The 53,530-nt window shown below is 41.8% G+C and overlaps 1 protein-coding gene across 5 annotated transcripts; it reads right to left on the reverse strand.

The window, feature by feature from the left end:
- Nucleotides 1-16,071: 16,071 nt before the first annotated feature.
- ppp2r5cb (protein phosphatase 2, regulatory subunit B', gamma b) lies at nt 16,072-52,571 on the reverse strand. Of its 5 annotated transcripts, none has more exons than XM_085771770.1 (16): nt 52,412-52,571; nt 51,798-51,857; nt 48,336-48,501; nt 30,883-31,082; nt 26,413-26,523; nt 26,206-26,298; nt 25,982-26,112; nt 25,830-25,889; nt 24,756-24,864; nt 24,601-24,654; nt 23,835-24,005; nt 23,174-23,301; nt 22,925-23,026; nt 22,628-22,700; nt 20,822-20,938; nt 16,072-19,173 (listed from the first exon to the last, which is right to left on the reverse strand). In XM_085771770.1, the coding sequence occupies exons 1-16, from the start codon at nt 52,436-52,438 to the stop codon at nt 19,039-19,041; spliced, it is 1,737 nt and encodes a 578-aa protein (XP_085627896.1). In that variant the 5' UTR covers nt 52,439-52,571; the 3' UTR covers nt 16,072-19,038. The 5 variants fall into 5 exon arrangements, with proteins under 5 accessions (XP_085627896.1, XP_085627897.1, XP_085627898.1 ...); XM_085771771.1 differs by having other exon boundaries at nt 48,336-48,498; nt 52,412-52,568; XM_085771772.1 differs by lacking the exon at nt 51,798-51,857 and having other exon boundaries at nt 48,336-48,498; nt 52,412-52,526.
- Nucleotides 52,572-53,530: the final 959 nt, after the last annotated feature.

The raw sequence follows: 53,530 nt of genomic DNA on the forward strand, positions 1-53,530 counted from the left end.
CGGAGTCCCTGCCTGGGGGTAGGTACTCAGATCGGCCCTGAAAATGTCCCGGTGGGGCTTGAGATTTACTCTGTGCTGATTGGTCAGACTCAAAACAGGATGCGGCGCTAAGAGAAAGCCCCAAAATAAGATGCATTATTATAACCCAATGTTACTAAAAATGCGAGACGGACAGTAAAAGAGAGAGTAAGTCAGTAAAAGACAAGAGTAGCAGTAGGCCTAGTAAAAAAATGTGTGATAAATACGCAATTGCCTGATTACGTGACGATTGAGGTGGCAATCCCACCTTTTTTTTATTTTTTTATTTTAGAAAGTGTCTATACTGCCAGAAAAACTACAACAAGAGCAGTAAAAGAAAAAAAAAACCGCTACCCAACGACCATGCAATAATGGAAACTGTTGCATGTCGCCATAAGAGCCCAGTTGGTCCTGTCTGCAGTGGAGACACGGCCACAGAGATAAGTTCCTACCCCCTCTCTTTACCAGGAACTCCTGCAGAGGAAACGCGCCTAGTGTATCAACTAAAAGGGGCCACTGCATACTGACATAAAACATTACCCAAAGAGATGAGGTGTGGTGGTAGGAGCCTCAACTGTTGAATATCCAAGGTATCAGTTCAGTTTGAAGCGGTTGATGCAGCAAGAAAACAACTCTAAACATCACAAAATGCAGTGGGAAACCTGAGGAGAAGAGTCCACATCGGCTCATTGCATTTGTTTGAAGTTACTGGCGCCACTGAAAGTTAAGTCATTAAATCTATTAAAGTTGTTCTACCACAGCAGTCTTAATGGGTGATGAGTGCAATCAATAAAGACACAAAAGATTATACACTGTTTGTCATTAGCAGGCAGCACAGTATCTTTTTGTGATTGATGTTATTTATTCAAATTTTGAAAAAGACAATATACAATGATAACCATTAACAACTAATGCAGGAAGCTCAGTTTGCAGGGGGTTAACATGTTTTTTTCCCTGTAGGTTTACCATATTCTGACAAGTACAATTACAGTGGAGATAGACGTCTTCAATGCGCCTGTATTTTAATAGAATCAAGTATGAGCAGTGTGGAGCAGGGATTTTACCTCTCCTATAATGTATGGAAAGACACAGACAGTATAACCTGTGAAAACAATATCTGCTAAAAATAAATAGAATAGAGGAGAAAGTAACACTGAGGGGATTAGAGTGAATTTCATAAACTATGCACTAAGCAATAATAACAAGACTGAAGAATGATATTGGATCATCAAGGAGTCATTTCCAGCAAGGGTAGGTAGAGTTTGACTTATATACAATAAATACATATTTCACTTTCATATTTTCAAGGACAGGTTCAAGTTCTATCACGTCTGTCTTGAATCATTCACGCTCAATGCAATTTTTATAGATGAGGGACAAACTGAATGGATTTTAAAATTCAGATTTGTTAATATGAGGTTTCCACCGCCTGACAAGTCAATAATGCTTCATCAAGTGTCATAATTATCTACAGAAAATGAAAACACCAAGCATTAACAGAATGTGAACTGCAGAGAAGTAGCAACATGTAAGTATGTTTCGGCCATGTGGCTTGTATTATTTAAACTAAGATGATGTGTGATGATGATTGATCTAACTGGCATGCCCAAAATAAACAAATATGTGACCCAACTCAGAGGGTTATAGTGGTAATTTCCAAATTCCCAATGTTCGTCTCTTTCTTTCTTTCTTTCTTTCTTTCTTATATCTATTTATTTTTGTGACTTCTGTTAAAGTCTTACATATTTCTGATACCCATCAAGCTTTCCTGCAGAGAAAAAAAAAGTAACCTCCTACCGACACCAGCACAGTTATGCAATGCAATGACATAATAATGTAATAAAATTAAGAGCTGCTAGAGCTCTAACAAACAGAAAACCATGTGGACAACGCAAATGAAATATGGAATTTTTGTTTGTTTCACGTATTAATTTGAGGAATGTTGGACTCTCCTCAAAGCTCCACAATGTTCTGGTCTCTTCAGCAGAGCATGAAGCATGATGAGATTTTTTTTTTTTCTGGACAGCGCCTCTTCTTCTTCTTCTCACACTGATCTGAGTGTAAACTGGACATTACAGTGACTCACTATCTCATCATTAGATGGGACGGTCTGGGGCTACAGTTGGTTACCATGCTGACGTCAGTAGAGGAAAATAAGGGTCAAAATAAGATTTGTTGTGAGAATGTTCAGTAAAAGTTATCTAAGTGGAAATAACAAAAACTTATATACAGTATCTTTTTCATTAGGCTTGTTGTGTTTTTTAACCATACATCAACTTTCTAGACACAACCAGACAATGTATTTTCCTTTTCTAGTGTTTCCATAAGTTGAAAAAGAAACAGGTGGTGAAAATCATAGGGAGAGTGAATCACTGAAACTAAAAACTGAATTTTATTTCTTATTAAAGAGACCTCAAGTAATTTGCTTTTGGTTATAAAAGAGTCTCATATTAATGTGGATGAATCTACGTTACCCATACTTGTTAATGGGTCCATTTTCGATATATTTATCGTTTTGTCTTCATAGTTATTATTTTGATATTATTATTTAGTGGTTGGCTCGCCCAGCATTTCCCGGCGGGTCATGGGAATATGCCGTTTATAGTCGGAACTACGACGGTATCTGATCTTCTTCGAATCTCCGACTTTCATTCTTGATTAATGAAAACATTCTTGGCAAATGCTTTCGCTTTCGTCCGTCTTGCGCCGGTCCAAGAATTTTACCATTCGTGTGGGGGCTCATGAGAAATGTAGTCCCTTTAAACTGTATCTTTTGAATTGCAGTGCATTTAAACAGATTTAGTTAGTTAGTCAGTTCATTGTCCCTTTTGGGAAATTCATTTTCACCGGTTCACAGATATGATACATACAACAACAGTGACATTGGACAACATTAACACATGGTTTGCAGATTAACATTCAGTGCTGTGATGGCTGAAGGTATGAGAATGTTTTTAAACTGTGCTCTGTTATATCTTAGTGTTCTATATGTGCATCCAGAGAGCAGGAATGTAAAGTACTTACTTTACTTAAGTGACCTGCATGGACAGGACCAAGATACAGCAAGCAAACTTGGCCATCACACATATTTTAAGACTTGAATGTGATCTTTTAATTGGTATCTTCATAGCTTATAGTGATTGGTGCAGAAAAGAGGAGCACAGACAAAAACAACTGATATACAAAATTCATTAAATTGGAGGGAAAAGATCTTCAGGTGAAGCATTCAATATAGTATATATATAGGCCTAAGTACAGATATTTGATGCAATGTGGTTTGGCTGTACCTTTAAAAATGAAATAACAGTGTTATTGTGTGTGTGTGGTGGTGACTGGCTGCATGATAACTGAATAACATCCCTAATACTGTACATTTGTGCTTGTATTTTCTTTTTCTTCACTGTGTGTAAAATAAAGGACTATGGTAACAAATAAATACACCAAATACAGTGCAATACCCTCAGAATAAAATATTTTTTGTTTCTTCATTATTTTTGAATGAATGACTAAGCAACCTGTCGCAGAAGCACAGCAACTTTGACAAACATCACTGATCAAAGTGAAGAGGAAACAGATGAACCACAGCATCGGGGGGTTGCTCGGAGAAATGATAAAAAGTAATTAGAGTAAAAAGAGAAGGCAGGCGATGGTGGGAGGCCGATGATGCAGACAATAATTTATGGATGGAAACTTGATGAATCATTCAGTTATGTTTTTTTCTCTTTTGGAAAAAATGTCAGTCTGGCAGCAAGTCACTCTGCATTTCACCTCAGCATGGCATCTGTATCCCGGTTGCCATGGCAATGCGGTTGCTATGAGATCAATTTATCTGGAGATCTTGCAGTTGCAGATGTCACTGGGTGCTGCTCTCAATAACAAAGCTTTGGTCAAATTACAGACAGTTAAGGCTCACGCTATTTTTTTTTTTTTTTACTCTAACCTCGGCTAGGGAGAGGGTTTAACTAAAGACACCAAACATTGGTCGAGCATCTGACGGTTTATCTTCATTTACTGAACCCACACTGGCATCATCCGTCCTCTGATCGTGCTGTCAAGAAATATCAAACCGCACGCGTTCTGTGAAGTGTTCAGCCCATCAGATGAATACCATAAGATGTTAGTGGAGATCAGAGAGCAGCCTGACATACAGCACTCCCCTACAACCTCTCTCTTATCTCCCATCCTCCTCCACTCCAGCGCCTCAGTGCTGCGCGCTACAGTGCGGCCCCTGCATGACGCATGTCTCTGCACCTCTGACGTGTGGGTCTGTTCAGAAGTGGGAATACCACCTACTGGCTTTCCACTAGTTAATACCCCTGAGCAGCAAATGAAAATCTGTTTATTGCTCTTGTGTCTTCTGTATTAATCGCGACATGAAGGGTGAAATCCGTTCAAATCGTCACACATGGGGACTCGGCATCCATGGACAACTGTTTACCACATGAAGGGTTTTGCTCAAGGGTTGAAGAATTATGACAAGTGTTGTGTCTCCTCCGCTGACTGACTGTGAATCAACACAACGTTGTGACACATAAATATAGTTCAAACTGAACCACTAACTCCTGTGTCATCAGTAGACTGATATCTGACTGAACACTGCCCATCGGTTGCCTGTCAACACTGTGCTGGCCTGACATCATGTAAAAGCACCAGGTGTAAAGTTATGTAAGCTAGAGCAGTGGTTCTCTCTCTCTCTCTTTTTTTTTTTTTTACATAAAGAATCCCTAAATTGACACAAATTAGACCATGGATCCCCACTGGACAAAATTTTTAAGCAAACACCATAAATACACAAATGTTCTGAGACCAGGGTTCCTACAGCTTAAGCCAACTTAAATTTAAGACTTTTTAAGACGTTTTTAATGCCACTTGAAATGAAATTTAAGACCGACTTCACAATAAACACAAATGCAAAAAAAAAAAGGCACCACATCTATTACATAGGGTTAGGGACAATTTTACCCACTTTCCTATGTGGTCCAACAAGGTAAAGTTACTGCTACATGAATGAGTGGGGGGAAAAAAAACTGATTTGGGAGCTGGTGGCGGTAAGAAATTTAGCAGTGACGGCCGCCACTAACTTCTCTATGTCAGAATGTTACCAATTATTTTGAGATTTGAGACTAATTATAATCATAAAATTCCACTTACCAAGTGTTAACATTTTTAAGACGTTTGAAAATTTGATTTAAGACATTTTAATGCCAATTAAGGCCTTGTTTTTAGATTACTGAATTCAATGCCTTTTAAGACTTTTTAAGGATCCGTAAGAACCCTGTGAGACTGAAAAACGTTACTTTTTTAGTCAATGTACGTTCAAATCAGGGTCAATGGCATGATTCTTGGAAATATTGTAGAGGGATATATGTAAAACACTGGTACAATTTCTCCAAAAAGTGGTAAGATAAAAAAAAAAAAAAAATGCCAGAAGACACTGGTAATATTTCTCAAAAAAACAAAAAAAAAACAAAAAAAAAACATGGCCCTGAGCCTGCCGCTATTTGGCTCGGTTTTCTGTTGTTTTGGACAGTTTTCTTCAGTTCCTGTTTTATTTTGTAGTTCAGTTCTTGTGCATTTTGTTCTCTCTCCTCACTCTCCTTGCACACCTGTCCTGTGTTTCACCTCGTCAGCCCTGCCCTGCTCCTTGTGTGTCTCCACCAATCAGCTTTCTTTGCCCCCGTCTCCTCACCTGTTGCTTGTTGCTTTGATTAGTTCTGTTGTATTTAGTCTTGGGTGTCTTTCAGTTCTTTGTCCGATTATTGTGTTTGTGTCATGGTGTTTTGTTCTCAGTCCTGCCTGTCGTGAGTTATTAAAACCTCAGTTTGCAAGTATCGGCCGATGGTAGCTCCTGCATTGGAGTGTTTGTGCAGACTCTGTTTATTAAGCTCAAACATTAGCTCTGAATCAGCCCACTAGCTTGCTCCTTCATTCTGAACTCTGTTTCCATACATTCAACGCAGATCATTTACATTTAAAATTTGATATATATAAAAAAAAAAAAAAATTTGATACATAAAAGGTGCTCTATACATAATGTTTATTGTTACTATTGTTACCTTTTCAGCATTAAGTCCCGTACTGTAGAGAATTTAGTGTGATTGATTGAGAGTCTTAAAATTATTGAGTCTCAAACAGTTCACACAGTCCTATTCAGAGACTGAGCCTTTAAACAAGCCTGAGTGTCCTCGTGTCTCCAGCTCAGCCCCCCATCACTGACCAAACAAGTCATCTGTCACTCAGCTAATAAGCTACAAGATGGAAAAATGTCAACAAAAAAGACGCTGCACAAATACATTTCCTTTTGCAATAATAATGAGACAATTAGATCATTTTTACTGCACTGTTTTTCTGTGCACGATGATATATTACTCAGTAAGTGAACATTGGTTGGACACTACTTTTCATGATGCATTGTGGAGTCTATATAAGGTTCACAATATAAAGTATAGACATCCTTACTAACCAGTATTTTGGGACACAGCCTCCTATGTTGTAAAGGTCTGTTGTTGGCCAAATAAACACAACTGACTGACAAAGTTGCATCACTGGTCAATCAAATGTTAAAGGTAGGGTTGGGGGTTGGTTGGAGGCATTTTTTACTGAATTGCTTGAAATCCTCTTCTAACCCTGAGTGCAACCAAGTAATGTAATGCTTTTTCACAAAAATGACAAAGTCAGTCACCTGTGGAACGAACAAGCCTGGAAAAACACAACGAAGCTGGCGAGAAATCAATCCGTGGAGCAGTGCATAACATTTTATATCATATACGATGTTACGATGTGTATATTTGTGTAGTCTTATCTGAGATTACAGGTTACAGGGCGCGTTTGTGTCACAGTGCCGTGGAGAGACGAGAGCTGGGACGCCGGCTTGGAGGCTCTGATCTTACAAGGTTGGTTATCAGGTGGAAGGCAGAGAGCCTCCATTTTCCTTGGAACAAGCTAGAAGTCATTTATTTAACCATCACAATTACTGTGAAGATGTTAAATTAAGGTAAAAATGTAGCAGAGTTAAAGGTGTTCAGAAATGGCCATTTGTCCTGTTTGTCACACCTCCTTCTACGAGTTTCCACGAGTTGCTGCACGAGTTTACCCAAAACTAATTTGATTGGTCGTTATCGAGCAGGCGGGATATTTAATGTTTGGGGCGAGACCAAGCTCGGTGTGTGTGTCTCAGACGTTTGATTGACGGATGACGGATCCAGTAGCAGTGGCTGATGAATCATGAGCAACGTGACGCATACTTCATGTGTCTGCATTATCCAATGTGAAAAAAAACTACCACACTTTCACCCCGGATTTACTCGAAAACATAATTTTGCACAAAGTTTGGTCTACATCGTCTGATAGATGAGTTATTACACTAAAGTTAAGACCCACAGTGGGCTCAAAATCAATTTTCTTTTCTGAATGCCTTTAAGGTAAAAATCCAGTGTAGGATTTTTGCTGTTTATCACACAGTCCCAGTGGATTGTGTTTCAGTCACCATTTCAGAGTTGTTCTGTTGTCTGTCTCAAACAGAAAAATATCCATATGGCGTCAGGTTTAGTGAAGTTATTGTATTAAAATACTGTAGTAGGAGAGAAACAGATGAAGGGCTGAAACCAGCTGACACCAGGCAGAATGCAAATTACCCACAGAGCAGCTCTGCTCTTGTTTCATAAGCATAACAAAAAAAAGAAAGAAAGTTTGACTGCCTGCTGAATTTCCTTCAGGCTGGGTTTGAAACCATTACTATACTGTATATATTTAGTTTTACTGAGCGGCCTAAAGACTTCCTGGTTTGCCGAGTGTTACGACAAACAAAGCAGTAGAATTCATGTGAAATAATTTACTCACAAGTGCTGAATTATGAATATTGTAAAAAAAACACAGTCAAAGAGCCATCACCACACCACACCACACACTTGTCCCATGATCTGGAGTCCTTCATGAGAAAAGCGCCACAGATCTCAGCCACCATTCATTTAATTCCTCACCATCCTGCAGCTGTTGTGGTGCATGTGACAGGGTCAAACCACTTGTCCATGTCAAGATGATCAGCGTGGAGAAACGGTTGTTTGTGCAGTGTGTTATAGACGCTGAGACTGCTGCCGACACACACTTTTTGTTAAATGTTGACATTAGTTATTTAATCATTTTACCCCGTAATAACAGACATGGAAACAGAAGGAGTGGGGGAGGGGGGGGGGGTTCATGTAATCAATGGATGCTCTGTTGTGGTGCTGTGGAGTAAACAACACACACACATTAAAAAAAACTGTTGACGCAATACCGATCATTTTTCTCATGAAGTTGTCGTCACTGAATTCAAAAATAAAGCAGCAAAATATTCCGAGAGCTGTTTGTACAACACGCAAACAGACTGACTCCCTGAGGCCCCAACACCATTCATTTCAGTCGATTCATATATATTTCCTTACCATTCACAATATGTGACAATAACCTCGGTGAGTGCTGTCACGTTTCACAGCCTCTGTTCCACTCTCTGACCCTGGAACAGCTCTCGCAGGAGGCATCTGCCCCTCACAGGCCTGCAGCACCTTTTGTAAGTTCTCCTACAGTAACCTGAGGAAAGTTTACACAACATGTGCAGATGGAGGCGAGTGGCCATGACCTATGATTAAAGAGATAGTTCACCCAAAATTCAAATTTCACTCATTATCTACTCACCCTCATGTCGACTAAGGGCTGGAAGAATTTTCAGAGTCCTCCGTTCCTTCTCTGAGTTACGGGGGGGTCCGCGCAGCAGTATTTGTCCATATAATGGTTGGGAATGGATACCAACTTTCTTCGTCCAAAAAGAGACACCAAAAAACATCCAAATACCTCCATGCAGCTCGTCTGTAATGTCCCTCTTGTATTGAAGCCCCGACATGAGAAGTTGTTCCCCCGGTCAGTGCAAATCATGCGAGATTTGCACAGACACAGGAAGAGCAGTGAACTGAGACACTGGGAGCTTCCGCTACAAACAAGCTTAAAATATAGACTTATTTAATTTTTTTCGGAACAATTTCTCATGTCGGCGCTTCAATACAAGAGGGACATTACAGACGAGCAGTATGGAGGTATTTGGATTTTTTTTGGTGTGTCTTTTTGGACGAAGAAAGTTGGTATCCATTGACAACCATTATATGGACAAATACTGCTGCGCGGACCCCCCCGTAACTCAGAGAAGGAACGGAGGACTCTGAAAATTCTCACAGCTCTTAGTTGACATGAGGGTGAGTAAATAATGAGTGAAATTTTAATTTTGGGTGAACTATCCCTTTAACATGGACAACGTAGACCACCAATCCAAGCAACAGCGAGGACACGGTTCACACTTCCTGTCCTGTGTTGTGGTTTTTTCACACTTCGGCATGTTGAGATTTCGTTGACATCTCACTGTGGTTTTGGATATGGAGACAACTGCTTGCTTAAGCGTAATCATCATAAAATAACAGGAACCAAGTCGGACACCTGCATACTGCTCTATGCACAGCAGACGTGCAACTTGCGCTTTCTTCGTAGTTCACCTAAAGTTCATGAGCATACATCTTCAAAGTTCAATCAAGGGTCATAAACATAAAAATTTCCATTACACCTGAAACTCAGGAGTGGACATCCAGCAGAGGACAACAAAACACATTTTAGTGCGTTTTTTTCCTTTTGCAGCCTGGCTAACAGACACCAGACTAACATTTCAATTAGATCCAGCAGAAGAGGCTCCTGTTTGCTTTCTGATGCACTATAGAGTGCATCTACAACTGTTGAAGGGACGGTCACATGTGGCAGCGTGACTTTCATGGATGGAGTCGAGTTGCAGAACGTACTCTGTATAATCAGGTTTTTCATTTCTACTACAAGTTTGCATGCTTGTTCCTTTATGATGTGTTATATATTCCAAGAAACCTGCAACGGAGAAAAAACCCCTTTTCCAATATCCGCAGGGAAGGGAAGTGCCAAGAGGCAGTCTGAGTGAAACGTGACTGGAAACTCCAGTTTTTACACACCATCGCCATCCGTAAAAAATATGTATTTTGTGGAAAAAATGTGGAGAAACAATTTACCTACACAGTCGTTGCAAAACGTCCACAGTGCATAAATGCATGCATCCACATGAGAAAAAGCACTGGGCCATGCCGTTCAGATAAAGCCGCTCATCTGAACATCCCCTTCTGTGAAAGGTTGTTTCCCTTCACTTTCTGTGCATCTGTCTATCGCTCAGCCAAGTGGAAAAAGAGCAAAAGAGTGTGAAAGACCTCTGTGCATCTCTCTGCCTAAGTGTCTCTCCCTCTCTCTCCAATTCCCTCTGTCTTCCTCATCTTGTTTCCAAGTGGAGCCGATGCTTCGTTCGCAGTGTTTCCTGCCCTTCACGTCCCTCAAGTGTGTTCTGACCTTCTGTGCTGAGAGCTGCAGACGGTCAGGTGAGGTTGCCGTGTCCACGCTGTTCTAGTTCATCTGCCCCACCTATTGTCACAGACAGTTATCTGTGTGCCTTGTACAGAGAAGAGCGCTTATGTGTCTGCATGACTTCGGCAGACAATGGGAATGTCCCCGGGTGGCCCAGATATTGGAAGATAATAAAGGTTGTCCGTGTGTTGTTCCAGACTGTCACAGTGGAGGAGCGTCCTGGTTCGGCTTCATGCGGCCCCGGACTGACGGGCAGCGGGATTACCGCCGCAGAGGTTACCACACTTCTATCTCCCATATGCACACAGAGGAGCATGTGCACACTCACCCACATGGAGCACACAAACAAACACACGTTGTGGGGGTAAGGACAGAGTCAACACTCTGCAGGGGTTTTTTTTACACTGTGAAATTTTGATGAGGCAAAAGCAATAATTTAGGAGTTTGTTTCTTCATCTGAAACCAGAGCTCATAGCTGAATTATACCTGAACTGTTTACCTTAAAGGGATAGTTCAACATTTTGGCAAATTGGCCCATTGCCATAATCCTATAGCAGTAGGTTTGTTACCTTTATTTGTCGGTGTAAGCTATTTTCAGAACGGCCGAGCAGAGCCGTGAGCTGCTCAGAGCTACGTTACGGACGCTCATGGGATTTCTTGGTTTCTCTCATCAAACTCATCAAATACACAATCCAACAACTCCACAACGCTCTGGTGGACAAGTTGTGACCTGCACATTCACCACGCTATGAGATAATAACAGAACGTTACGAGACAGAGTTGTTTTCGAGGTAAATTCATGCAAAACCGCTGATGCGCGTTCCCATCAGGGGCAGTTTTCAGCAAGCAGTCTTCGTATTTACCTCGAAAACGGCTCTGTCTTGTTCACACACTCACAGCCCTGTGGTCAAACGGTGATCTGTGCAGGGTGCACCCAACCCCCACATTATTACAGCCTCCTCAGCAACCCTGCAGGATAAGTAGCTAGTATAGACAATGGATAGACAGCTGGATGTCTGTATATCTGCCTATCCCTCATCAAACTCATCAAATACACAATCCAACAGCTCCAAGACGCTCTCATGGACAAGTTGTGACCTGCACATTCACCTATGCTATGAAATAATAATGGAACGTTACGAGATAGAGTTGTTTTTGTTACATAATTATACGTTATTGTTGTGTGTCGTTACATAATTATACGTTATTATTTCATAGCGTGGTGAATGTGCAGGTCACAACCTGTCCACAAGAGTGTTTTGGAATTGTTGGATTGTGTATTTAGTTTGATGAGGGAAACGTAGAAATACCATGAGCCTCCATTGTGTTCGTGGAGCAGCTTGTGTCTCTGCCCCGCTGATCTCAAAACAGCTTGCACCGACAATTAAAGGTAATGAACCTACTCCCTAAAACTATAGGGATTATGGTGACAGGAGAATTTGCCAAAATGTTGAACTATCCCTTTAAAGGCAGCCATGAAATAGTAAAAGGCAGCTGCACACATGAGAAATGTCAGTCTCTGTGAAGGCTGAGAGAGACCCAGAGGTCATGCTGAACCCGACAGCATCAGGCTGGAAACTGATGCTGTCAGATTACCAACATGTTCCAGTGGCAAAGGGTGCAGGAGTCACTGAGTGACAGTGCAGAACAGGTAGACTGAGAGTTTATTCCATCAGCGTTTTTTATACGCCATGATATTAAATCATTTATCGGCTTCTCTTTCATTTTAATGTAGTGGTAAGAATGCAGTGCAACATTGTTCTTTCATCGTCTGAGCAGCTGCAGGAACTGGTGTTGCTTCATTTAGGACCAGATTACCGTAGACACTTCACAGCTCCTCACACCTCATGAGTTTTACCCTTCTCACCGTTTATTCCCTGAAGCTTCCCCGTCGTCGGCCTCACACTGTCAGGAAGTTTTCTGAACCTAACACCAGCAATAGGAAACAACTATAAAAAGCAAATGTCTCATATGTACAGTATAATACACACACACACACACATATATATTGTGCATGTACAAATTCTAACTGGAAAACATTTTCCAAATTATTTCCAATAGCATGAATATGAATGTGTGTGTGTGTGTGTATATTGCTGGCCATGGGAAACAGAAAAGTGACACTTATCTTTCATTTTTCTACCTCGAACCCAGACGGACAAACAAACACACACACACACACACACACACACACATGCATACATATATACAGTATATATATACTTATTATTCATGCTATTAGAACAACTGACATATTCATATTCATTCATTCATATGTTGTGATGCTATTGGAAGTCATTTGGAAATGTATATGTTATAAAGACTTCTGCTGCTGTGTACTTTGGAGATTCCAATGCTCACACCATTACATGTGTGACACTTATCTATCTCATTTTTAATTGATGATTACAAATCAGCCCTGTAACTCATATTTTGTTTTCTTGTACAACCTGATATCTTGTTGTTTTCCAGACATAAACACTAGCAACATGTTTTGAGCTCAGAGTTTTAGCCCTTCCCTGTGTGTATTATACCAACTTTGTCTCATGGCGTCCCTTGTAAGGAAGTTAGCCTTGTTAAAGTCGGATGAACCTAAAGAGGAGACGCTCCATCCCGTCTCTCTTTCTTGTGTGTGGAAGGCAGGATGCCGAGCTGCTGCTGGGCCTGATCCCAAGTCCCGGCTTTGATGAGAAGGACTTTGAAGCCGAGTGTCAAGCATCAAAGAAAGCAGGACCGGGCTGCACCCCAACCCTCCGTCCTCTGGGGTGGGGGTGGGGGTCAGGGTGCGAGGTGTGACTCGTCACTTTGGAGGACCTGAGGTGCTGTAGAAGCCTCACGTGAGAGGAGGGAAGGTGAAGAGACAAGATGCAGGACCACAGAGGTAGGACAGATCTCAGACCCCCAGGGTGTTGTGATGAGTCACTTTCCTCTCACTTCCTGGTTCCCGTTCCCCAATAAACACTCCCCCTCCCCCCTCTGCCTCCCCCTCCCCACTCAAACACACACACACTGACAAAATCAAATCCACATACACGTACCCACACTGCACTACACAGCAAAGTAATGCAGCGCTGAAAGCTTTTCCTTAAATCTGATTGGATGTAGTCACAACGGGGGTCGACACTCCAAACTTTTGAGCTCTGTTTCCATGGCGATAGATTCTGACATCTCCAGTCGTGGCGAGATATGTTTTGGTTGCGAGGACCAGGAAGGGGAGGGCATTAAAAAAAAAAAAAAAAAAAGGAAGGGAAGGGGAAAAAAAGAATGAAACAGAATAAAAAAGCAACACACCACAGTTCATGTCGAGCCTGATGGTACAGCGCTCTGACTGCAGGCAGAAACAATGAACCACAGTGACCTTATCTGAGCACTGAGTCTTTTAACCACCCACAAAAACCACTGACGTATTTTGATATTCAATGACGCATCCAACCCAGAGGAATATTCCCTCTTAGATAATTGGGGTACAATGTGTGTTTAATGGAGTAAATTGGTGTTTTTGTGGGCCATAATTTGTATCCTCATTAGGCCAGTCTGGGGACAAGGGGTATTATGCTACAATATTCTATTTTCGTTATAATACATCCAGAATGCAGGTTCAGCCCTGAAAAACATGTCTGTGGAATGAAAATGAGGAGGAAATCAACCATCAAGTAGGCACATTAATCGATAACTGGTACAATTTGGCCTCTTTCACCAACTGTCATCAGTGCCACAGCAGCCGAGCCGACATTTTCCATTCTAGAGGTGAAAAATGTGCGGGGTCTGTTTGTTCTCTAAATCCCCGCAGGTTCAACCGGGTTCAGCACAGATCCCAGCAGGGGTGTTAGACACAAGAGGGAGGGCGGGCGCCAATCCTCACTGTTGTCTTCAGATGAATAGAGGAACTTAAGTGACCTCAGACAAGCCAATTAAGAGAGTGTTAAGACAACTGTGAACGGCCAATAGAAGCACCTAGCAACATCTCCCAAAAGAGAAACAGCGTCCTCCAAATGAGTCGCTATGAAAATGTGACGGCTCGTGAACGAAGCAGAATGTCAGCGCCACTTAAGGCGGTAAATTCAGTGTGTCGTCACGCCTGTACTGATTTTAAAACAAAGGCAGGGACATATTAGAGCAGCTACTTCAACAGGAAGTAGCACATCAGGCCATTCAAATAAACAGCAACAATGCAAGAAAAGGAATTAACATATAAGGCCTAAGTAAGTGTCATTCTCTGATCATAGAGAATGGACCTCGTTATTTATCTACTGTTAAATACTGCATGAGGATGTCATTTAGAAATCTGATGTTATTGAATCTAGATTTAAATATTCCCTTCAATTACAATGTTGAAGACTCAACCCAGATAAAACTACTTGATGTGTGTTTAAACCATGTTTTGCTTTGATCGACTGCAACATTTATGCTGCAACTCAACACCAGTGACAGATAAGATATGAATCTGAAGCAGCTCAGATAAATCATCAGACCTACGGGTGGTATTTATAACAGTGAATGTTTACCAGGGTTTGTCCAGCAGGTGGCATCAGAGAAGCAAATGTTCACTTGAGTTCTTCTGATTCAACAGGGATTTATAAATATGAGTTATGAACAGGCCGTCCTGTATGTGCACTCGCGCTGTCTGCTGAAAGAAACATGTTGCACTGTCACACTTCAGTTCAATGCTCAACTTACTTGTGCAGTGTCAAACGTGCAAATTTATATTTCTTACCACATCTGACGTTTCTTCTTGAGTGAAGGGAAAAGCGGGAACAACTGATTGAAGACAGATGTAGGTCACATGATCTGGACTCATCTTTCAACATAACAACAATACCATATTTAAATAGATAAACTAAACTGAAACAGACTCGTCACTTGTTTTTCAGATTCTTTAGGGTGAACACTGTAGGGAGGACCTAGACTGATTATTTTCTATTTACTGTAATAAAAAGAAAATGGGTAACACTTTATAATAAGTACACACTATTAAGCATTAGTTAAGCGTTAATAAATACTGAATTCTTCATTTATAACACATGAATACCCATTAGTATGTAGTTTATAAATACAGTTAGTGCTTATCAATGATGAGTTAAACGTTTTTAACTGTGTTGATAAACTACATACTAAGTATTCATGTGTTATAAATGATGAATTCAGTATTTAATGTTTAACTAATGCTTGATAGTGTATTCCTATTATAAAATGTTACCAAAAAATACACTGAGATAGATAAATGATGTTGGTTTTGTTTAAAGTAAAACTGAATATTTGAGATTGTGCCTGTAGTCTCAGTCGACTGATCCAAATAGGATGCACCTGCTCGCAATCACTACCAGAGCTTGGTCCGTCTCCATGGGCCTGTGTCAAGTGTTGGTTGGCTGCCATCAACACAACAGACACTTGTGGTTGCTAACACCATCGGCTGCTTCACAGGTCCAAGTGTCCTCAAGTGTTTGCAGAAAAACAATACATCTACACTTTTACATGTCTTGAGATTTGATTTCTAGGACAGTCTAACCCTTCTCTGCAACTCCATTTCCTTTCTTTAGACAGAATCTCATCATGTTCGCAGTAATCTGACAGTGATATGAAAAGCTGCATGTCAGAGAGAAATGTGTGGTTGCTTTCTCAAGGGAAAAAATAATACGACCCATATGAACGACAGACCAGTTTCTTTTTTTTTAGGATGAAAATATAAAACTCACATGTTCTCTTTATTTGCTGTATATAGATAGATGTACACCACTGGAGATTTGGATAAAAGCACACACAAAAAGCTCATGTATGTAGGATCTCAACACATGTCTGGAGGTGGAAAACAAACAAAAAAACGGAAAAGATGTTGGATTACAAGTAGATAAAAAACTATCCAACTTCTATACGGTTTCTAAATGTAAATAGTCACATGTGTTGAAGTCTGTGCCACATACCAACTGTCTGCAGTTGCTAATAACCTCTGTATTCTGTACACAGGGTATTTTGTACAAAATATGAAATCTACCATTTAATAATAGTTATAACATAAAATAAAAGTACATTATATGTACAATATTAGATGAAGCCATTTAGTATGAGACGTATACTAAAGGACACTTGCAATAATTATTCTTTTCAAAGAAAAAGAAAACAAAGCTTATGTAAAATGAAGAAAGCTCCAAAGAAGCCAGTATTAAAGCCATTTCAAGAAGAACAACAGTCACCAATAGAGCAATAACAAGGTGCTGCTGCTGCACCGCACCACAACGCAGACGGCCAACAATCAGAGGACGCAGATTACTGATCATCAGATCCACTGTAATACTCAGGGTCAGGGGAGGGAGAGGGAGAGGGAGGGGGTTAAAAGCCTTTGGTGAATGTTGTTCTTCAAGACAAACGTGGAGAGAACGAAACAGTGTGACTGCAGTTATTATTTACAAATTTGCACATTCAGTTGAAACACTGACAAGGAGGTTCTGCAGGCAAAGGAAGAAGAAAACCACAACAAAAAGAACTTGCAAGCATCCAGAAGCAGGTCAAAATGATGTCCAAATAACGAGCCCTACAGGGGAGTAGGAGGCTTTTAGCTGGGAGGGGACGGAGGGAGTGGAGTGAGTGAGTGAGTGAGTGGGGGGTGAGGGGGGGTCAAACAGTGGTACAAATCAAAAGTGGAATGGGACAGAGGGGGGGACAGAATGGAACAGTTATGATGGGAGGTGATTTCCTCTCCTGTAGAGGCTAGCTCTTATCGACTGGCGCCCGGGGGGGGGGGTTGACCCCATACACCAAAACAGACAGCATCACAGATTTCAATTCTTTACTAGTTTTTTTTTCAGTTTGTTTCTATTTTCTTTCAAGTTTTATCAGGAAGTGCTTCATTGCTAAAGTGGTTTGGGGCGACCACTCTACTTCTCCTCTCAAGCTTTCAACTACAAAATGGACTTTGTAGCTTCGACAAGGCATGTGCTGGAGTCCAAGGGGCCCGAGGTGTGCTGACTACAGACTGGAACGCATCGCTGTTTTTGTTTTTTTGGATTTTAGAAACTAATGGCATCATTTCATTCTATGGTCTGACATTTTTGTTAACGCTGCTACTCGATTCTCAGTTGAGCAAATATCCCCTTAGACTATAAAAGGCACTGTGAAAAGAAAGGCTTATGTTTGACCTCTGCAAACCAAACATACCTCATCTATGATGCATTCTAAATCTCTAACAAGTGTTTTATAAATAAAAGGGTCTTGCTTGAGACGAGTAGAAAAAAAAGCAATTACTATCAGCACAGTATCTGCCCCCGTTTGACTTCACTCAACACACGGCCACACATTGTGTAAATCCCAGACAAGCAACTACATCTCTCTGACCTCTCATAAGCCTCACATGAATGACACCGATACGGACTGTACTGAATGCTAATGTGCGTGTTGAACGCACGCTTACAATGGCTGGATGTGAATGGGCAACCAAAAATAAATCCCGCAATCCCCTCTCATGTAACGGACGCAGCAAACTTTAGAAATGTTTCTAAACAACCTCATCTGAGCCACAGACACTGCAAACCTGTGTTACCCTACACGACCAAAAGGATCTGGTTTGTTTTGTTTTTTTATAAAGAAAGAACTAAATTAGTGAATAAAGTTGGCACTGAACTGGGCTTCTACACAGGGACAGAGATCTGGTACCTGGACCTCTGTCAGGCCGGCACTGTTTGATTGACACCGCTGTGTTGTAACTCTTTTAATCCAGATGCACTCGACTGGCGAGTCCCCGCTGACCCGGCCCTCATTAACACAACGATCAATGAATCTTCACAGCTGATGGAAAATGAAGCAAGAGAAAAAAAAGCAGGCTCCAAACAGGACAGCTATACAGATAGGAAGAGTGTTCGACTCTGATCAGAGTTCCTAATATACTATGTAGGAAAAAATATAAACAGCTGTCTAGATTAAATGTTATGAGAAAAATAGCTAATATTAAATATATATAGAATCGACTGACATTTTCTCATCGACTGACACTTTTTGTTTTTTTTTAATTAAACCAAAGACGTCCTCTGTGGAGGGGCTCATATTATTATTTGTACAAGCACCTGACATCTATAAAGAAGAGGCAAGAAGAGAAGACGGCTCACGTACACATACAAACACACGCGCACACTCACGCACGCGCACACACAGAACAGAACACCTGAGAGAAATGACCAGAAGGGGGCAGCACAGCACCCCCGAAAAACACAACAGGTTGAGAGGACGGGGAAAGAGAAAAGAAAACGAAAAAAACTCAGGGAAGAGGAGAAGTATCAACACTACAGTATCTTAGGTGAAGTTGGCGGTGTGTGGTGGTCATGCAGGAGCGTCCGGCGCCACAGACGTCTCTGCTGGACAATGAGGGGAGGGAGGGGGGGTGGGTGGGTCAGGGAGGACAGAGCACCGCTGGTCCGGGGAAGCCGAACCGGGCTTACATGTGCGGCTTCTAACATTTTTCTGTGTCAGGTGGAGCTGGGACTGTTCAGTTCTGTGTTGTGTTGTTGTTGTGCTGGGCTTGGACTGAGATACCAGAGCTGTGCTGTTGTGCGGGGGCCTCGGTGGGCCTGTGGCTCCTCTGTGGACGCTTCTGCTGCTGCTGCTGCTGCTGCTGGTTTTCGGTGGACCCGGGCGGTCTCTTCAGTGGCCGTCGTGCGGCGTTATCATCTCCTCGGCTCTCCGGTGCAGCTCCAGGGCCGTGACGGTGGAGATGTCCTTGGGGAGCTCCGATTTCCTTCGCATCAACGGGCGCTCTCGCCGCTGATCCTTTTGGATCTGGACAACACGGAGACAGTTTGACAGACGAGCGTTAGAAACATTCAACAACGATACTCTGCTGGCCATGGGAAAGAGAAAAGTGTGACACTTACCTCTAATTTTTCTACCTTGAATCCAAGACAAACAAAAACACATCTGCCTTCTCACGCACCGAGCTCTCACATTTTCTACATGAGCAATGTGAAAAGAGCCTGATCACAAACAAATTAGTTTTATGTCCCGGTTTAACTTTAACAGCTGGGCCAATAGTTGGTCTGTTTGGTTTCAGTAATCATCCTGACAAAATAAATCATTAAACGATGGAGTGAATGGGACTGTTCTTCTTCCTCCTCTGCTACATTACCTGAAATAGCCTCAAGTGTGAGCTGGACTTGGCAGAATAAACCTCCGACCCCATCTAAATGAGTCGGCTGTCTCCATGTTGTCCAAACACTACCTGACTCAAAAGCAATCTCTCCTCGTTGTGTTTCAAACACAAACTGATGTAAATATTAAATGAGAATTATTTCCTGAACATCGTCTGCAAACAGGCCACAGGTGTTTCTGCTCAAGCACAACTACATTTTTTACACGTATTTAAATTACAAACAAGATACAAAACTAGAAAAAGCATTTCCAAGAATGGAAATGGTGTGACTGCTGACAGCAACTGAACGCTGTTGCAGAATTAGCAAATAGTGCAAGCTGTGATCACCATACAAATGTTTGACCAAGGTCGGAGTCGAACCCACAACCTCATGGTCAATAGACTTCCACTCTGCCTCTAGGCCACAGTGCACACACAGTTGCAGAGACTGTTGTCTGTTAATGATCTGCACACTGTCAACATCAAGAAAGCTTGAGAGTCAAGCTTGAATGACTTAGAATGAAAATGTCTGTGAATTTCAGGCTGAGCACTAACCATATGGCCACAGAGAACCTGAGTTACAATGAGCTTTATACTATGAGGAATCAAAGACTGTCCAATGACAGCTGAATAATTGGAATCAAAAGTCAAGCAAGGAAGTGAAAAGACTGAGGCAGGAATCGAACCCATGACCATATGATCACTAAACCTTTACTCTGCCACTCGGCTACAGAGAGCACACTGCTTTCAAAACTGTTGTCATTCATTGTAATGTGATGATGTGCTGCAAACTGGTATGAGTAATCAAGGAGATAACAAACACCTGTAACCAATTGAAGGCGGTGGAGGAGAGCAGAATTCAACATAACATAATAAGAGTTCTTCCCTTGGATTCGAACCAGTGACCTTAGGGTTGGCAGGCAGTTACCCTAACCCCTACACTACAGTGGAGTTGTGAAGAAAAGAGGTTGAGACTTTGATGAATGTGAGATTTTTTGTGAAAAAGTTAAATATTTGAAAAAGTATAAATAGTTAAAAAGAGAAAAGTAATGCCGATAAAGTTCAAAAGAAGCTGCACGTTTTGATATATGAATTGTTGAAATAGCACAAAGTATGAAGGACTAGAAGAAGACCGTAAAAAGGCGGAAGAAAATGGCCAAACAGAAGAACAATAGTGTGACTGCTTCAGCAGTCACACTAATAATCCTTTAAACCACTGCATTTACTTGTAAGTGTAGCTGTACACAATGTAACCTTCTTTAGACGTGTCTGTGTATTGACTGCAACGCCGTCCCTCACCTGTGTTGCTTCCTCCACCACCGCTTTCTTTAACATGTTGACGTCGTCCAGCAGCGGCCCGTCTGTCTCCATGTCCATTGGACCGTCTGGGCCGACTGAATCCACGTACACCAGAAACTGCACAGGAAGGAGAGCAGATATCACATTGATATCACTTGACGTTTACATCATTTGCAAATATTTAATATTTGCATTGCAATCTTTTTTCACAGTCAGACACTCATTTTGGGTAATTAAAAACCCTCTGCTCTCACACTGACATGCACAAATGTGAAGTCTCTTTGCAACTTAAAATATTTTGATGATACTGAACTTGCTGAGGCATTCTTGTAGTGACAATGATAATAATAATAATAATAATAATAACTAGAAAAAGCATTTCCAAGAATGGAAATGGTGTGACTGCTGACAGCAACTGAACGCTGTTGCAGAATTAGCAAATAGTGCAAGCAGTGATCACCATACAAATGTTTGACCAAGGTCGGAATCGAACCCACATACTCATGGTCATTAGACTTCCTCTCTGCCTCTAGGCCACAGTGCACACACAGTTGCAGAGACTGTTGTCTGTTAATGATCTGCACACTGTCAACATCAAGAAAGCTTGAGAGTCAAGCTTGAATGACTTAGAATGAAAATGTCTGTGAATTTCAGGCTGAGCACTAACCATATGGCCACAGAGAACCTGAGTTACAATGAGCTTTATACTATGAGGAATCAAAGACTGTCCAATGACAGCTGAATAATTGGAATCAAAAGTCAAGCAATGAAGTGAAAAGACTGAGGCAGGAATCGAACCCATGACCATATGATCACTAAACCTTTACTCTGCCACTCGGCTACAGAGAGCACACTGCTTTCAAAACTGTTGTCATTCATTGTAATGTGATGCTGTGCTGCAAACTGGTATGAGTAATCAAGGAGATAACAAACACCTGTAACCAATTGAAGGCAGTGGAGGAGAGCAGAATTCAACATAACATAACAAGAGTTCTTCCCTTGGATTCGAACCAGTGACCTTAGGGTTGGCAAGCATCCACTCTAACCCCTACACTACAGTGGAGTTGTGAAGAAGAGAGGTTGAGACTTTGATGAATGTGAGATTTTTTGTGAAAAAGTTAAATATTTTAAAAAGTATAAATAGTTAAAAAGAGAAAAGTAATGCCGATAAAGTTCAAAAAAAGCTGCACGTTTTGATATATGAATTGTTGAAATAGCACAAAGTATGAAGGACTAGAAGAAGACCGTAAAAAGGCGGAAGAAAATGGCCAAACAGAAGAACAATAGTGTGACTGCTTCAGCAGTCACACTAATAATAATAATAATCTTTAGCAATCAAAGCAATTGGGTGCATAAAAAGTACTGTGAAGAGAAACAAAACAATTCAAGGGAAAAACCCTCCAATAATATTTCAAGAAGAGTCTGATGTCAGATATATTTTCTGATATTTTCAGGTGGATCATCCCAGAGCCTCTGGCTCTGACTGCAAATGTTCAAGTTTAATCTTGAAACACATCAGGCACTGTGCATACCTGGCATTAAAATGTGTTAAGTGATCAGATCTCACCTCCCCACTCAATATGCAAAAACACCACCTACATCATTTGTATTTGCAAAGATGAAAGACTCTGTGATAGAAAAGTCTGTTGTCCATGTATTTATTGGGGGTGTAGGACTGAGCCAGTCAAGGTGAAGCCCATCAAATGGGGTTATATTGTAATGGACAGCCATATTTGGCGGTCAGACCACCAGACATGTGTCAGATCCACACGGGGCCTGAGTCGGTGAGAAATTCTCTTTGCTTACCTGTGGGTTTGACTTTGCTAGATTCTCGATCTTCAGCCACGCTTCTTCTCTCTCTTTCCATTTGGCTTTCTCTCTGAGACACCGAGCAGACACAATTATCAGAAAATGACTTCAAAAAAGGGAAAAAATGTACTCTTACTCTGACATCACAGATCTGATTAGTTCAAAGCCTTCCAGGAACAGTTCAGTTCTCTTATCTGCTTTCTTCAGTTTCAGTTTCTGATGCTTTCAATACAGTGTATGGGAGATCTGTAGCTGCACTGGAAATTCAGAAATGATGTCTTGTGTGTGACTTACTTGCTTTTCTCTGCCCTGAACTGTTGGGTGCAGTCATCAAACAGTTTCTGGTTCATCTCCATGAAGAGTTTCAGAGCATTGTAGATCAACCCGTGTATGGTCCTGCAGACACACAAAGATTAGCACGGGGTCAAATTTACTTCCCCGGCTATCATCCCGGCCCATCATCAGGCAGACACACACACACACACACACACACACACACACAGACACACACAGACAGCGGGAGAAGCTGGTGCAGTGACTCACTTGTTCCAGTGAGTCTTGGAGTTGCGGTAGAGGGCCGGGAACATGATTGGCAGGATCTTGGCGGCGTTGTCACTGATCAGGCTCATGATGTACTCATTGTTCCAGTAGTACAGAGCTCGCTCTGCCACCTAATGAAACATCCAGGTTACATATATCCACAGACAACCTCTATATCCAAACAGAGAATCAACTAGAACGCACAGCATTTGCCTAAGTATATGGAATTACTTTTATATCAAATTAATCCAAACAAACAAAAATAAGAGCTTGAGAAAGAATAAAACTTAATTTGAGAGAGAAATAAATGCATTGAAGCAAAAAACTGTAACCTCAAAAGCAAAATGTATAACTTGAAAACAAATTACAAATATATTGGTCTTTTAATTATTTTGATAAATGTTTTTGTTTACGGTTTGCTTTGCTTCATTTTCAGTAAACAGGGTTTTGCTCTTGCTGTCATCTTCAGTTTTTGTTTGCAGTTCTGACACAAACCTCTCAGGTGGGCGGGCTTCTTCAGGGGCTAATGAGTTTTTGATTGATAGCTCAGCGCTCCGGAACTTGGTCTCTCTCAAGCTCTTATTTTTGTTTGACTTTGAAGAAGTTTTGTTTGGATTGATTTGATACAAAAAGTACTTCCATAGTGTAAAGATGAATGTCAGACCTGAAAGTGGGGGCTGGACACACACTTGGCCAGCTGTCTGAAGAGAGGCTCCATGACTTTAACAAACTCTGAGGGCTCAATGACGTCCAGGATCTCCTCCAGTTCGTTGAGGAACATCACCTCTTTGGGACTGTGGGTCTTTGGCCAGTACTTTAACAAAGCCATCACGGTCTGCACACGTGCACACACACAGGACAACAGGATTACTAATGAACAATGTTTGAACAGCTGATTTGTCCAACTAATAATCTGTTGTGAAGGACTGCAGGGCAACAACACACTACACGGTGGACAACATATTTAGACAGACAGAGCACAGACAGTTATGTGGACACTTTGTTTGTATATCATTGTGCTCGTCTCCCAGTGGAGGGGCCTTTATCTGATTTTAGTGGACTCAAAGTTTGTTTTTCTTCTCCATTGTTTTGGAAGCACACAGGCTCAGGAGGAAATAGCTTGCATCTGATTTTCTCTCAGTTTACCCCTACTCTTTTAATTTTATCAAATCATTCTAATGCATTTCCCTGGCTATAGGAGACAAAATAATATCACTGACATATTTTTCGTGGCCAAATATACTGTCCATGAGTGCCCGACAAATCACATTACGACTCAGCACACAAGTGAAATTAATGGATGAAAACAGGACTTTGTCAAGGCAGCCCTCGGGTTCATACCAGAGTTGTATCTTGGACAGAAAGGTTATTGAAGGATAACTCAATCAACAATACTAACAACATAACAACATTAATAAATCAAATCTTACCGGTTCTGTGAGGGTGCTATCCTTCTCTAAGAATTGTACCACACAGTAGGCCAGCTATGGAAGAGAGATAATATTACATTTCCTCTTACAACTGAGGTTAGAATGTGGAGGTTATGGCGCCACAAAGCATTATGCAACACTGGCAAAATAATTACCTGTGGGTGATATACACTAAGTGACTTGACTTTGTGTAGAGGCAGCAGGACTTTCAGCAGGAATATCTTGTGCTCTTCTTTCAACGGTAATGCAAATCCGTTGATTATACTGTGAGAAGAAAAGGTGGTCAATAGGGAAACAAGTTGTGTCGTTTACTTCAAGGGATATTTTGGCGTAAGTTTAACCCAAGGTCTAACACACCATGACACCGAGTAAGGTTCCACCCTCGAGAGATCAAGTTTGCCGACCGCTAGCTTCTCTGCTTGTAGCAACTTCAGCAAAGGCTGCACAATAGCAATACACTGCTGCCGATTCCTCCACCAGCAAACCTCCATCAAAAAAGCCATTCACAGCCACAAATAATGCTCAGAAGCACCAAACTTCATCAACAGTACAAAATAGGGTCCGAGCACATAATACGACGCATCACCTGCTAGCTTTGCCTGGTTCAGCCACTCTCCTCCAGCTGCTTGCTCGTTGTGGGGAAGCCATAAAGAGTGGATTACCGAGTGCATCAGTGTTCCTATCTATCTTCCAACAATAGTTAGCGAGTGTTGACAGGGAAATGAACTGAGTTGAGTTGCTCAAACTATCACAGTCAGCAAAATGTGCTGTATTTTTGCAACTAAACGTCACTGGACTCCTGACGTTTCTACTGCATTCAGTAATCGACTTGTCAGAGCTTCTGCATTAGTAGAAAGCAGCTGGGGGAGAGTGTGAGAGTGGTGTTTTGGTCTCTTTCAATAGAAACCAGGCAAAGATAGCAGGTGTTTGATGCCTTGCATTATGGGATGGGACCCTATTTGTACTGTTGATTAAGTACGGAGCTGTTCTGAACATTATGAGTGGCTTTTTTGATGGTTGGCTTGTGGAGGAATAGACAGCAAGTTGCTACAACTAGAGAAGCTAGCGTTCTGCAAACCTTATCTCTTGAGGGGGGGTCTTACTTCTTGTCATGGCGTGTTAGACCATAGGTTAAACTTGTGCCTGAATATCCCTTTAAGCTTCACTCCAACTAACTCCGAAACACTGAGATACCTCTGTCTATCAATATGACCAGAACTGCTTCTTACCTGCCTAATATTTCCAGCAATTCTGCTATTCCATTATGATGTTCAGTCTCATAAATGAACCTGAAAAGATACCAACCAGAAACATGTGAGTCCATCAGTAAAGAAATGCTCATTATTCACAACTGCCATGCCAAACTCAAACACTCACTCACCTATAAAATATGTTATTAATCTGTTTCCTAATGTATGCTCGCAGGCCCAGGAACTTGCCATAGATGCGATGCAGAGTGGTCTTTAAAAAATCTCTTTCTCTTGGGTCTTCACTGTCAAACAGTTCTAAGAGCTGTGCACAAGAAAAGGTTACTCACACTCAGGATTACCATACAATGAGAAAGAACATGCAATAACACACACGCTTGCATCGTTTTGTACTCACCTGCATTACAAACTTCTGGTCAATATACTTTTTGGCTATATTTGGTTGAAAGTCAGGTGACTCTAAGAACCGTAGGAAGAATTCGTAGACGAGCTGTGGAGGAAAAGCGTGAGCGTCAAACATTGAAGGGAAAAGCTGAATGGGAACACTATCTACAGACTACAGTGAATTTGAAAGACTTCTTCCCTCAAGTGTGTGTGTGTGTACCTGTAGATGTGGCCATGCCGCCTCTAGCGTAGGCTCATCTTCCTCCGGGTCAAACTCTGCACCGGTGGGGTTGGACGATGGCGGCAACGTTCGAAACATATTCACAGCAAACTGGGGAACAGACAGAGAAAGACAGGTTAGTTCTGTTCAAGCCCCCGTACCCACATGATGAATTTGCCAGAACAAGAAAAAGGAGGTCTTTCCACGACGCCTACAGCGATTTACCAGGCAGATGGTGAAATGTTTTTTTTAGTTCAACATTAGCTGGTTATTGAATAACAATGAGTGGAGGTCAGCTTTCTGATTACAGGAGAGAAAAATAACAACATCATTTGAAATACTATTGTGTGCCTGCTGTCCCTGGGTAAAATTATAAATAAATACCAAAAGCAACTCATCCATAAGTGAAATCTCCACAAGCTGTTTACAGGTGCCTGGGCATCATCAGTGTGTGTTTGAACAAACAGCCTTGTTTTTGCTCATTGTGCATTGACCTTCAATCACTTCTTATACTGCATTTAGGCTGGGTGAAAGTGGCTATTATAAACCCAAACTCATGTTGATCAGTTGTTTGTTATACAAGTCAAACAACCAATGACTGAATGTTTGCTTCTGAAACACATCTGACAGCTGAATTAATGAAACTGACAGGGGAAGTCAGATGCATGGCACATTGTATTTGAAGAGCAAATGAGACAGATAATCAATAGGTTGTGGTGCAACTGACTTCCAAAACACTTTGCAGCTCTGTCAAGCAGCCTCTCCATGGGGAAAATGGACTGTGACTGTGGTTCTATTACTGCACAGAACACGGTACGGACACACTGGTGCAGTGATTTGTAGCTAATACAAACTGCTTTATCACCACATTTTATTATTCCGTCTGAGAACAATGGCCAACTGAAAATATGTGACATGACATCTCTTATCAAGCACTTAAACTGTCAACTGATAATTTAATAGAAATGTAACAAATATTATTACAAATTCTTTGATGAGGAAATGTCTTCTTTACGAGGTAGAACAAATAAAATATTGGATTAATGGGCATTCCCTCTGTGGAAGTCTCTGATAAGAGTTTCCCTGACAATATCATTCCTCTCACTGTGGAAGCCTCCATGTATTATCCCTCAGAGTCTATTATCACTTTCTAGACCGCACGCTTAGACAGTCCCTCCTCGGTGCAGTCGATCAGAGGTCAGAACACACTCCCTCATCATTATGTTTATATTCTCAGTAGAAACCATTTCTTACTTCCCCTCAGGGAATAGGACTAATGGAGCAGCCAGTGCCGTGTCATGCAAAGGTCTGCCAAAATATTGTCTTAAATCTTCAACACTGAGGCATCAAACATGCTCTGAAAGAACAAGGGCTCATGTGAGGAAAATAATGCATTCAGTCTTAACATAAGAATACACTCTTTTTGCTATAAAAGGAGTTTGTCGTGTCAATCTCCGTACTTTGATGATGAAAGCTATCAGTGGACTTCAAAGAGTCCTCGTCTTTAAGGGGGCTGGGGTAAGGGGCTGCCAGGAATAAGAGTATATTTTCATGTTGATTTGGCAGCTCTGTTGCATTTTCTGCTGCATTGATCAAATGAACCCATGACGAGGACGATGGAGGGAAATTTGCACCTTGATCGTCTGCAGTTTACCATGTGGCATTGAAGCAGAGCTTTGATTAACATCAAAGGCCGTCTAATTTGGCTTGGGAAAGCAAACCTGGCACCGTGAAAAAAAATCCAGGCCACAACCTCAGAGGGACGGCATTTCTAATAAATATACAGTAGGACTCGAGCCCAGTGACAACCACACTGACTACTACAGTCCCACTGAATAACTGGTTAACAATTTATAGAGGTAAAGAACCACAGACAAGATTTACCGACCTCAGACGGGTGAAGGAGCATTAAACAAACACCACTGACTGACCACTTCAGGGAAGCTAAATGAATGGGTCGCTTAATGGCTTACCAGTGATTTACAGGAGAACAGTCGAGTCACGTTTATGTTACACACTTCAGGTTCAAACTGAGGTCAGTGACGCCCGTATGAGTTTCCTCAAACGTCGTGAGGAAGTGGAAAAGAAGGTCTAAAAGGGTCTGAAACCACTAAGTGTCGCTGGAAGTGGGAACCACGGTGCGATCTTTTCCCAGAGTTCTCGAATAAAACACGCGAAACATAAACATGTAGCTTCTGCAGATCATTACGAGGAGGTGAATGCAATATTAGAGGGACGACTGGGACGTTATTTGAAATGTTGACATCCATGAGATATTTGTAGTTAAAAAAAACAACAGCAACAAAAACACACATCTCAGCGTACATCTCCTCTCTAATCTATAATCTAGCATCCAATCCATCCATCTTTAGCAAATTTCAGCAAAACAGTCACAGAAGCCAAAGTCTCCACAGCTGGATGAAGGTGAGCTGTGACATTACATAACTCTAGAAGTCCAGACAACTCATTTTAAGATTCTAAATACAGGCCATGAGCATTTCTCTGAGGACTGAGCACTTTGATACTTTCCACAGTATTAATGTTGAACCCAGACCTGCTATATAACCACAAAGAAATCTCACTGTATCAATAAATGGGACTTTTACAGCAACATCTGCAATCTACATCTTGTGGTGGCTCAAACCTGCTTTAGAGAAGAGAAAACCCCTCTAACACACAACAATTGCAATTGCAATTTCACTGAGCAATTAATGTAGGTGGACATTTTCACACCTGACCGAGCTACTGTACGAATCTGACGCAGACAGACACCGAGCAACGGAGCCATCTACTGTGGGGCTATGATATTAACTATGTTTAAACTAGCTGACTCACTTGCTCATTGGGTAAGGTGAGCCTGTTACATATTATATATCATAGGTGTTTGTAGATTACAAATGAGGAGAGGCTCTTATTTGTGTGATAAATACATCAACAGGAACTAAAGAGTGATAAAATATTTTAAGGTATTCAGAAAAGAAAATTGATTTTGAGCCTGGGTCTTAACATTTGTGTAATCACTCATCTATCAGACGATGTAGACCAAACTTTGTGCAAAATTCTATTTTCGAGTAAATCCGGGGTGAAAGTAAGTGGGGTCATTTTTTTTTTTTGCATTGGATAATGCAGGAGCACGAATTATGTGTCACTTTGCTTCATTGGATCCGTCATCCGTCAATCAAACGTCTGAGAAAAACGAGGGGTGCCACCACCGACACAGACTCTCCTCCGTCCCTACTCCACTCTCCTCCTCCAGATCCCTGCCGTCCATCACTTAGCCTCGCTAGCTAAGTTAGCAAGTGAGCCTCTACTCACCAATCTGAAATTCAATAACCTACAATAGCACCTAGGGCTGTCACCGTAACCACAATAATTAATCACTGTGGTACTAAGAAGCCCACCACAGCATATGGTGGGACATCAACACCGCATGTAACCAGCCTGAAGCCACGGACAATCACCTCTGCAACTACATCCACAAGTTTGAGCCGACATCCAACTCACACGTGCATTAAGTGCAGTGACAGACTGGCCATGGGCAACGGCCGCCGGATGATGCAGTCGCTCGGCCGCAAATGAATAAATAAATAAAGCGGATCATCACAACGCCACAGTGCGTATTGTCAACACAGCAGCGACGTGCAGTCAAGCACCCTCACAGTCCTGCTCTTGCCACGTAACCGACCCACAGGTGCTGAAGCCCGCATCCAACACAGCCCGACCGAGAGAGACAGGAACAACCCCCACCCTGATTTAACGCAACGAGCACACCATCAGAGATAGTTTTCAGTGTTGCTGGAAATATTGTTACTCTCTCCGATCCTCTCTGAAACCACATATAAGGTGAACATGTTTCCTCGTGCGCAATAAGGACTTAATCATAGGCTATTTTCTTCATAGGCTCAAGGAGAATTTTTTTTTTGTGTGTAAATGTGAAATTGTCTAGTGCCATGTACGTCTCATTTTTGTAGTGTCTTTGTTAATTGCTAAATTACTAATCTCATTGCAAACAAATTTGCTAAATAGATTTTTTAAAAATGAAAGGGTGCGGTGCAATAATACGGCATATCACGGTATAGAGCCACCTGACTCACCGCAGGGGGGAATTCCTTAACCACAGCCCTAACAGCAACCTAAGTCCACTTTGTATCATCATACTGCATCAGAGAAATGTCAGTCTGGGCCCAGAGCCCATAAATGAGAATCCTACATTCTATGTTTTCAAACACGAACAACTGCAAGTTATTACATACAAGGGCATTAAGCTTGGTTTCTGACAGTACAGCTAATCTGGGATGTTCACTGTTCAATCCTTAAGACAATTTCAAATAATCACATTTCCTGTTATGAAACATTTAATGGCTCCAAAAATAAAAAGGCATTCTTGATAACTCTTGATTCTTGATTAACTTTCAATGGGACTGACAATGACAAATCCAAGGCCCTAATTCAGTCTGTATTAATACTGACCACGTGAACCACCTCCGGGTAGATGGGTTCGGTGATTACGTTCCTGTTGTGGGTGATGTACTCCACCATCTCGCTCAGCGCCGCCCGTTTCACCTCCTTCCATTTTAGGTCACTCAGTGGGTCTGAGACAAAATCGAAGAGGACGCAGCACTGCCGCAACTTCTGGATGAACAGCTTCTCCTGCTCTGCAGGGGGAACATCTACAAGACAAAACATGGAATGATGTTAATTAACAGGTGTCAATGTGTGTGAAGACCTCAGAGCAGGGATTAAGTCACTTTACAAGGCAAATAGAACAGCAGTGAGATGCAAGTAGAGTTTATACCACTGTATAGAGAGGTTGTCCTGCACGCTATCAGAGCCCAACTCTAAGAAACTTTGTTTTATCTTACTGTGATCAACAGAGATAAATGTGTACGTATGTTTTTCCCTCAGAACAAAGAAGGAGCTGTTGCTGAGATCAAACAACAAGAAGTCATTCCAACATTTTAAAAAAAAAACTACACAAGCCAGATGCCTGTGAAGTCTTTGAAAACATGTGATCCAGGAAAGGTGAATACTAGACATAAAAGAAGGGTCAAGTGGTGTCCAACAGGTTGCCAGATAATTCAGACATCATATGCATGACACTGACACTGTCTATCACAGACAACGCAGCAGCCATTGGTGCTAATGATTTATACGTTTTGAGGCTCTGTTTGTTCATGTGGTAATCATTGCCAAAAATCATTATTTATAGCCTTTTCTTTTCCTCTGCTCCCATCTCCGCTCCAGTAGTCACTGATGATTTCAGCTTCAGTGCTGCTGGAGTTCATGTGGCAGACACTTCATTTAAATACTTTGTAAATCAATAATTCAACTTTCAAAGACGGGGTGACCGCAATATTAATGATGCATACGCCTGGGGGTACACGGGGCCACACCTGTCAGTGCAAAGTCATTATTTTGCAATTTAAAAATTATTACATTCATTTTTGTAGCCACAGCAAACTCTCTGCCAGTGAGCCAACCTCCATTCTGTGCCAGCATGAACAAATTATTAATTAACAGTTGTGGCAAAATCAATGATTAGCACAAATGAGGAAAACACCCACTCCAGGGTATCATTTTATAATTACATTAACTATAATAAAATGAGAAAAACAGTAAACCATGCAAATGGTATGCTGAACAGTTAAGGTTTGTTGGGGTTGTTTGATTCCTCACATATTGATATGGATGGAGGCAGAGCCACTCAGAGCACAGAAGCTAAATACAGAATCACCAACTGCACTTAGAAGCTGTGACAAGTCTGCTCCCAGACAACCTGAAGGGCTTTCCCAACTTAACACATCCAAAATGTTTCAGACGTAAAGTTAAGTCATGTTGCACTTCACCAACAAGTAAAAGAACTTAAGAACTATGTTAAACCCAAAGAGCGGGCCATTGCAGGGATTTGACAGTAACTACAATGCACACTCTCCCTCTGGTTCTTGTCAGCACTCAGGAAGCAGAGTGTAATTGACTTAAGGTTTCTTTGGGACAACCAGTTAGGACACCATTAATATAATCAGTCTATGAATCCATTTAATAGTAATAAAATGCACTCTATAATGATTTAGAAACTGAGCCTGATAATGAGATGCTGCTTTCACTAAGAGAGGAACAGTTGCTTTGATAAGGACAACATGTCAGTGACAGCCTGTAGGAAATGAGGAAAGGGAAAATCTTCTCCTGCAAATTAACAGGCATCAGTGTGTCATATTCACAGGCAACAGAAATTGTCCTTAAACCAAGAGAGCTTCAGCAGTGCTCCGTCTTTTTCACCCGACATGAGGATTAGTGGTTGAAAGTTAATGTCATCTCACAGAACCGACCTATGAGGCAGCATTCATGTTTCTGTCACAGCTTGTGATTTATCAGTCACTCCTTTCTCCTCATTAGCAATCTGTATGTGTACTGCACATCACCATGGTGACCATGGACAGAGATAGGACTTTGGACCAGGGGGGGGGTGACCGCTGCTATTCACAGATGCATTGCATGCTGCTGTTACCCTGGACTCATATGCTGCTGATTTGCTGAGCCCATCAGCTGCGACCAAGAGACGTGTCAGCCCATCTGACCTTGTAAAACACGGACAATACCAACCAGGAGAAAAGAGAACACACTCCAACAACAACAAGTTAACAATGAATAAAAAAGGCAGAAATGCAGAGCTGTCGCAGCAGCACCCAGTTATTATTGTCACTAAAATAACTGTCATTATCAAGAAATCTGCAGACAATTTCCTCTTTTAACCAATTCATTGCTAATCTGTATAATGAAACATGGCAATTACCAGATCTCACAGCCCCCAGTGACGTCTTAAAATGTCTTGTCTTGTCTAATTAATAGTCCAAAGTCAAAGATATTCAAAACTAGGAAGTATTTGCCTGCTTTGCTTATAGAGTTATCAAACAAAAAAATACTGAATTACCATTAAAGTTGCTGACTAGTTGATCAAGTGACTCATCACTGCAGCTCCAACTGTTATTATGTGAAAATACAGCAGACAAAAAAAACCTGAAAATTTCTTTAGATGTGTATCGAGAACAGTCTCAAAATGAATAAATGCACACAGAAATTAAATGCACAAAAAAGGATTCACAAATGTATTTGGTGATTTATGTATATGACTCAAAACACAAAAATCTATGTAACAAGCTGCATTTGTAATTTTATTTCTATTTGTGTGTGCATCAAAAATATGTTTAGGAATCTTATTTAAATACTATAATAAAAAAAGATATATTTCCAAATACATTTGTGAATCTTTTTTGTGCATCTATTAATTTCTGTGTGCATTTATTCATGTTGAGACTGTTCTAGCTCCATAGAGGGGCAACAGGTAGAAACAACAACACAGCTTTATCATGGTGACAACACATTCAGGCCAATCCAAGATGTTCCTGTAAATCCCATCCTGAAGACAAAACACATGACGGTGAATAGGAAAGGGAGCTTATTCTACAAACCTGAATCAGGCAGTGACAACTAGAGTCAGACCTGTTCAGTTCAACCCATCATATGAGGCAGCACACTTCAAACTCAAAACTCAGTGGTGCGTTTGCGTAATTCTCCTTTTCCGTAGCCAACACTGTTACATGCTATGCAAACCAAACCGAGGTAATGTTACTGGAAGACGTGAACCGCACGGCCTCGTGTCACTGCAGCGAGCACCAGGATGTGCACACATGTTCACCACAAACAAATGATGCACTCAACAAACCCCTCTACGCTAAATCTATATGTCGACAACTTATTTTCCAACTTTCTACACAACAGGAAACCAACACCCATGACAGTGTGTGTGCACACTCCTGTAAATGTAGTTCAGCTCAACCAGCAACTCTAAAATACTAGTGATGAGGCAGTATTTCATTCTGCAGATGTATTCAAAACATCCAGGTGACATGCAAACGTACCTAGCATTTACACACAAACAATAACTACAGTGATCTGCATATTAATTTACTTTTTATCGTTCATTTTGGATCCTCCTCATTAGTCTTCATTGAGATGAGGAGTATTCTTCCTTGGATCCACAGAGAAAATGAAAAGCATCACAGCAGCTTCACCATTCAGTCATTCACTTCCAAAGTCCCAGAAAAAATAAAAAATAAGAAGAAAATACACGAATGACTTAGCAACAGCAGTTTTGCTACTACCACTGGATCTGCATCCTTTTAAGATATAAACAAAAACTAATTGCAGATCATTGTTCAGTTATAGATACTGCTACTACATCAGATTTGCAGCCACCGTATCAGAGTTGATACTAGTCAAGAAACATTAAAACAGCGATGGTGAGATAAGACAATTTAATGAGTTCCAGAACTATGGATGTGTAGATGTGTGAGAACTGACTCCCACACAGATGAGAGCCTGAGCCTGAACCTGGACTGTCAGCATCATCAGATGGACTTTCCCTACACCTCCACGTCTGTGAGTCACAGTGGTGCAGCAGCTGCTCAACACATCATGAAATGCGGCTACCTGCGAACTACCTGTAAATGTTCTGTTTTAAAACCTGGTTCATAACTACTCTGACATGAAACAGGAGGTGGTGGACGAGGCATCGCACGACTTGTTGTGCGAGTGACTGTCAGCCTTCAGGGCTCACTTGTGCACAGTACACTACCTTGGGACAAGGAGTCAAGCCAAGTGATTACAGAACACTTCTGAGTCTATATTCAGACGCTGAACAGAATAGTGACAAGTCTGTAAGTAGCTCTGCAGTAACATCATACTTTCTACCCACTATTCAAACTACTGGCCACAAACAGGATCTAATTGGCCACATAAAAAGGTCACGCAGCCAGCGACTAATTTCACCCTGAAGCTTTGTCTGCAACATTCATGGAAAACACTGATGTGGATCTGTTTTATGTTTCTGCACAGTTGTGTAAGTACTTCTACTCTGTCTTCCTTTTCAACAAGATGCAGTGTTATACTGTGAAGTCGTTATCACCGAGCCATAAAACCTTTCTGGGAAAATCTTGCATTCACTTTGTGTGGAACACTGAAATCATCCCAACTCTTTTTTTTTTTTTTAAGTATATTTTGGCTTTTCATGCCTTTTTATTAGATATGACAGTTGAGAGAGACAGGAAATGAGGAGGCAGAGAGAGGGGGAATGACATGCAGGAAAGGGCTGCCCAACGCGGGATTCGAACCGGGGCCGCCTGCAGCAAGGACTGTAGCCTCTCGGCGCCCCATCCCAGCTCTTTTTAACCCCATACAGTACACATAGAGACAAAACAGACAAATGTTTGATGCCAAAGTGAAACCACAGCTCTTCAAACATATGCAAATTGATAGATCGTATAAAAAACACAATAACAAATGCAGGAAATGCACCGATTCTATTGAGATTGCACTAAACCTGCAGTCACAGAACTGAACTGAAGTTGAGCACACCTGTAGATGAACCTATATCTGCAGCATGGGTCCATCTGTGAGCACCTCATCTCATCAGCCCCTGAGTGCCAAGAGGTCTAGCAGCTCCTGTTACACAACAGCACTAGGGTTTCTGAACAGGCCTAAAATATTAAGAGACATGCTGTGCAACTGCAGACTTCACACACAGACTGCTCTGCATGGATGGGCAAATAACCTTTACTCTTCTAAAGGCTCCAGCTTGCACACAGGAAACCAGTCAAGGAAATCTCCAGTCCCACAACATCTACTGCAAAACACACTCGTGAAAAACTGTGTACAAACTGATCACCATCAAACTCTGAGCATGCAATACCAATTTCTACAGGTGTTCGACAGGTATCTGCTTTTATTTGACAGCAAGTCTCCCTGTGCGTTGAAATATTTACGTATGTGGCTGTTCCAACAAGTCGCAACATGTGACAAATTTCTTGGCGGTGGTTGCGTGCATGTGTTGTGATCGGCTGTATCTACGCTCCGCATCGGCTTCTTGGGAAAGGTTGACTGTATAGAAAACAATCTATTAAAGCAAACCCTCAGGCTTCATTAAGACATTTCCAGAGAGTGTGTGTCCCGGTGCAGGACACTGGGAGGGCAGGTCCCGACTTGTCTGAGTGGACAGTAACTCAGGAGCCTGCTGGACATTCAGCAACGACCAGCAGAGAGCATGTCAACTTAGACACACACAAACTGACAACAAGCTTTTTGACCTCATTTCCTATGACATCAGCAGTCTTGATGGGGGGATGGGAGACGCAAAAACTAGCACTCCTTCTCACTCTCTCGCTGGAGCTAAGCTGTGCAATGTCTTGGCAAAAGCCTTCCTCGTTGACATACACACACAGTCAATCCCCTGCTTCCTCTTCCAAAAACACCCATGCCATTACACTTAGAGGAGAAATGCACTCACTCTCTTGCACTAACTTTTAGAAAAGTCACCTGCCACCTGATATTTGCCTCTTTTTTTGTACAGAATCCAAATTAGCAGCTGCAGTGGCTAAAATGACAACAACATTCTTGCCTATCACCCCTTGTAACCCACAAACACAGAGCAGCAGAGGAGGTACATTTTCCTTCTTCTCACCTCTAAAATGCATTAGGGCCACGGGCTGGAAAGGCCCATTGGAGCTGGGTGCATCCAGAACCATCCCGCTGGCAGCTCTAGTGCATGCCAACATCAGGGAGCTGAGGCGGGAGACGGGGGGAGAAGAGGGCAGCCCGGGCTAAGGCGAGGAGCCAGCCTCCATTTTAGCACGAACACTCGGAGCAGAAAATGAAGCTCCCCTGCTGCTGGAGGGAACCAGCTAGTTAGTGATGTCATCCCCCCGCTGCAGCCACCCGATTGGCCGGCCGCGGTCACATGGCGCTGGCTGTCGGAATACATAAACATGAGGGGAGGGGATTGGCTGGTGGGCTCCAGGGGGCGGGGGGCGAAGGGGGTGGGGCTGTTGCTGTGATTGGAGCTGGAGCTGCTACATCTGTCAAGAGTTTTGAAGCACACACACACACACTGCAGATTCAAACTAAGCCTGGTTTGAAATGTATATAAATACAGGGAGAAAGCCAGAAAATGCACACTTACAAATACACATTCCCACACAACATGTAGGCTACTTATAAAGAAAAAAAGAAAATCAGCACAGGCATGAAGTGATATTTCTCCTTCACAGCCTAACACCCAAAAAAACCTCAACACCACAACTGATAAAACACATTGCAACACATGCATCTGTCCCCAAAACAAACATAATACACTACAAATAACGCAATGCAATACACATTTTTCTTAATATAAGAAAAGGCTCAAGATACAAAAGGAAAACCATTAGCTGAGCTTTATGGAAGATAAGAGTAGAGAGCATCTCAGCTTACTTGTTTCCAGAATCTTTTCACTTCTGTGACCGTCCATATGTGTGTGCTGCTGTCTTTGTGCGTGTGTGTCTGTTTTCTGCATGACAGATGGCTCTCCAGGAGCACAGCCTGAGCCCAGGTGTATGTGACAGAGAAACAGGAAGGCAGGAAGTCTCAATGTGAGCTACACAGGATGTGCATGTGCAGCGAACAGCACTCTGTCTGTCTCGGCAGCGCCGGGGACAAAGCAGCGCTGTAAAGCTGCGCAAGAGAACGGACAAACTACAGACAATCAAATCCAGCAGAGTGACACACAGGCTATGTGCACATGAACGACCCAAAAACAGCAAAGGCAATGGCATATCAATAAAATACTCCTAATTCATTAACAAGTTCATTTTTCACCTACTTTACACTCTGTCACAGTGTGCATCCAACCACTGCACTAACGCCAGCCGTGACATATACAATCCCCATGTGTACTTAATGTGTCATCATGCTGCAAGGATCATGGTTGTAGACACATGCAAGCGCACAGACAATGTGTAGGCGGCGGTTTGTGTGTCCCCGTGCAAAAAGGGGCAAATCGATGCAGTGGACATTCTTTGCAGTAAAGTGAGAAACTACCAAGGAGTCAGACAAAGTCATTTCCTGTCCAGTCTGGCTCTGCTTACCCTTTGAGGATTAGCATTTTATAACCAAAGATAATCCACACACATTTTCTATGTGAACAGAGTCTGTAGCTCCTACCAAACTACCCTTAGTATAAGCTCTATAAGTGCATTATCTCACAGTTGAACACATGATCCTTGCATGTTTACACATTTTAAATGAGCTTGCCTTGAGCATTATTTTTTGACTCCTTGTGATTGTAAGAGACATCCAAACAACGTCACAAAATGCACGTTCTTTGACGTTATTTATCTATAAAAAAAAAAAGTGTAGCCTGTACCAGTGAGGCATTAAAGATATCAGAAGGACACTGAGTGTTGCTGGCTTCTTGTTCTTTTTAAATTGTTTGTGTGCCGAGCACCTCCAGACTTCTTTTCTTTTTTCTTTTGAGTGTGCGCACTCTTCCTTCTTCTTTGATTTGTTTTTTATCTGTGTAATATTCAATAAAGTCAAATGAACTTGCTTTGTACATTGTTGCATATTCATGTTGCATATTCACTGTATGCCAAAAATGTGACCCACTAAGGCCCCGTTCAGACCTGGTTTTAATACGTATCTCTCTCAGGTGATCCAATCACAAGTGGTCAGCTCTGAGAACAGCTGTCGGTGCGGTGCACCCATGGTTCATTGAGGACGCAGTTACGATCCAATCACTCACCACAATTAGAGGTGGTCTGGTCTCAGCCACAATTATTCCTGCCACAGCCTCATAACAGACTGAACATATTTCATTGTTTGAAATAGCTGAAACTCTATTTTCACTTGAAGAGCTGTGCACAGCACAATAAAAACTCTCAATACCTCTGTGATCAGATCACTGAATACGCATGTTCATTCCAAGCCAATCATGCTCCTTTTGTCAAGCAGATGTGGCTGTAAACATTGTGCCAATAGATCAGAGCCATATTTTTTTCAAGTGTAATGTGCCTTCCATTAGAGGTACAGAAGATATTGGGTGTTTCAAGTGAGGATGTCACATTTGGGTTTCCTTTTACAAAATTTGTAAACCACCTGAACAAAAAAGTTATTGCTACTCAGAAAGCTGGAAACCTATCAGCGTTCCTTACACATTTGAAATTTCAATATTCCATACTTTTTCCAGACCCTAATGTCCAGACTTCTCGGTAGAAAAACTCAAATAATTTGTGACATTTCAGTAAATTGATGTGTATCATGCAAATAAATCATGCAATTAATCATTTGTTTTCATTATTCTGAATTTGTATGCCATTATGTCACCAAATCATTTCCAGGAGATTGTAGCTAGGTAGAATAGCAAAATAATTCGTCCAAATAACATTAGATAAGAACAAACCCAGATAAGTATTAAGATAAATACATTTCCATAGTACATTTTCCATAATTTTCCAGACCTGGAAATGTATAAAATCAAATTCCATACTTTCCATACTTTCCATACTTGCGTAGGAACCCTGTAGGGCCCAACCGATTTATCGGCGAGCCGATTAAATCGGCCGATTATAGCCCATTTGAGAATAATCGGTAATCGGCCAAAACTCGCCGATTGTCGCCGATATTTTCAGAAATAAAATGCAGGGAATAAGACTTGGTTTTACTTTGAAAATGTTCCCCCATTTAAAAAGATCCCCCGACATTAGGCTATTTATCCTGTAGAGGGCGCATCCTCTCTCTCCACTATCCACTATAACCACCTCACAGCACAGCAGAGTGACTGAGCAGGACATGCTTTCCTTTTCTTTTCTTTTTTGCAGCGGTCGGGTGAATTAATTAATGCTCGTGACTCCGGCCGTGTTGGGTCCGAGATTCAACAAGCCGGTCGGGTTTTACCGTAGGCTAATTACAGGCAGTATGCCCGTTTATCACCAATAAAACACAGTACCTAGATGAGGTGGGTGAGTGACTGAGCTGACTGAGGCTGTAACACGGGGGGGAGGAGGGGCGGCGGTGCGGGTCTCTGACTGCAGCGGGACTATCATGTCTCTGCTCCGTGAGACTGACCGCCTGTGAGCGCTGTGGGACCGGGGCTCGCGGCAGCACCCGCTAATGGTTGAAAACAGCGGTGATACGTGCTTCCACGTCGGAGTCAACAAACCAGAAACGTCTGGAACAACATTCGCTAAAGAAAAAAAAAGAGAGAGCGCGAGAGAGAGAGAGAGACCGTCGTGCCGTGTAAAAAACAACAACAACAAAAAAGTGTCACGTGTCATGACTTCCTGTATCTGGCCCTTCAAATTAAAAGCCTACAGCCTTTCACAGTTCAGTCATATTGATTTTGACTTAATTTTGACAAGACAGGGCTCCAAATGTTGTCAGGGGTACACAATAAGGGAAATTGGGCCAGTGGCTTTTGAAGATCACTGGCCCCACCATTCTAACCACTGGCCCAGGACAATAGGTATCGATCCCCATATTAACGAAAAACAACATATCCCAGCCAATTCCTGCGGTCTCGCCATCGAGGCTGGAACTTTCTGATACCATTACTAGTCAATTTCCAACATTCTTGATACTTATTCAATACCACGATCTTGTAGTTTCTTGAGATTTTGGGGGATTATTTTGTTATATGTATTTTAGTGATTATGTATGAGTTGGTATATTTGTGTTTAATTTTTGTATGTTGTTATTTATTTGAGTCTGAGGATTTATATCCTGTATCAGATATTTTTCATTCAATTTCATTAAAGAAGGTCAAAAAAAGTGCTTTTAAATTCATCAGGCTACTTTATTTAATAAATAAATAACTGTTTCACATATTTAGCCTCCACAGTGGTTTAACAATGAAATAAAAACAGAGTTAAAATGGTAAATATGCCTCAACACAAACATGAAGTTATGTAGTCATTACTTTTATCCTCCAAGTAGTTCAGTGATATAACTGTTGTTCTCATTCATTCACGTTTAGGCTGTTTCCACAGATTGGTGCAAAACTGACTCATTGTTTCATTTTCAGCTCAGTTTTGCGTTTACACACGTTTTTTTGTTGTTGTTATTATGGTCTAAATGTCACGTGACGTGCCACCGCTGTGGCGCACACCGAACAGCTGGCGCCCCAGCGCGAGCTCTGGCCCGTGTGTAACGTTCGCGTCGGTCCCGACAGGACTCGACCCGACGCGCTGAGGAGGAGGGAAGTTTCATGGTTAAGAAAAAGGTTTTTATCGGTTCTTGTGACGACCTTCTATCAGCAGCAGTGAGTGAGCTGGAGCTGCAGCTGCAGCTGCTTGCAGGTGGTGCTGACGTGCCAGGGCACAGCGCTGGCTGCGCACAGAAAGTAGATGTCTCTGTCGTTGATCGGGTCGGGATCTCTTAGCACTATTTACCGAGACGATTTGACAGTTATCATTTCAAACCACAGGGATTTAATGTGAAATTAGATTTATTTATTTACTTGTTATATTTTTTTCAAGGCATTATTTTCACTGGCCCCACCGGGCCAGTGTTTGGAGCGTTCTGGTGGCCCTGACGGTTTGAAAAGTACGTCCGGGCCACCGGGCCATTTATATTGTCGACCCCTGGTTGTTGTTTTTTCCTGCAACCAATTGACCAAGGAAATTTTGGCAGCCCTAATTTATATATTATATAATTTATGTAGATATATTACTTAAAGCAGAAGTAAGTGGTCCGGTCGTTTTCGCTAATGCTGCGTTCCAGGCAGGCTTTTGAAATCGTAAATTACAGCTTCAAGTCACAACTTACGACTTTGTAGCGTTCCAGGCAACCCACTCATGTTTTTCCGACCTGTTTTACCGGTGAAAGTCACTATAACGGCCACTCGTAACTTCCGACCGGTGAACTCGTACCAGATCGAACTGGTACCACTTCACGGTCGGAAAAATACGAGTTTCCTTGAACGCACCATAACAGTCCTCGTCCCTACGTCGCCACATTCACGGCGTCCCTTGGCTGCACACACGGCCCTGCATGCCGTTCTCTCTCCTCATTGGATAAAAACTGTAGGATACGATAAATGTTTTCTCTTCGGCTCAGAGCAGAGCAGAGGGACTGAGAGACCCGTGTTTCAGTCCAAACACTCTATGTAAGTGATTGCTGTCGGAAGATACAACTATTTAAGACTTATATTAACACAAATATATCACTTACTTCTGCTTTAAACCAACACTAAGGAACTTTTCAACCTTCATAAAATATTTTCATAACTTTTGTGATGGTACATCGACTTACAACAGGTTGAATGACACCTCTGTCATATGGCCTGAGGGGGTCTGTATCACCTTCACTGGCACTAAGCAGCTTTGAGGAGCATGGTAGGAACCCGGCTATCACTTAAGTTTCACTTTCACTTTTGCGAGTGACGATGAGGAGGGAGCAGGCAATGTGGCACCTTTCCGTCGGATTGTGTATGTGTGTTTACTGTGAAATGATCTGCTGGTAACAGAAACTTAGTTTGGACGTCTTCTGTTAATTTCCATGCACCGGGAGATCAGGATGTTTACGGCGCTACGCGCTGGTGCTCATGGGAAATGGAGTCTTCCTTCAGGCAAAACACTACCGCTTTGGGCCACTGGTGCCGCCAAACTCAACCAAAATTGAAAGTTCTTAAGTACTTAATAAAATTTTAAAACTTTATATTAAAAAAAATAATCGGCCGATTAATCGGTTATCGGATTTTTTACCCCCTAATAATCGTAATCGGCATCGGCCCCAAAAAATCCATATCGGTCGGGCCCTAGAACCCTGTATGACTTCAACCAGGATCCACTGTGCAGATTATCATAGTGAGACTCATTCCTGTTTACAGAGTGCAAGAGAACATCAAGTCTGTCTGGCCCTAATATATACAATAATGGGGTATTTCGGAGGCAGAGTCTAATCTGAGCATATAAAAGGCTCTTTCTTGCCATTCTGCTCTCTAGTCATGGGGCAACCTCCCGTCTAAAGATCAATTGTTCTGACCGAGACAACTCTAAATACGCCCACTTGTTACAAATACTCTTCAAATGCTTCTTTGACACATGCATCCATCAGACTTGTGTTTTTTGCTGTGTCTGTGCTACTTCTGGCAGTGGGAAGAAGAGTGAGCCTCTGAGGCAGCATGGGTCTGTACTAGACGTCTGTGCTGGTGCGTGCTTGCACTATAGCCCCACTTTCTCTATATTTGTCATTGATAGCAGCAGGGCAGCCTAAAATACATAGTACCAGTGGTTCATTTACAGATCCTCCAGACTGCTGATGTTCATTGTCATAACCCTCAGCATTACCCGCTTCAAGCTCAAATCTATTTAGAGAAAAAGACCAATCCGAACAGCTGAGGAGTGAGGACACAAGTTCCTTTAACAGTAGCTGAACCTAATTGTCCCCCTTAATCAGCCTGCAGCGACATAAACGCAGCTCTGTCTGTATCCTCCACCAGCTGTGATTCATATGTTGACTCTCCACTTATAGAAAACCATCCATTCATATGAGAGATGTTATGTTTATCATTATGCTGCATGTGTATTACTTTCACATTGCTTTCACAAGAGATTCTGTGCTGCTGTGATATAGGAAGTATTACTTTGGGACTCAGCCAACCACTAATGTACAACCACTACTGTACACGCTAAGTGGAAACACCTGCGACTGTCTGTGTGTACAGGAATACACTCAACATAAATCACAAATAATAGCTCTAATGAAACTGTTGCATAACTGAGGAACAGTTTATCTTAAATACATCCAAAGGCTGACTACTGGCTTCTGTTGGTTGTAGCTGATAGCCTGCGCATTGGTCTGAGTGTAAGTGGATAAGTATATAAATTGTTAAACTATTATTTACAAAGACCAATATGAGCACGACATTATGCTCCACCTAAACTGACCATCAGAAAATGTGTTTTATTTTCGGTCATTATCAAATGTTTGTGTTTCCTTTTTTCTGACTCTTCTCAAGTTACTTTTTTGGTTTTTATATTTTTATGTAAGATGTTTTGACCAGGGACGTCCTCCATGTGAGACATGGGAGTCCTTTCCTCCACCACCTGTGGGAGTGGTAGAGGAAATCCTTCCCTGAAACCTGCCTTGGCCTCTGCTTCCTGCTCTATCTGCCAACCACATTAAAAATACTTGCGTTAGTTTCAGTGTCAAGTCAAAGTATGACTCCCCTGCCGAGCAATAAAACCTTTCTTTCAAAGTTTTAAAACTTTTAAGACTTTAAGAAGATGAAATAACATTAATCCCTGTTGTCCAATACATTTAATTCAGATGGTTTAATGTGGTGTCTGCTCATGTTAGTCTTACACTTGTTAAGCAAACACTGTCGCACCATCTTAAGCAAACAATATGACAGAGACAACCTCTTTCTAGAATCTATAGTAAGTGATGCAACCACTGTAGTTATCTGATGCAACATGGAGATTGTTTCATGACAGCTTTAGTATCCCTTCAGATGACAACCTCTGCTGAAGATTTATCTTTCTCTTCCTTTAGTGGACAACATGTCAGTCACTTGACAGTTTAACACTAGTATATAGTTTGGGGGAATGTGGAAAATGTGCTATATTCCTGAAAACTATAATCCCATTAAAAGCCAAAGTCTCATCTTCTTGTATACTTAACAAATCTATGTTAAAAATTATACTGAGTATCCTGAAAAATGATAACACTAAATCCATACTATGCATTTGTAAGATTTCAATTTTAAAAGAGCATTAAACAAACGACAACTAATAGAGGAATACATTAACAGACTAGATTAGGGCTGCAACTAATATGCAACTATTACTAATGATATTTTCATTATCGATTAATCTGTCTATTTTTTAAATGATACATCAATTAGTTGTTTGGTCAATGTCGAAAAATGTCAATCAGTGTTTCCCAAACCACAAGAAGACGTTCTCAAATGTCTTGTTTTGTCCACAAACCAAAGAGATACTCAGTTTATGGTCATAAAAGAACAAAGAAACCAGAATATTCACATTTAAGATTAAGGAGCTGAAATCAGAGATTTTGGACTTTATTTTCTCAAAAAACTACCCATACCGATTATTCGCTTATCAAAATAGTTGACGACCAATTTAATAATCGGTTATTGTGCGATTAATCGATTAATTGTTGCAGCTCTAAACTAAATTTATATCTCACTCATATTGTCCTGAGAATAGAAATATTTGTTCCAGCATTACTCTAACCAGCAGATGGCGACAAACCCTGTGAGGCAGAAACTTCATGCAAGACAGCAACTGTTCTAAAGGGGAACACATAGAGAGGCAACAACTGTTGTTCTGTGCTTTTTGGCAAGCATGTTTCTACTTGAAATGAGACCACAAGGAAATAAACAGGCACCTGTAGAGCATTTATCTGCTCTTTACTTTCTGCATTTAGAAAACTTCCAGCAAACATTTATCGGAAACACACAATTTCTGGTTTGTGTACTTTAGAAAAGCCTTATAAAATGCATAGACCGAAGCAGTAACTCACTATGGCAGGTTTTTCAGCAGGAGGCTATTTAATGTAAAAGCTGGGCGGTTAAAATGCACCGTGGAGCAGCGAGTGCCCGTGGTTTTGGGGAGAATTCATGGGAAATGCCCGTCTCTGGTTTGGGTTTGCAGTCTGGCCTGAACCTTGTGGCTCTGCGGGACGGGGCTCGCGGACATGTGTTTCCATCAGGAGGTGGTGAACATGCCTGGAATGAAAACAGGCCAAGCGAGGAGCCTGTTTGGACAGGACTGAGTGATAACATCTACCGGGCCACTGTGGGATAATGTTTTGCAGCATGTTATCAAAGCTCTCGTTGGGGTGTGGGAAGTGAGCAGCCTTTATCAGAAATTAAGTTATGCTCAACACAGCGGAAGGGTAATGGCTAACCAAGACAGAGATACAGCTAAGGGTTACTGCAGAGTCAACTGCTGTTTTCTATCAATCGATTCCGATCAGACAGAAAAAGACTGAATGGTGAACAAGTAGTGCACGACAGCTGCTGCTGCCCTCGGCCACGGACAGTTACTCCACTTTGTGTGAATTCTTCCTAAAGAGGAATGCAGAGGTCGCTCACGAGATGCTCACTGGTAGTACGGTGTTCAGACGTAAAGAGCTGCACACAGAGAATCAAGGCACTGTTCAGAGATAATAAAAAAACTCAATAAAAACAACTACGTCCCCTGATGAGCAGCAAACACCAAACTACGTCATAAAAGAGGTTAATTCAGTCAGGTAGTAGCTTGTAGCATGCAAAACAAGCTTCTTCTCAGAGGAGCTGGTGGATCTTAATTTATTTCTAACAACCTTTATTAGAAGAAACTTATTTCTGCCTACTCTGTCTTTAGAAGGGAAGCAATACCTCCAGTGTCCAGCCTTGTTTTGCGAGAAATACACAGTCACTGGGGAGTGTTTCAGCTGAGGCTGTTCCTGGAGACGACTGAGAAAACTGGTTGGGGTTGATTTATTCTCTGTATCCTTCGGGTTTGACCATTGACACACATACAGCTACCATCATGTATTTTCTTTTTGCACTGATGAACTTTTCACTGCATTCCACAGTGGACTCCTTCTGTCAGACTTATTGCCACTACCATCTGCAAACTCTGCTTTTGACTAAATCGGTACGTTTACATGACAGTTGAAAAAAAAAACAAATTCATCCGATAATAACTGGACAACTGAAGTGCATGTGAACGCGTTAGTCCGACTAATACTGGAGTTCTCCAACTTTGATTAAAACACCCAGAAAATGATCTTCTTCAGCCTTAATCAGACTGAAACTGGACAATGCATGTACGCATGCTTCACAACAGTAGATACAGAACAAAGTGGAGCAGAGAGGCTGCCCGAACCCGGCCAAAAGAAAAAAACAGCGACAGGATGTGTTTTATATATAAAGAGAAAAAAATCTGTGGACTGTCATTTGTATCCCAAACTGGATGGGGACTGTAGTTGAGAACTTAAATCATATATACAATATTTTGCTAGGTGAAAAGTCAGCAGGTCAGGGGGCCGTATTAACCCAGCTGAAACACAGACCGACAGTTATTCAATTTTCTCTGTTGCATGTAAACTGGGACGAGGACAGAAGTCAGACGAGACGCTCAAATCGAGCTGTGAGCATAGCTCGACTTAGCTGTGCCTGTGAACGCACTGAATGTGTATTTGAATGCATGTCCACTTGATATCCCATAAGGCTGTTTGCTTTCAGTGCACCACCAAAGTGAGGTGGTTAGCTGGGGAAAGGCAGCGGACAGCGTTGTTGTGTGTATTCATGCATGCACCACCCAGAGACATGCATAGACAATATACCCAGAGGCCTAACAGCAGTGGCCACTCCTTACTTTTCCATCTGGTGCTATGCTGGCACTGGGGGGCTTAGACATTAAAGTAAACATCAATATACATCCGCAAAAAATCCATCATTCATTTTTTCCTCTACAGGGGAAAGAAGAGAGAAGGAATAGTGCTCTAGCTGCCAGTCAGTGCTTATCTGGCCACTGGCAGCATCCTGAAACACAAGGACCATGGAATTAAAGCTTTATCTCTGGATTACCACTAAATATAGACACTTGGGTTAAATCCAGCGCAAAGTCCATGCCATCTATGTCCTCTGTTTGTTTCCTTGTATTGCGTAATGTCATGCTCAGCCTGGTATTAAAATGAGGGTGATGTTCATAGACATTTCGGAGTGGAAACAGTGAGTAAATAACGGAGTGCGTGCTGTGCTTGGAAGTACGCATTTGTCTGTAAAGCTTGCACTTATCTTTGTCAAGATTACAGGGATTTCCAGCATATTAAACTCAAACAGGGAACTTGCGCACCCTCTCCTGCACGAAGGAAAATTCTGCTCCGCGTACGGCTTCTTGAATACAGGCTTCAAAACATTCTGAATTGATGAGTTTTGCCATGAAGAGAATTTGACTACAACTTCTAAACCTAATGTTAAAGTGCAGCGTGTGTGAGTATGCAGTCAAACCAACATCCAACGAACCCAAAGCCACAGTTCGGGGGAGCTAACTCATTAAGCGATTGGGTGACAGGGTTGAGTGGTTGCACAGGTAGATTACCTTTGAACGCTGGCAATTTCTGCAGCTCTCTGTTGTTGCTCAAGCTGAAGCGAGAGGAGCTCTGCCTCTTGTCCTTTTTGACAGGTGTCTGGGAACCTGGCTGTTTCCCCTTTAGCAGCTGTGTGGTGGGGGGAACACTATTGCTAGCCTTCCTGTTCGAGCTCTGCTGAAACAAGAACAAAAAAAAAAAGAAGCCACATTAATGAGAGTGAGGGAGAGTGTGAAAGTGAGTCCCTCTGTAGGAATCTGATAATACTATGTGCACGCTGCCACCAGCCAAGCTATTTGACTGCCATACGTTAAACAGGTATTGTAATTATATACAGTGTGTCAGCTTTGCTCAGCAGACCGGTGTCGTGCATTATATAACGAAGGTCATGAACCTCACTTCACCTAATGCACTATAGACATTACAACAGCACATTGATCTGGGAAGAAAAATAATAATTCTGGTTCCAATCATCAAGCTATCCAGCTGTGTTTACAAAGACTTTAAAAAAACACAAGCGTTTATAAAACCTGATGTGAGAACAACTGAATGTAGCAAGTTTCTCGCAGCTGGTCCTACCTGCCCGCTGGGATCCATTCATCAACACACACCTGATGGCACAGAGCTTATTTCACCAGATGCAGCTGTGGAGCTGTGTCGGTCTGAGTCACAGGAGATTTATCAAATTCATTTAAGACCCAGCTAAACTTGGCCCACGGTCTGCAGCGCTACAAGACAGGCGCTTAGGCTGGGCCACTAGCAAGCTGTCGAGTAAAGTGGGAAATAAAGCTGAGCTGGCCTCTATTATGAACTAGATTACACACTAATGTAATACAAGATAGGAATTAACGACTTGTAAATTCATTAAGGCAAAGTAGAAACATCTGTCATCTATGATTTGCATTGCCTCACAGCTGCTTGTTATCAAGCCAGTAAATGAAGCCTTCCTATATGTCATAGTGTAGAAGCTGGCCGGCGCTGCCTTTGGTTTCAGACGCTTCTGATTACCAGAAGCACATGAGACAAAAGGAAGGGCGGCGGACTACAGTAACCACAGCGACTTGGAGCCCAGCTGTTTCAGTTTGACACAAGGTTGGTGCATTGGTAGGTCTGCTACATGGCTGCTGCTGACACACACACACATGCAGGATTATTACTCAGCAGGAAGCAAACAGGGGGCTGAAACCACAGCTCCAGACAGAAGGAAAAGGATGATTTATCTAAATCCTTCACATCTAATTAGCAGTAAGCTACAGAGTTCCAGCATGTGCTTTGAGGATACTTACAAGTGATATAAAAAAATATGTGGGTTCCAAAACAGGGAGCATAAAAACAGACTTGTTTTCTGTTACAGTGAACTGTGTGGTGTGTAACAACAGACAACACAATATGATATACTGTTTACAATATGAATATTAATATACTCCTTTTTCCTTTCCAACCAGTACAAACCAAAGTCATCTGAATGGGTGCAGCAAGATTTCAAATTATTACCCATGGAGAGGAAAAGAAACCTTATGGATCAATATAAATCTGCTATTAGATGCATTTGTAGTTGCATTTTTACTTTGAATATCACGAGGAAACAGTATTTAGGCCATGCTGTGCACCTGGTCACATTGAATGGCCTCATATACTTTTACAAATGCAGTATATGACCACAGAGAGCAATAATCTGACGGCATTATTCACACCAGATGTTTGTTTTATGACAAGATCAACACAATGTTAAACAGTTTGCTATGCAGTCTGGTCAGTTGGCCTTACCAGGTGTTACCCGCACCAGATGTAGCCTAATAAAAAAAAAAAAGTCATCGGATCGGACACTGCAATGCTCTTTGCCAGTGCACTTTGTCCGTATTTGACAGAAGTAGCCATGATGTTTGAGAATATTCTCCTTGGGTCTCTCTGGAGATCGTTTGCCTAATGGCTTGTGGGTGGGTACCAGTAAAGTAACAGGAAAGGCACTATGCCCAAAGGCACACAATTCTGCAACAGGATGATCCACTGCATATTGAATTTGATGATTAGATCAATAAAATAGAAATTCTACATTTTAATGGTAACTGATTTGTGAAATTTAAATTATGAAAGATGAATAAAATACAATGCAAACAGAGGCAACGCGACGGGTCAGTGCACTGACTTGCTGCTAGTTCCCTAAAGTGAATCATCTCCAAGTAATTTAGCAGCAGGTTATGAACAAACAGCAGCATGAGTCAGGAGAGGTCTGTGATGCCAGGACAACCAACCATGTCCTATCAATGAACGCTGCACTCCCAAAGAGAGGTCAGAAAACAAACCAACCAGATATCGACAGTATTGTGTCTGGATGAAATTCTGATTTGGATGAGTGTAGTGCAGGCATGGTAGCTTTGCACCACTGGCCTAAACCAGGCATCTAAATCTGTGATTCCTCTCATTACATGGGATTACAGCTGTCACAGACATCACAAAGGGATGTATTTACTAACATATCTCAGCATGGTCTGAATCTGATACATTTTCAATATCGCTGTGGGAACAACACTTAGGGGAAAAGCAGTGATTGTGTGCTGTCAGGGGGATTTTAGTTCCACTTAAACTGTAGTCAAAGATTCATGAGGACAAAATGTGTGAGGGGTTTGTCCTTTCAAGCCTTTAGGGGTTTTCTGTCTTCTGTGTGAGTGCCTGTTTTATATCATGACAGGTGCACCACCTCCCCACCTGTCTCACAGGAGCAGGCCAAGGGGAGGGTCCACTCACTGAGCACTTGTTGGTTATGGAAAACTACAGAGCAGGGTGGAAAGGATACAGTTACTACCGCACTAACTACAGCCAAAACAAAAAAATTACCTGAGTTATCAACACCACGCTTGACTGTTTTGATGAAAATCACACAATATTAGCTTTATGACAGCAGGGCTGCACGATTAAGCGGCTAATCCCAACATTATCAAAATTGAAATACCTAGAAGTGCAACATCCAAATCACAGGATCTGCAAAAGAAGGTAAAACGAGTGACATCGTGTTGTGCATTCTCAGCATTAAATGTGTTGTGTCACAGAGGCACCCTGGACAACAAATCATACTCTACAGACAACATGTTTGTTTGGTAGAAGACCCAACAAACATTGCATCATCCACCTTATAGAAATGGAAAGCAAAAGTGACCAGTGCAATATCTGCCATATAGGCTGTATTTCAGCTACAAGGATTGCTGCCATACTATCTAGATTTTCCATCATAGGTAGAAAACATTAAAGCTCTGATGCATGATTTGAGCATCATCTTGTCTAGACCTTCCCCAGAATCACAGCAATAGGTCTGTCTGCTGTGAATAATATGCAGGGATTGGACGTGTTGACCAATTATCTCTGTGACCATGCTCTCCATCTTCAAGCAGTGACAATGCAACATCCGTATCACACAGAGGACTAACCTACTGTCCCCCCGACAAGGAGTGTATATTAGGTGTCCTGGTTTAGCCTACCTCATGCTCTGAATTCTCCTGTCCTCCACTCTTGCCCACTTTGCCAGACTTAGGAGACTCCTGTAAGAGAAAGTTCAAGTGCTTAGGCCGACTTGGCATTAGCGGATAAGTGGGTTGACAACATCAATAAGCAGCAGTCTATCAGTGAACGCCCGCCGCGCACCAATCCTGGCTAAATATAGCACGCCTGCCCACCCCTGTCTCACACTCCTGTTTGAACACACTGGTAAGTCTCCTGTGCTTGCTAGCTAACGTTACTTCACAGTCAGTACCATTCACACATTCCCCGGGTTTCAGCTCTTGAATGACACAGAGTGCTTACATTTACACCAAAAACGTACACATTACACACGATGAACCAGTGCATTCAGGTAAACAATCTCGCTGCTAATTAACGGCGCGTTATTTAAATAATACAGCACAACGTACCAGGTGCTAGCGGTTAGCTGGTGATGACTGCTGGTTGGCTAACTTAACGGTAATGGGATGGGACACTGCGCTGGGTGCTGTTCAATGTCTTGGGGTGAGGCCGGTTAACCAGTAAATACGTTCAAATGCACCTCATAAGGACTGTATTCACTAGCGCAATAAACCTCTTAGAAATATTTACTCACCTTATCTTTTTTCGTTTTATTCGGCATTGTACAACCGTAGCCGCCCTTGCTCCCCTCTCGGATACTCCACAACCAAAACCTTGACAACTCTCTCAGGGCACCACACTGCAAGGCGGTTCAGTCTGTCCTCGCTCTGTGATTGGCTGCTGTCTGTCAGCTGACCTCAACGTCTCACTCACTGAGTGACACGGCTGAGCATTACAGGGCAGTGGGAGCCCCCTGCCGGCAGCAGCCAGTACTGCAACATATGGGGCATTATTTAGGAAACACGACTGGTTCTGCACTGTCTATCCACTTTTTTGATAAGTAACGTATTTATTTTATTTAATTAATTTATCTCACTCACTAATCATACCAAGTGGTCCAACATCCAGCTGCAAGACTGTCAACCACAACACCTTACAGAGCTCATGTAGGCCTACATATTCTAATTTTTTTCTGCAAAATTCAGCCTACATTTTTGATTCTTGTCATCATGAGAGATCTACTGCAGCCCTAGGTCTCCAAGGTCCTCAGACCAGCTGGGTTTAATGACTGTCCCTCGGCGAGGAGGCTTCTGGTGTTGTAGTGGGGTTCCCTCACAGTGATTTGCAAACTCTGTGGAATAAGTCAAAAAGTAGTTCAAGGCCCATCTTTGTAAACTTGCCTTTGCATGATGTTCTCCTTGTCTGTGTTTGACTTTGTTTTATTGTGTTACTATATGCCATCATTGTATGTTTTTAGTTTGTTTTATCCCTTTCGTGACTTTACTTTAATTGGAAGGTGCTAGGCAAATAATGTTACTAACTAACTTCCTATTAACCAGGCAATTTGCATATACCGGTATCAGCTTGTTAAAAATTATTAAAATCATAATGGTCATTTTCTTTTTCTTTACCAGATCATTTTTGATTGATTCAGTTAAAAAAGAATACTATGCAAAATACCTGGTAATAAACTAGCTGAGGCCGCAAATTTGTTAATTAGAATGTGTAGCTTCTGAAATGACAAAACACAAACATTATGGGTTTGTCTGACTCTTCTGAGGCATTATTTTCTGTGCACTGTGACCTTCATATTATAATCCCAGACCTCCCTCTGCCAGGGTTTTCTATATTTGAACCTTTTTTTAATACAGAT

Source organism: Trachurus japonicus, chromosome 24 (assembly GCF_045865225.1).
Source record: "Trachurus japonicus isolate A0001 chromosome 24, Traja_1.0".
NCBI classification, from domain to species: Eukaryota; Metazoa; Chordata; class Actinopteri; order Carangiformes; family Carangidae; genus Trachurus; species Trachurus japonicus.

What these genes read in the sequence shown, in the direction of transcription:
- ppp2r5cb (XM_085771770.1), bottom strand. Translation starts at nt 52,438, where the DNA reads ATGCCGAATAAAACGAAAAAAGATAAG. An exon ending in ACCCGGAGGTGGTTCACGTG is followed by an intron (nt 26,524 to 30,882) that starts GTCAGTATTAAT and finishes TCTGTTCCCCAG; the next exon opens with TTTGCTGTGAATATGTTTCG. An exon ending in TGGTGGAGGAAGCAACACAG is followed by an intron (nt 19,174 to 20,821) that starts GTGAGGGACGGC and finishes CGTGTTGTCCAG; the next exon opens with ATCCAAAAGGATCAGCGGCG.